General features: G+C 39.4%; 2 protein-coding genes and 3 pseudogenes across 8 annotated transcripts; 4 read left to right on the forward strand and 1 right to left on the reverse strand.

The window, feature by feature from the left end:
- Positions 1-5,558: 5,558 nt before the first annotated feature.
- On the reverse strand, positions 5,559-8,490 carry LOC137937310 (uncharacterized; annotated as a pseudogene).
- Positions 7,708-9,585, forward strand: LOC137936551 (solute carrier family 40 member 1-like; annotated as a pseudogene).
- Positions 9,586-10,793: 1,208 nt separating this feature from the next.
- Positions 10,794-12,409, forward strand: LOC137937311 (solute carrier family 40 member 1-like; annotated as a pseudogene).
- Positions 12,410-23,212: 10,803 nt separating this feature from the next.
- Positions 23,213-43,531, forward strand: LOC137936465 (uncharacterized). 7 transcript variants are annotated; one of them, XM_068781164.1, is made up of 9 exons: positions 23,213-23,304; positions 24,192-24,273; positions 24,363-24,496; positions 24,593-24,736; positions 36,850-37,663; positions 37,795-38,251; positions 41,350-41,562; positions 42,378-42,455; positions 42,822-43,531. In XM_068781164.1, exons 5-8 carry the CDS (start codon positions 37,617-37,619, stop codon positions 42,432-42,434), a joined length of 774 nt encoding a protein of 257 aa, XP_068637265.1. In that variant the 5' UTR covers positions 23,213-23,304; positions 24,192-24,273; positions 24,363-24,496; positions 24,593-24,736; positions 36,850-37,616; the 3' UTR covers positions 42,435-42,455; positions 42,822-43,531. The 7 variants fall into 7 exon arrangements, 5 of the variants coding, with proteins under 5 accessions (XP_068637265.1, XP_068637264.1, XP_068637267.1 ...); XM_068781163.1 differs by having other exon boundaries at positions 24,593-24,731; XM_068781166.1 differs by having other exon boundaries at positions 24,363-24,492; positions 24,593-24,731.
- A 4,252-nt stretch (positions 43,532-47,783) lies between these two features.
- LOC137937877 (transcription factor HEC2-like) lies at positions 47,784-48,536 on the forward strand. Its single transcript, XM_068783061.1, has one exon. The coding sequence runs from the start codon at positions 47,784-47,786 to the stop codon at positions 48,534-48,536; it is 753 nt and encodes a 250-aa protein (XP_068639162.1).
- The last annotated feature ends 23,553 nt before the right edge of the window (positions 48,537-72,089 follow it).

The raw sequence follows: 72,089 nt of genomic DNA on the forward strand, positions 1-72,089 counted from the left end.
CATCCGCTTCTAACCAAAAGAGTCTTTTGCACAGATGGCCATTCGTATATTTCTCATCACAGTATAAACACAGCCCTTGAGCTCATCTTTGGTCCATTTCGGCTTTAGTAAGATGTTTGATAAAATGTGGTGGGGGAGTGGGTGGGGAAGGCTGTGATGGCTTTTATGAAGTGGTGGGCGGGCGCTGGGGAGTTGAGAATTGAGATGGAACATCAGTGGGTGCTAGGCCTGGCCATGGAGGCCTCCTGCCCAGTGAGTCTGTGAAGATACCCTGCTTGGTATCCAGTGTGCATGCCAAGTTCATGGCAAGGGCTAAAGAGGGGGGATCCTACAATTCCACCTCAAGGCGGAGTGCCTCAACGAGTCCAGCAGTAAACAAGTGGACATACTGATCCGGGCGCACCAAATGACTGGCGCGGGCAAGTTTTTCATGGAATGATTTCTAGTACTGTGAAATAGTCCCGATTTGTTTGAGATTGACCAGATCACCTAGGGGTTTGTTGCGTGTTGGAGGACCACACCGTAGCATGCAAGAATCTTTGAAAAATTCCCAATCATACACATGGTTCACATTTTTAAACTGATGGTACCACAGAAGTGCTTCATCGAGCACGTAGAAGGCAGGTTATCAGCAGGGGAAGAGAAATCGCCTATGGTGGTCCTATCTGATACCACGACGTTAGGATCTCTAGCCATGGATCGTGTCACTCGGCGATCTCCTCTGGCTTCCAAATTGGATGACGAGGGAGGGAACGATTTTGGATGCTTGGAACGACCTATGCTTGAAGAACGTGAGCTTTTGAAGGAGCTCCACCCTTAGGTCTCATGAGAGAGAGTACCTAATCTCGTTTAGACTAGATTGGAGTAATGCTTACCCTTCTCATTAATCTGACGTCCCTATATAGGGAATTAGGGAAAGACGCACAAGGGCCTAAGCAAGGGCCATAAAGTTCAACCAAATTACAAGAAAACCTACTAATGAATTAAAAGTGAAAATTACACAATTTATCCTCTTCTTCGACTAGCCAGTCTAGATGCTATGGAGTCCATAACAGGTTGATTGCCTTGGGTTCATTATTTGCTGACTGTTGTCGGCATTGATTTGTTAAATGCGGAATTTGAATTTCTTAGAAAAATAAAGCACATGGTGGCCTCAACATCTTATCTTCATCTTTACCCATTACTCATTGGTTATTTGGCAACCTTTCTCCTTCGATCCTTTATTTGACTCTCACATACCCCTTGAGCCAACCTCTTGTGTGTTGCTTCGGTTGGTTTACCTTTATACATATAGTATATATATGTGTGTGTGTGTGTGTGTGTGTGTGTGTGTGTGTGTGTGTGTGTTTTTAAGTACATTGAGACTATTTATATGTATCTGTGGGTCTTTTATTATCATCTTTTGAATGATAGACATTACCCACTTTAGTCATTATTATTACTATATTTGTTCAAAATCCTTTGAGTTTGGTTTCGACTTATGTTTTACCACCCATTTCTACCCTTTGAGAGTTTGTACTTAGTGTTGTACTTATACTTGGGACACCGTGATGGAGGAGCTTATTACTACATCTATGTTATTTGTTTCAAGTTGAGATCACTACCATTACCTCCCAACTTGAGAAGGAGAGGTAGAAGAAAAAGTACAAGAAAAAGGAATTTTATTCCATATGTTGTGGTAATTTTTATGTGACCAAAATATTCAAGAAAGGGGGAGCCCAAAAGATAAAGTTTTGTAGCAAAGAAAATTGAAGACCAAGAATCCTTTTCATTGCAAGTTGAAGTTATAAACTTCAGCTTGAGGGGGAGTGTTGAAGAGAAGATATGGAAGCCTCTTACAAGACTCTCATAGTAAGAAGTCTCACTGTGCCAGAATTAATATGATGGAGTTTTACAGGAGTCTCATAGAAGGAGGTCTCATAGAAGAGTCTCGGTTTAAAGGTATTTTAGTTATGTTATTCTTCTATTTATGTTGAGTTATTTAATTATGTTAGGACTTATCTTTAAGTGATAGAGTTTGGGTGTAATTGGGACAAGGGTAGTTTAATTGTAACTCTACTACTTTCCTCTATTATTGTTGGAAGACAAGGCCCAAGCCCACATAACCAAGGAAGTGTTACAGTCCCGGGTCATGGATCAAGTAACACGGCATGGGAATTTAGACTCCAGCATTGATGGTGTGTTGTTGGACTCGATATGATGGTCTAAAATCCCCTTCTTTGATTGATCTTTCTCACGTGATCAAGCTGTCTCTTTATGAATGCAATATAGTGCTAGGTATAGCTTAAGAACAGAATTACTAATAATATGAAAGATATAGGAAAAGGGTTACCTTTTCTTGATCACAGCAATTAGGGTTTCAACCCTCTTCTTGCTGTTGCTCGTGCTAGGATGGTGGTCCTAGCTTGGGATAGCCCTTGGCCTACATTGGGGAGGCTCCTTCCCAGCTTCTTGTTGGACGCCAAGCTAGAAAGAGTCCTACTTGATACTGCTCGTGGTGTAGGGTAGGCAATCCTTCAACTTTGGCTCGTTAAGAGAGGTATGATACCTTCTCTTCGTTGTGTAGATGGGGAGAAGACTGAAGCCTCTCCTTGAACTCAGAAAAGGGGCAGGAAGCTCTCTCTCTTGCTCGGTATGGTTTGATGGAGGATGGAGAATAGTAATGATCAATGGAGGATGAAGGGATACGTGGGTTTTGTGGAAAACCCTAACCTCGAGATCATGAAGGAGATCCCTAGCCTGTTTACCCTAACATTACCTAAATTCAATGCTTGCCTTTTCTCTATTACATTACTCTTTAAATAGTTGACGTCCTAGGTGTTTTAGGGCTACACGAATCACAATATTGCCCCTACGATCATACTTATTACAAAATTAGAAATAAATCCTACTTAAAAGCAATATAAATATAACTAATGGACTCAGTGAGTTATTGCCTCCTTCGTTGTGTGACTCGGTGTGCTCTTGAGTTCACAACATCTGCCTCCACCCGGAGAAAGAGCTTGTACTCAAGCACAAAAACTGGGTAGACCTGTTTGAAGATGTCCACACGTTCCCATGTCGCAGCCTCCGGTTTAGTGTCCGTCCACTAAATGAGAATCTCCCAATGGTCATTGAGCAACCGTGCACGTAACACCGTGGCTGGTGTAAGAATAACGTCTCCATTGTCAACCTGAGGGAGGAATGGAGTAGATGTAGGCGGTGACCCGGAATGTGGTTTCAAGAGGGAGACATGAAACACATCATAAAGCTTGGCCGTGGCTAGCAGTTTGAGTTCATAGGCGATTGGCTTCACAAGCCGAAGAATGGCAAAAGACCCAAAAAACTTGGATGAGAGCTTATGACATGGTGGTCCCGCAAGTGACTAGCGATATGGTTGGAGCCATAACCACACATAATCCTCTACCTCGAAAGAGACCTCCCGGTGGCCTTTGTTGTAGACATCTTTCATTCAAACTTGAGCTCGTCGTAGGTGTCCTGTTATATTCTGTAACAGCAGATCGCGGTCAATGAGTGCCTGATCAATCGCGTCCACGTGGGTGGACCCTTGAGTATACGAGAGAAGGCAAGGGGGGTCCCAGCCATATAGAACCCTTAAAGGAGTTGATTGCAATGCGGAGTGGAATAAAGTGTTGTAACAGTACTCGGCCAATGGTAGCCATTGAACCCATTGTCTCGGAAGATCGCCCACCAAGCACCGTAGATACATCTCGATGGTACGGTTAACCACCTCGGTCTGCTCATCTGTCTGCGGAGGATAGGTGGAGGAGAATTTCATTTTAGTCTCACTCAAACGAAAGAGTTCCCACCAAAAGGTGCTCGTGAAAACCGCATCTCGATCACTCACAATCGATTCCAGAATGCCATGTAAGCAGACAATCTGCTCCAGGAAAGTATGTGCAACCCTGTAGCTGTATAAGGATGAGCCAGTGGAATAAAATGTCCATACATGGAGAACCTGTCAACCACCATGAAGAGTACTGATTTGTCAGAGGACTGTGGAAGACCTTCAACAAAATTCATTGAAATATCGACCTAAACCTGTGTAGGAAGGGCGAGTGGCTGGAGAAGACCGGCTAGACTCAAGTGCTCGGCTTTGTTGCGTTGGCAGGCCTGATAGACTGCTACATAAGTCACAATGGAGTTCTTCATGGCCTGCCAATAAAAGTCTACTCGAATTCTGTGCAATGTCTTCTGAATACCCTCATGGGTGTTGTCATGGTAGGCAGAGAGAATAGCTGGAATCAACTCAGAAGTAGCTGGAAGAAATAGCTGTTATTTGTAATAAATAAGTGAATCCTGGATGGACCACTTTGATTCCATTGTCCCCGTTGAAATATTCCTATGGAGCTCTTGTAGAGCTGGAAGAGTGGCAGGTGCATCTCTCACCAAGTCAAGGATGAGGAATCTCGGCTGATTGAGTGAATAGACCAACTGCTGATCTTCAAAACACCGCGACAAGGCATCAGCTGCCTTGTTCAATCTTCCCGCACGGTATTCCACCAAAATGTCAAAACCCAACAACTTACTGATCCAGTGCTGCTATGGTGACGTCGTGAGCCGTTGCTCCAGAAAGAATTTTAGGCAATAGTGGTCAGTGCGGATGAGAAATGCCCGGCCCCATAAATAAGGCCGCCAGTGTTGGACCGCCTTGGCCAACTCAATCAATTCTTGCTCATATGCTGCCAATTTGTGATGACGGACTGCCAACTGTCTGCTAAAATAAGCAATAGGATGTGCCAACTGCTGTAAGATAGCCCCAATGTCCCCTCCCGAAGCGTCGTACTCAACCAAAAATAAGTCATCAAAATTAGGAAGTTGTTATATTGGGGCGGAGGTGAGATCAGATTTGAGGGCCTCAAACAATTGTGTGGCCTCCTCAGTCCAGAGAAAGGAATTCTTCTTGAGGAGACTAGTCAAGGGTGCTGCCAAGGGTACATAGTTCTGAATAAATTTGCGATAGTAGCCCGCAAGACCCAAAAAACCTTGTAAAGTTGAGCAAGACTGTGGTTGTGGCCACTCATGAATAACTCAAATCTTCTTGGGATCAACCATAACCCCCTCATGTGAGATAATGTGACCCAGATAAGCCACATGTGAAGCCGCAAAAGAACATTTGGATAGTTTTAAATAGAGTTGATGTGCTCGTGACAATTCAAAAACAATCCTTAAGTGTTCTAAATGCTCTTCTCCAGACTTGCTATATATGAGAATATCATCGAAAAACTATTATGACCCTTTTCCATGGATCGATTCACCCGATGATCTTCTCTCAATTCCTAATTGGAATACGTTTGAGAAAATGGGTTGAAGTTATTGTAATACTGAATCTGATACAGTGGCTCGTAGGTAGGCCACCACATGAACCTATAGGGAGACATGGAGAGGAAGATGAACAAGATGAAGAGACATGAGGATAACCAAGTTTTCGAAGGAAGCTTGCACCTTGGACCTCGTTGGGAGAGAGAATCTGATCTCAGGCCTCGTGAAAGAGAGAACCCAATCTCATTTACTATGCTCAATGCTTCTTTCCATTCAAATGATGCCCCTATAAATAATAGGAATGCCCCCTTACACAGCCAACATAAAACCCAAGTTCTAAATGAAATTACATAAATGCCACCTAAGAGAACATTCAAGAAATTACATCAATTATCTTCTACGTCTACCTGCTACTCTAGATGCTTTGGATTCCATAACATCACTCCCCTCCTGGAAAACGAGTTTGCCCTCAAGCTCGAAGGTAGGTACGCTTGTCTGTGCCGATGTCTGGAGCCATACACAAGTGCCCACCGCGGTAGCTGTGTCAGCCCGCTGGACTACAAAAGTAGAGCATCGCGGTATACAACGAGCTTGCAACACAAAAGCTAGAGATGGAAACATACAATGGATTGTGTAGAGAATCCCTGCGAGCGACGCTGATGAAAATGAGATGATGACCAGCTTACTGAATTCCGGAGGGTTTGACATAATTATACCCATGATGTAATGTAGCAAATCCAGTATGGATTGAAGTGAGTTTTGGACTCCTCCCACAACACATCGATCGGATTCAGGGACTAAATCCCGCATAAGGTGCATAATAGATAAATCAAACATCCACAGCCCAAGCCAAGAAGCTGCAACTCTAGACATCAACATCCACGCTGAAATATGGTCATTGTGAACCCATATTGATGCAACACATACAACCAAAAAGCACCACTGAGTCCATATAGACCATAGGCCTGGTCTCAAGGTTGAGCTATGAGAAGGCAAGACTGGGTATAGAAATGTTGCACTTAGCCCTACAACAACACTTACACCTCGAGCTATTCCAATAACATAGGCAAGTATCTTTTTCCATTCTAAAGTAGCTGTCATCAGTGTCCCAAAGCAGAGAACTGTAAAATATAGTAGAGCCAAAGCCACTCCTGGAAGCACCACTTCGTGTTGTAGGTAGACAATCCATGCATCCCTACAAAAATATTTTGTGATCAAACAAGTTACTTTTCTTACATACCCATTTTTTTATGATGATGAAATTGTCTTAGAAGAAAGCAAGTCCTTTTCCAAGGAATTAAATAACTCTCCCATGTGTCATTAGATGCAAGTTCCCAAGTCCTTTGGCTGTTTTCACTCAAGGCCAGATATCCTTTATATACAGAAATCAGAAGCCAATATTGTAGCCAAACAGATATACTGTTTCAAAGAGCCAGGGCAAGTGCAAAAGCCTAGAGGGAGATACAACTTACGATCAATCCAGTAAACACAGGAGCCATTAACTTGCATATTAGATCAATCCATCTAATAGTGGAGTTCATTTTCATTAGGACGTCATGAGGTTGTCCACTTGAGATCACAACCACCCATTCCCTTTCAATCATAATGGTACCAGCCATACTTGAAAGAACAGCTGTTGTTTCAGTCATATTGGTTAAGATGAAAAAAAAACTAATGCTGAGAAATTAGTTGACTTCAAGTTGTGATAGAACAGAAGCAAAAAGGCAGATATTCCAGCCACCGCAAAGGATATATTTTGCGTCAACAGCCATGCTCGACAAACCTGAATGTATGTAAATCGGTCTATGCAGCTGCCAACATTTGGAACCAATAATGCAATAGATGTGGCTTCAACGACACCATAAACAGCAGCAAAGATCAAAGAGTTGGGCCAGACATTAATCATGTATAAACCTACTGCAAATTCCCTCGTTCTGATTTGGGGCCCCTGAATTGAAGGTCATGTACAACACCACGAACAGGGGCCTCATCTTGTTGAAGCTATTTCAATCCGAAATCTACAGTGCGAGACCTTTCTTCTTCCGCCAGGGTCACGATTTCAACTTCAAAATCGAAAGCTTGGGGTTTTGGGGGTTACGCGTTGTTGTCTGTCTGTGTCTGATGGGGAACATCGCCAAATCGGTGCTGAAGTGTTGAAAATGGCTGGCGCTCATCGGTCCATTCCGGTGGGATTTGTGGCCAATAAGCTGCCAAATCATCCAGACTTGTGGGTTGCATCGCCGGTGGAAGTGGGATGGCGTCCTATTATGGATAGAGTAGAGGTAGACGTAGAGGATAATTTAGGTAAATTTTTGAATGTTCTCTTGGGGGCATTTATGTAATTTCATTCAGAACTTGGGTTTCCGTTGGTTGTGTAATGGGGCGTTCCTACTATTTATATGGGCATCATTTTAATGGAAATGAGATTGGGTTCTCTATTTCACGAGGCCTATCAGATTCTCTCTCCCAACAAGCTTCCTTCGAAGCTTGGTTATCCTCACGTCTCTTGACCTTCTTCATCTTCTTCCTCACGTGCTCTCATCCACCAACCCTCTTCACCTTCTTCATCCCGAGTTCCTCATCCCTCACCATCTCCATATTCCTGTCCATGTCTCCCTACGGGTTTAGTTGGTACCCTACCTATCCGGAATTACAAGAACTTCAACCCATCTTCTCAAATGTATTCCAATAGGACCTAAGAGATGATCGTCTGGTGGATCGATCCATGGAAATGTGGCATAACAACCTAGTTTCAGAGTGGACCACCATCGACAATTCATCTTCTTGAAATGATTGCAGCACTCTGCTGGTGGAATTTCAGATCAAAACACAGAACAACTTCACCACAATCCGCACCGATATTAAGGAGATAAGGGAGCTTATGCTTCAATTCAATCTTTGAATTGACGCACAAATTACTCGGATTTCTGCTCGTGCCACAGAAATGAAATCAGAGAAATCGGCAAAGCAAAAAATCAGTGAGCGCTCTATCTCTCCAACGGCGGTGACATTCGAAATCGGGGACTCCAATATTCCGAAATCGAAGGGGGATTTGTCATCAAACACTTTCTCACTGGACACCAGGCGTCTTCCCGAACCAAAGTCGCCTAAAATCTCGGCATTCTCTGTCTCGAAAAAGCTCCCTAGATTTCCAAAATCAGGCAGCGGCCACCCCATTTGGTGGACCTCGGAGGGGTATTCTACAACCCCTGTTTCACGGAACGCCATCCCACTTCCACTGGCAACGCAACCCACAGCACTAGAAGATTTGGCAGCTTATGGGCAACAAATTCCGCCGGAACGAACCGATGAGCACCAGCCACTTTCGACACTTCAACACCGGTTTTCCGAGGTTCGCCATCGGACACTGACAGACGACAGCGCGCCACCACCAAAACCCAGAGCTTTCGATTTTGAAGTTGAAATTGTGACCCTGGTGTCAAAAGAGAGGTCTCGTACAACAGATTTCGGATTGAAATGGCTTCAACAAGATGAATCTTGCCCCTGCTCGTGGTGTTGTACACGACCTTCAATTCGAGGTTGCTAGGTCCCAAATTAGAAGGTGGGAATTTGCAGTAGGTTTATACAAGAATAATGTCTGGCCAAACTCTTTGCTCTTTGCTGCTGTTTATGGTGTTGTTGAAGCCACATCTGTTGCATTATTGGGTCCAACTATTGGCAGATGCATAGACTGATTTACATACATTCAGGTTCGTCGAGCATGGCTATTGACGCAAAATATCTCCTTTGCGATGGTTGGATTATCTGTCTTTTTACTTTTGTTCTATCACAGCTTGAAGTCAACAACTTTCTCAGCATTTATTTTTCTGTTCATCTTAACCCATCTGACTAGAGCAACTATTGTTCTTTCAAGTATGGCTGGCACCATTATGATTGAAAGGGAATGGGTGGTTGTGATCTCAAGTGGAACACCTCACGACGTCCTAACAAAAATGAACTCCACTATTAGATGGATTGATCTCATCTGCAAGTTAAGGGCTCCTGTATTTACTGGATTGATCATTAGTTTTATCTCCCTCAAGGCTTCAATATTGGCTTCTGAAATCCTTGCTCTTTGGAACACTATATCTGTTTGGCTACAATATTGGATTCTACTTTTTTTATATAATGGATATCCGGCCTTGAGTGAAATTAGCCGAAGGACTTGGGAACTTGCATCTCATGACACATGGGAGAGTTCTTTAATTCCTTAGGAAAAGGACTTGCTTTATTCTGCTACAATTTCATCTGCTACAATTTCATCATCATTGACAAATGGGTATGTCAAAAAAGTAACTTGTTTGATCACAAAATATTTTTGTATGGATGCATGGATTGTCTACCTAAAGCAAGAAGTGGTGCTTCCAAGAGTGGCTTTGGCTCTACTATATTTTACAGTTCTTCGTTTTGGGACACTGATGACAACAACTTTAGAATGGAAAAAGCTACCTGCCTATGTTATTGGAGTAGCTCGAGGTGTAAGTGTTGTTGTAGGGATAAGTGCAACATTTCTATATTTAGTCCAGCAATCTCCTACCTCAACCCTGAGAATAGGACTAGGGTCTACATGGCCTCTGGAGTTGCAGTTTCTCGGCTTGGGTTGTGGATGTTTGATTTATCTGTTATGCACCTAATGTAGGATTTAGTCCTTGAATTTGATCGATGTGTTGTGGGCGGAGTCCAAAACTCCCTTCAGTCCCTGCTAGATTTGATGACTTACATCCTGGGTATAATTATTTCCAACCCTTCGGAATTCAGTAAGTTGGTCATCATCTCATTTTCATCGACGACGCTCGTACGGATTCTCTACACAATCCATATTATTTTGCCCTCTCTAGCTTTTGTGTTGTCGGCTCATCGGATACCGCAATGCTCTACTTTTGTAGTCCAGCGGGCTGACATAGCTACCGCGGTTGACACTTGTGCCTGGATCTAGACATCAGCACGGACAAACACACCTACCTTCGAGCTTGAGGGCAAGATCGTTCTCCAAGAGGGGAGTAATGGTATGGCTAAAGTAGCAGGTAGACGTAGAGGATAATTGAGGTAATTTTTTGAATGTTCTCTTAGGGGGCATTTATGTAATTTCATTCAAAACTTGGGTTTGAATTGGCTGTGTTAGGGGGTGTTCCGATTATATATAGGGGCATCATTTGAATGGAAAGAAGCATTGAGCATAGTAATTGAGATTGGGTTCTCTCTTTCACAAGGCCTGAGATCGGATTCTCTCTCTCCCAACAAGGTCCAGGCACAAGCTTCCTTCAAAGCTTGGTTATCCTCACGCCTCTTCACCATCTTCATCTTCTTCCTCACGAGCTCTCATCCACCAACGCATCTTCACCTTCTTCATCCCGAGTTCCTCATCCCTCACCATCTCCATTTTCCTCTCCATGTCTCCCTACGGGTTCAGTTGCTACCTTGCTTACATGCCTTTGTATCCGATCCGGAATTACAAGAACTTCAACCCATCTTCTCAAACGTATTCCAATTAGGACCCGAGAGAAGATCGTCGGGTGGATCGATCCATGGAAATGGGGCATAACATGTCCTGTGAAACAGGGGTTGATCTCATCTGCAAGTTAAGGCCTCCTGTATTTACTGGATTGATCATTAGTTTTATCTCCCTGAAGGCTTCAATATTGGTTTCTGAAATCCTTGCTCTTTGGAACACAATATATGTTTGGCTACAATATTGGCTTCTGCTTTCTGTACATAATGGATATCCGGCCTTAAGTGAAACCAGCCAAAGGACTTGGGAACTTGCATCTCATGCCACATGGGAGAGTTCTTTAATTCCTCAGGAAAAGGACTTGCTTTATTTTGCGACAATTTCATCATCATCGACAAATGGGTATGTCAGAAAAGTAACTTGTTTGATCACAAAATATTTTAGTATGGATGCATGGATTGTCTACCTAAAGCAAGAAGTGGTGCTTACAAGAGTGGCTTTGGCTCTACTATATTTTACAGTTCTCATTTTTGGGACTCTAATGACAACTACTTTAGAATGGAAAAAGCTACCTGCCTATGTTATTGGAATAGCTAGAGGTGTAAGTGTTGTTGTAGGGGTAAGTGCAACATTTCTATATTCAGTCCTGCATTCTCCGAGCTCATCCTTGAGAATGGGACTAGGGTCTATATGGCCTCAGTGGTGCTTTTTGGGGGTATGTGTTGCATCAATATGGGTTCAAAGTGACCATATTTCAGCGTGGATGTTGATGTCTGGAGTTGTAGTTTCTCGGCTTGGGTAGTGGATGTTTGATTCATCTGTTATGCACCTAATGCAAGATTTAGTCCTTGAATCCGATCGATCTGTTGTGGGCGTAGTCCAAAACTCCCTTCAGTCCCTGGTGGATTTGATGACTTACATCCTGGGTATAATTATTTCCAACCCTGCGAAATTCATTAAGTTGGTCATCATCTCATTTTCATCGACTACGCTCGCAGGGATTCTCTACACAATCCCTCGTATGCTGCCATCTCGTCGAATACCACGATGCTCTACTTTTGTAGTCCAGCAAGCTGACACAGCTACCACGGTTGACACTTGTGACTGGATCCAAACATCGGCACGGACAAGCACACCTACCTTCGAGCTTGAGGGCAAGCTCGTTCTCAAGGAGGGGAGTAATGTTATGGCTAGAGTAGCAGGTAGACGTAGAGGATAATTTAGGTAATTTTTTGAATGTTCTCTTAGGAAGCATTTATGTAATTTCATTCAGAACTTGGATTTGCGTTGGTTGTGTAAGGGATGTTCCTATTATTTATAGGGGCACCATTTGAATGGAAAGAAGCATTGAAGCAACTCAACTTGCAGAAAATTAAAAACAAGTTCCCCATTCCAGTCTTGGATGAGTTTCTGGATGAGTTACATGGTGCTACAATTTTTACCAAGTTAGATTTGAAATCAGGCTATCATCAAATAAGAATTCACCCGGCTAATGTGGAGAAGACTGTGTTCCACACACATCACGGTCATTTCGAGTTCCTCGTCATGCCCTTCGGTCTCTCCAATGCACCCTCCACCTTTCAGGCTCTCATGAATGAAGTATTTTCATCCCTTCTGCGCAACAATGTGTTAGTATTTTTTTATGACATTCTAGTCTACAGCAAAAATTGGGAAGAACATCTCCAACACCTCCATTAGGTATTTACCATTCTACGCTCTCATCATTTGGTTTTAAATAAATCCAAATGTTCTATGGGTACATCTGAGGTGGCATATTTGGGCCACATCATATCAGCTAAGGGCGTGAAAGTTGACCAGAGCAAGATACAAGCAGTAACATATTGGCCGATTCTCACCTCCATCACAGCATTAAGGGGATTTTTGGGCCTAGTGGGATATTACAGAAAATTTATCCAATCTTATGGCCAGATAGTAGCACCACTCAACAACCTTCTAAAAAAATATGCCTTCCACTGGTCTTCTTCAGCGGAACAGGTCTTTCACCTGTTAAAGGAGGCCTTAGCCTCAACGCCAGTCCTACAATTACCAGATTTTGAGGGAGACTTTGTGGTGGAATGTGATGCATCCGGGGGAGGTATAGGGGCAATGTTACAACAATTAGGACACCCCATTGCTTATTTCAGCCGTAAGTTGGGACAACACCACCATAAGTTAGCTGCATATGAGAGGGAATTGATTGGGCTAACCAAGGTTGTCCAACATTGGCGACCTTATCTCTGGGGTCGACCATTTCTCATTCGTACAGATCATTGCAGCCTCAAGTATCTTCTTGAACAGCGCCTCACCACATCCCCACAGCAGCATTGGTTAACTAATCTCATGGGCTTCGATTTTACGGTTCACTATAAGCCAGGTAGTTCGAATTTGGGGGCCGATGCTTTATCACGTCGGGATATTTCAGCCACACAAGTTTATGCTATCAGTCACCCACGTTCACTGGTGCTAGATTCTATTCGTGAGGAAGTACATCAATATCCGGATCTCATGTCATTATATCATGATATTCAACAGGGGACAGCAGCTCCTCATTGGACAATTCAGGATCGTCTCATACTCTACAAAACAGGATTTTTATGCATCATACGTCCCCACTTCTTCACACCATCCTGTCCTCTATCCATGATAACACACATGAGGGTCGACAGAAAACATATTTTCGAATCAATCAGGACTTTTACTGGAAGGGCATGAAGAGCACAATTGCTGATTATGTAGCTGCTTGTCAGATTTGTCAACGAAATAAGGCCGAATCTTTAAGTCCTACTGCCCTACTGCAACCTCTGCAGCTACCGTCTCAAATCTGGTCCGACATTTCAATGGACTTCATTGCTAGCCTTCCCGTTTCATCAGGTAAATCTGTGATATTCGTCGTAGTTGATCGGTTTTCAAAATATGGTCACTTCATTGCTTTGGCACATCCATATACTGTTGCTCAGGTCGCTCAATTATTTATGGACAATATTGTCCGATTACATGGAGTTCCCACATCCATTATCAATGACAGGGATGTCATTTTTACCAGTATCTTTTGGAAGGAATTATTTAAAATACAGGGCACCCAATTGGCATTTTTCGTCTACATATCATCCACAAACGGACGGACAAATAGAGGTCATCAATCGCATGATTGAAATGTATCTTTGTTGTTTTGTGGGGGACGCACCTAGAAGGTGGGTGAAATGGCTTTCATGGGCAGAATTTTGCTATAACAAATCTTACCACACAGCACTGGAACTACTCCTTTCAGGGTAGTTTATGGCAGAGATCCACCTCGTCTATTACCATATGAACCTAGGGCATCCAAAGTCATCACTTTGGACCAGGCATTAGCTGCAAGAGATGCTATGATCACTAAGGTACGTACTCATCTCCAAGAGGCTCAGCACTCTATGAAGCTCTATTATGATAAGAAGCACCGGGAGGTATCTTATTGCCCAGGAGACTATGTGTGGTTAAAGCTACAACACTGCAGACAGTTGTCCCTGACTGCATCCAAGCGCCATAAGCTGTCTCCAAAATATTATGGTCCATTTCAGGTGTTGGACAAAATTGGGCCCGTGGCATACCGCCTGCAGCTACCAACGAAAGCAAAGATCCATAATGTATTTCACGTCTCCCAATTGAAGCCATTCCAGGGTGACTCGCCCCTACTGCACACTCCACTGCCACCACTACATGAGGGCAGAGTCCTTTCTATTCCAGTTTAGGTTTTAAAAGCACGCCACATTTAGGGTGATTGGGAAATTTTTGTCCAGTGGGCAGATGTCATCCCCATTGACACCACATGGGAGCCGTTATCAGCATTTCGACTTCTATATCCATCCTTCGAGCTTGAGGACAAGCTCTTTCTTGAGGAGGGGGGTGATGTTATGGTCTCTATAGCATCACGAGTTACCAACAGGCGTAGGAATTAATTAATGTGAATTTCAATTTCCTTGTAATTGTTTTGGTTTGAGTTTGTCTTTGGTTTGGGTTGGTTTAGCATTTATTGTTTTGAACCATTAACTCAAGGGGTCTAAAGTGTTTGAGCATCCTCAACCCTATTTAAGGGGACGGCTAGGGTAATGAGAAGCTAGCAATTGAGTCTACTTTAGCTAGAGTAAATTAGGTAAACAGGTCGAGAGCTCCTTCAATCTCTCTCCCGTTTTTCCCCAATCCCTTTTCGAAATTCTCTTTTCCGAAATTCAATCTTCATTATTCCATCATTCTATCTCAACGTCAAGCAAGGTAATGGAAGGAAGAGAAGAGAGGAGGGTGACAAGATCCATGGCTCATGAGGATCCTAACAGATCCCTCTGATGTCAGACAAGTTGAGTCCCCAAATTTCGGAAGTCGTTGCCGCTAGAGAGACAAAGGGCTCTCTGATGTTGTGCTCCATGGATTTCTCTGATTTGGTTTCTGCGGCACTACACGGACTAGAAAAAATCCGAGCAATAGATGCTCCAAACCGAAGACGGATTTGAGGAGTTGGGCGCAGAGGAATATCGCAGGACCTGTAAAGTTGGAGATTTTGGAGCATAGTCCCCTTAAAATCTTGCATCTCTTTCTGAAGCTCTGTATGAAGTTCTTCAAAGGGTGTACGCCAATCTGCTGGAGAGGAAGAGTCGTCCATGGTGGTTGGCTCTGATACCACGTTGTTATGACCCATTTCCATGGATCGATTCCCCCGATGATCTTCTCTCGATTCTTGATTGGAATATGTTTGAGAAGATGGGTTCAAGCTCTTGTAATCCCAGATCTGATACAGTGGCTCGTAGGCAGGCCACCACCTATACCTGTAGGGAGACATGGAGAGGAAGATGAAGAAGATGAAGAGAAGTGAGGATAACCAAGCTTTCGAAAGAAGCTTGCACCTTGGACCTCATTGGGAGAGATAATCCGATCTCAGGCCTCGTGAGAGAGAGAACCCAATCTCATTTACAACTATGCTCAATCCTTCCCTTTCCTTTCAAATGACGCCCCTATAAATAATAGGAACGCCCCCTTACACAGCCAATGCAAAACCCAAGTTCTAAATGAAATTACATAAATACCACCTAAGAGAACATTCAAAAAATTACATAAATTATCCTCTACGTCTATCTGCTACTCTAGATGCTATGGAGTCCATAAAAAAACACAAGAACAAATTTCCAAAGATAGGGGCTAAATACCTCATTCATGAGAGCTTGAAAAGTGGAGGGTGCATTCGATAACCCGAACGACATGACGACGAACTCAAAGTGGCCATGATGTGTGCGGAATGTTGTCTTCTCAATATCGGAGGGGTGCATCCGGACCTGATGATATCCTGATCGTAGGTCCAGTCTAATAAATAACCACGAACCATGTAATTCATCTAGGAGCTCATCCACTACCGGAATCAGAAACTTATCCTTTACTGTTTGAGTGTTCAACTCCCGGTAATCAACACAAAACCTCCATGTCCCATCATGTTTCTTCACAAGTAAGACGGGTGAAGAGAATGGGGAGCGACTATGATGAATAAGACCATGTTGTAACATCTCTTGGCATTGTTTCTTGATCTCATCCTTCTGAAGGTGTGGGTATCGGTACGGACGCACTACCACCACCTCAGAACCAGGTTTTAAACAGATCCTGTGGTCACAGTGCTTCAAGGGAGGCAATCCCGAAGGTGCATGGAAGAGGTCAGAGAACTCCTCAACTAGACTATCAATAGTGCTGCCAGACGGTTCCTGTGTGTGGATGGTGTAGATGCGGTGGGCCTTGTCCACCTGACAGCCCTACAAGAGCACTTGACTACCGGCCAAAACAAAGCTCATAGTCAAAGCCGAAAAGTCCCACAGAATGGGCCCCAACAATTGCAACCATTTAATGCCTAATACCATATCAAAGCCAGCCAAGAGAATGACAAAAAAATTAGCATTAAATAAAGTAGAGCCAATGGAAAAAGTTATCGCTTTACTGATCCCATAGCTAGGGACTTTCTCGCCATTGGCCATTGATATTGTGGCTATTGGATGAGGGAGGATCTGTAATTGAAGGTGTTGTGCGGCTGTTAAACTCAAAAAATTATGTGTACTGCCCGAATCAACTAGTCCCACCAATTCCTGGTCAAGGACTTGAGCTCTAACTTGCATCGTTTTGGCAAATTTCTACCCAGTAATAGCGTGCAAGGAAATCTCTGGTGGTTCCTCCTCAATAAAATCCTCTGTCTCCTCTGTATCATCTAATTCCTCCACCTCGAACCAAAACAACCTCTTACATAGGTCCCCTACCCGGTACTGTTCATCACAGTTGTAGCATAGATTCTTGGACGACCTCCGTTCTGTCATTTCGCACTTGTTAATTTTTTGATAAATTGTGGTGGGGGATTACTAGGGTATGTATCGACTATCGGAGCCGTATTCTAATAGTACCCAGTACTGTTCATCACAGTTGTAGCATAGATTCTTGGACCTCCGTTCTGTCATTTCCGCACTTATTAATTTTTTGATAAATTGCGGTGGGGGATTACTAGGGTGTGTATCGGCTACCGGAGCCGTATTCTGCTTGTGTCTGGAGGAATATAATGCAGGGTTTGTCACTGTAGACGAATTATGGCGGCGCCCTTGCCAAGTGGAGGAAGTGGTCCGTTCACCTGGCCAATCTGGCTTGCACTGCTGCAACCATTGTCGTTGTTCCATTGCCCGAGCCAGATCCTGAGGGAAAAGGAGTTCAACCTCTAACCTCATAGATTTAGTGAGACCCGCTGTGAATAATGAGACCTATCGGTCGACCCGTACCAATCCCCGAGCACCAGCCAATTTTTCTTGGAACTGTGTTTGATACTGTTCAACCAAACCAGTCTATCGTAATAGGACCAATTCACCAAGGGGGTTGCTGTGGGCGGGAGGTCCAAATCTGATTGTGCATAAAATTTTAAATTCACCCCAATCCAGCCCTGGTCTCTCTCTTTCCACCTGGTGAACCCATAAGTGGGTTTCATCTAACATATGGAAAGAGGCTAGTTGTACCTTACCCCATTCAGCAATCCCTTGATTTAAAAAAAAATTACTCACATTTATGCAACCAAATTAAGGGATGTACTAAACCCTTATAAGTAGGAAAGTCTAACTTTATGTACCTTGGTATTGTGCCTCCATGTTGTGGTCCTTGGATAGCAGTGTGCCCAGGCGTCTGGTCCCCCCTCCTGTGATACGGTTGAGTCACCTCCCTCGTATCTGGGCTCTGCTTCCTTTCTGCCCTCCTCTCGGTTAGCATGCTAAAGATTTGCCTCAACTCTTCTCGGACTTGTTGCATCTCTTTTTCCAACCCACGGACTTTTCACAGCACTGGTTGTACTGTCTCCATGCTATCCTCTAGCTTTTGCATCCTGGTATGTAGTTCTTCATTGCTGAATGTATCCCCCATGTTACCCTGCTCTGATACCACGTTGTTACGATCCCGGGTCATGGATCGCGGTGTGGGAATTGAGACTCCAACATTGATGGTGTGTTGCTGGACTCGATATGGTGGTCTAAAATCCCCTTCTTTGATTGATCTTTCTCACGTGATCAAGCTCTCTCTTTATGAATGCAATATATTGCTAGGTATAGCTTAAGAACCCAATTACTATTAACATGAATGATATAGGAAAAGGGTTACCTTTTCTTGATCACGGCAATTAGGGTTTCAACCCTCTTCTTGTTGCTGCTCGTGCTAGGATGGTGGTCCTAGCTTGGGATAGCCCTTAGCCTACGTTGGGGAGGCTCCTTCTGTTATGCACGCAATAACATTATTATTTTAGTTGTTTTATTTAATTTACTTTATTTTATTTCAGTTTTGCCATAGGGGTATTTTTGGAATTATTTATTAGTAGGGATATTTTTGGAATATTTTATTCATAGGGATATTTCTATAATATTTTATTAAACCCTAACAGGGTGAACCCTATTTAAGGGGTAAGAGTAATGAGAAAAGGAAGCATTGAAGTATTAAGAATTAGGTTAAATCTAGAGTAAAAAGGCTTAGAGTTCTCCTCAACAAGCTCTAGGGTTTTCAAGTTTCCCTTAGGCTTGATCTTTGTTTTCGTCTTCCCCATGTCTTCCTACTACCCCTATGGTAATGCTTGGAAGACCCGTAACCCGTGGCAGATTGCAGATCCTCCCAAAGAATCCTTGTGTCAGATCCGGGACCGTAACAACTGGTATCCGAGCAGGAACACAATGGGTTATTCTATATCTCAAGAAAGATGGATGGCTATGGGTAAGGAATTGGAAGAAATACGAGCACGGTTAGATGCTTCCATTGAACGTTATGCAAGGAAGGAACTCGTTGCTGCAGCAAAACAGGTCACACGACCTCAAATCTCTGACCAACATGAAGTACCAGAAGCTATCTCGAACGGGGCAACAGACCAGGGGCCGAAAAAATCAAAAATTTCGTCATCGTTACCGGAAAACATTCATGTAGAAGAGGTGGATGCTGTTTTGTTAACAAAAAGGGGCGTCGATTTCGACCTCAACATTTTCGAAATCGCACCTACGAAATCACAGCCGATTTTGGCCACCACATTTCTGCAATCTCCCAGCGGTACCTCAATTTTTAGGATATCGAAAGGGTATTATGCCTCGCTCCCGTTGGTAATCAAGGGTGGGGGTTCCACCTCCCAAAAGCCCTCCCCACGGCCAGCCCGGTGTCTTCCAGCGATTCTTCCGACAGTGGTGTGTTTCCGAGAGCCCTCGGTCTCAAAAAATTACCAGGCGGCGATGCCCAAAACGGCTGATCTTCACCACCAGACACGAAGGCGACTCCGTCGGCGTCATCATACACAACTCCGGTGGGATTCGACTTCCGGCCACCGCCTCCCACACTCAATCCACCTCTCGGCAGAACAAAGCAAACCATTGTTCCAAATTGGGGGGGGGGAGGATAGTGTGTCGGAATTTTCTTTTTTGAGGGGCTTTGTGTTTCTGTGGATGAGCACAATACCTGTACGGATGTGGATCTTCGAATTGCAGCTGTGGGATTTAAATTTCTGGATCCTTTGTATGCTGTTCGACCACGAACTTTCCACCCTGTTCGGAGCCGTGTGGACGGAAGAAGACCATCGCCCGCCTTCGTCGGTGCCCTGAGGGAAGGAGCAGCTGTCGACAAGGTTTCGGCACTTACCGACGGCCGCTATGCAGAGGATCGGCAGGAGGATAACGCCGGATTTCAATTTTTGAAGAATCGTCGACGAAATTTCCGCCGAAGGAGGAAGAAGATGTTCAATTCAAATTTTCCTAAGTTAGGAAAATTTCATCAGCGCACGAAGCTGAGTCGTGCGCCGGACCGGGTTCCTGAACTGAGTCAACCCAGGTTCACTCGGACCGGGCCAAAAAAAAAAAAAAAAAATCGCATCCAGAAGAGGGGTCGTGCGCCGGACCGGGTTCCTGAACCGAGTCAACCCAGGTTAACTCAGACCGGGTCAAAAAAATAAATAAATAAATAAATAAATAATAATTTGGTGTCCTGAAGGAGGGTCATAGCTATCGCAGATGCTACTTCAGCACCGGTGGAGACGTCGGCATATCGACACTACTTCCGAGCTTGAGGACAAGCTCGTCTTCCAAGGGGGGTGTAATGTTATGCATGCAATAACATTATTATTTTAGTTGCTTTATTTAATTTACTTTATTTTATTTCAGTTTTAGGCCATAGGGGTATTTTTGGAATTATTTATTAATAGGGATATTTTTGGAATATTTTATTCATAGGGATATTTCTATAATATTTTATTAAACCCTGACAGGGTGAACCCTATTTAAGGGGTAAGAGTAATGAGAAAAGGAAGCATTGAAGTATTAAGAATTAGGTTAAATCTAGAGTAAAAAGGTTTAGAGTTCTCCTCAACGAGCTCTAGGGTTTTCAAGCTTCCCTTAGGCTTGATCTTCGTTTTCGTCTTCCCCATGTCTTCCTACTACCCCTATGGTAATGCTTGGAAGACCCGTAACCCGTGGCAGATTGTAGATCCTCCCAAAGAATCCTTGTGTTAGATCCGGGACCGTAACACCTTCCAACTTCTTGTTGGATGCCAAGCTAGAAAGAGTCCTGCTTGATGCTGCTCACGGTGTAGGGTAGGCAATCCTTCAACTCTGGCTCATTAAGAGAGGCATGAGACCTTCTCTTCGTTGTGTAGATGGGGAGAAGACTGAAGCCTCTCCTTAAACTCGGAAAAGGGGCAAGAAGCTCTCTCTCATGCTTGATATGGTTTGATGGAGGATGGAGAATAGTAATGATCAATGGAGGATGAAGGGATACATGGGTTTTGAGGAAAACCCTAACCTCGAGATCATGAAGGAGATCCCTAGCCTGTTTACCCTAACATTACCTAAATTCAATGCTTGCCTTTTCTCTATTACATTACCCTTTAAATAGTTGACATCCTAGGTGTTTTAGGGCTACAAGAATCACAATATTGCCCCTACAATCATACTTATTACAAAATTAGAAATAAATCATACTTAAAGCAATATAAATATAACTAATGGACTCAGTGAGTTATTGCCTCCTTCGTTGTGTGACTCGGTGTGCTATTGAGTCCACAACAGGAAGACCCACATATCAAAGTGTATTAGAAGATGGGCCCAAGCCCATAAGACCAAGGAAGACCCATGGATCCAAGAGATATAGAAGATGGGCTCAAGGCCCACAAATCAAGGAGAAGGCCCATAGGCCCACAGGGCCACATATAGTGATGGCAAGATGGTAAATAAAAAGTCATCTCATAGAGATGACATTGGTAATTATGTTAAAGTTCCAAGGTTAAAACCCTAAACCCTAAGTTCATGGGTATTATTGTAATATTATAGTTTCATAAATCTATAAATAGAGCTTCAGGGGGAGGGTTAGGAATAATCAATTCCATAACCATTCTTCCTCCAGTTTTCTCCCATTGGGTTTTTTCCCCCTTTTTCTCCATGAGCTAAATTCATGGAGTCCTAAAAATCAACAATTATAAATAGGGGTTCATTTATTCTGATTACAACAAGTCATTGAAGTTTTTGTATTTTCCATCAATTTCATAGAAAAGTTTACAAACTTGCAGTGATTGTTTGGTTTACAATTGTAGCACAAAAGCCTTTTAAATAAATAGATTACTAGAATTAAAGTTACAAATGAATTCACCTAGTTCTAAGTGATTCTACCACAAAAATTGCAACTCAAATCCAATCTCAAAAGTTGATTTTAAAATATTAGTAGATGAGATTTGAAAGTCAATAGGCAAAGTTTTGCAAGTGGTTGTGCATAGACCCAATTAAGAGTTTAATTAAAATACTCATATCCTTGCTTATGCTAAACTCTAATTAAATGATGTCAAATTAAATTAACTAAGTTCAACACGAAAAATCTTAAGCACAAATGATAAATTTCAAAATAAAAAGACACATGTACTTAGTGTTTTCAAAATTTCCTTGTCTTGCCTTTTTTTCTTTCAATTGAAAATCATTGATTATTTTAAGGGTTGAGAGGGCTTGAAATTTCTTTGATCCATTGTGGCAATTCTTTATCAAAAATATGGGGTGCAAAGTAGATTGAATAGAAATTTATTGAATGATTAAAAAATTAGCCATTTATAGTCCTTTAAAAAAATGACTCTTTGTCTTTCAGAAAAAAAATAGTCAAAATGATAGTTAAAAATCACAAATTTGCCCTCCATTCCCTCTTTCTTGTTTGTAGATTGGCTAAAGTAATCAACCATACATTATATATTGTGATAAATTTGAGTTTCTTAACTAATTATCTCCACAAATATCTAATACAATATTTTTAATTTGATTTGTAATGCAAAGTTATTCATCACCAAAACCTTCAATATTTAAAAGCAAAAATAGGAGAATACATATACTTGATTCATGAAAAAACAAACGAAAAAATAATAAAAAAATGGTAGATCCAATTATCGGCCTTCTTTTTCTTGAGAATGATGTTTATAAGAAATAATTAAAGTTTGTAATATTTTATTTGTAGTTAATATAAGCCATTCCACAAGATATCTATAGATAATATCAATTATACACTTATTTGATTGCTAATACATGATGAAAGAATGAATAAAACATAAATCTAAAACTAAATGGTGAATTACAATAAACTTAATTTTCTTTTTAAAATAATGTCCTATGCATTTATTTTGTGTATTTTATTGGGAAAAAAATGGAAATATATCAATGGATTCATGTGAAAGTAGAGGAAATGTAAAAAATAACCAAAACTTAGTAAACTTGCAAAATGGATCCTGTTGTCAATGATAATATGTAATTTTTGGGTTTCCAAGCTTTGAGGTTGTAATTCTGGTTTTCAAAAATGAGTCTCGAACCCGGTTGAAGATCGGGTTTTAAAACCAGAATCCAACCCGACCCTTGCCAACCCCATAGTCGCAAAAGGTTCGAATCTTACCCATCGGATTGCCGTGGAACCGGGCCTAAAAACATTTCCTCGTCCGTACAAATTGAACTTGGAAGCTTCACTCTGGAGCAAAGCAGCCGTGTTATCGCGGTTGCGGCTCCCCTCCTCGTTGCATGCTCGCAGCTTCTTCTTCTTCTTCTTCTTCGTCTGGCAGCGTTCTCTACTGGTCGTGGAACAAGGTCACTTTCTCTTCATCTTACTTTTTTCTCTGGATAGATTCATTTTTGGAAATTGGGAAAACATGAGTTCTATTATGGAAGAGTTCTTATGACTCTGATGCTTAATAGGTCTTCCTCCTTATTGTTTTGATCGGCGTTATTAATTTTTTAGCTCTGGTTCCTGGCGATGAACGAAAATACTAGGTTTTTATCTCTGATTCCTGATTCCTCGTGAAGAACGAAAATACTAGGTTTTTAGCTCTGGTTCCTGTCGAAGAACCGAAGAAGTATCTTATTCTTCTTCTAAGCCTTTTTCCGGCTGCGCTAAGCTCTGGTGAATGAATGCAGTTCCTGTCGTTCATGATATCTGATGTGGCAATGGTTCTGCATTGGTTGTAAACCTACCTGAAGCAACCCTCGTTATGAACACAGTCTAGGTTGTACAAATACGTAAATAGGTTATGGTGAATATCAAAGTTTTTAGATAAAGTGGACATATATTCCGGGCATGGTTCTGATTAGACTGCAATGTAGGCAGGAGAAAAAAATTAGGAGTATTGTTGGTCCTTATAAAACATTAAAACTCTACTTCATGATGCCTGTGCTATAAATTTTTGCTGGCTTTTCAAACTTCTCCAGTTTCCCTACTATGCTTCTCATTGAAGGTTAAATCTTATTGCCTTAATGCACTTAATTTTAGAAAGATGTCTAAGTCTTAATGCCACAAGGAAACATGCCATTTAAACACATCGTGCAAAGACTGTTTCATCTGGCTTTGCCTATGAAAAGCAATTAGAGCTAATCTGCATCCCCATGTTTGAAGGAACTGGGTGAGTGGGTTCATAACAATGAAACGTGATCTCAACTTTGGGTGCACCAGTGCTAACATTTGCCTTTTACTTTTGCAGACTCAACCTGAGGCGAAGAGTTTCCCTGTTGAACCAATCAATCCTCTTGCATGTAATTCTGATGGGACATACATTGTGGATGGTGGTGTCTCTCAGTTGGTTTATATTGAATCTTTTCAATTAGAGGATTAACCTCAGGGGTAAAAGCTAAATGGGCTTTTTATGAAACAGGTGGCAAGTGGCCAGTTACTTTAGCAGTGGCATGCACACGACCACTCTGTTACTTGCTTGGCACTTTCTGATGACGAGTAACCCCTAATCTCTGGAGCAGAGGATGGATGTGTCAGAGTCTGGTCCCTTTGTAGGTAGTCTTTGATTCCTTTCTTCTGTGTTGTTTTTTCCTTTTTAATGATCACCCTGTTTGCTATATTAATTGTTCTCTCTTTGTTTTTTCTGGGCAGGTTGTTTGACATTATGGGAGACACTTTGTCAAGCCAACCATATGAAAATAGCTTTATGGAACATACTCTAAAAGTTACTGATGTAGTTTGTGGGCGCGGAGGGTGCAATGCTATTATCATCTCTTCTTCTGAGGATCATGTAAGGTTTGGTATATATTTTTTCTCTTTTTTTTTCAAGTCAAAATGTTTATTCTGACTGGGCAGAAAGTGTTATTTCAGTGATTTCAAATGACTATTTTTATCTTCAATTGCTTCACATTTATATTATAATTATTTCCTTTTGCTTGTCAAATAAATATCTTTTGTTTCTCCATTTAAAAATAAAAATAAAAATTGGGAGCTCTTGTTCTGGGGTAAATAGTTCTCCCTGGCCTGGAATCTCCTTCTTAACATGTTAATCGGCTTTTAAGATGGAGAAGAATGAATCAGACTGAGAAAATTTATATTAGTTGGCTCAAATAGGGAAAGGTTTGTAAATTTTGTCTTGTGATGAAGTAATCAAGATATTCTCCATTCTAAGGTTCTCCATTCTTTGACTGATAAATTGGCAAAATTTGGAACCTCCCAACAATCTCTCATTGTTTGGGAAGGCTTCCTCCCTTTGTAATCTGCTCGTTTGAGCTTTTGTCTTAATAAAATTCAGCATCATTTAAAAAAAAAAAAAAGATATTCTCCATTCTAAGGTTCAAATAGATGCATATTTGTACACTTCGCCTAATTTGTAACTCTTATGATAGTTGGAGATGGTTGCGTTTTGCAAGCTTATTTGATAAGTTGCTTGCTTTAAGAATTATTCATATTTCAAAAAAGTTTCTTTTTAATCTTACGAACTTCATGCAATAGAGGAATTATGCATATCTTGACATGTTTTTATTCAGTGAACCACGGTTAGTTCTCTTGAAAGTCATGTTCCTGCTGTACACAGTTAAACCATGCTTTACACTGAACTAAATCTTCATTTATATGAATTTCCATCTAATTCATGTGGAAATCTCCTAAATATAGCATCTTAGTCTCCAAGGTCATTCTGCACTAGCTGAGCTGTTGAAAGGTACATCTTGGGGGGTGGGGATGACATGGAGCGCAGGGGCAGGGCTGTTTTGGTGAATGTTTTCTGTTAGAATTTTCAAACCTGCATTTAGAGTTAATGATTCTGCATCTGTGCAACCCTTCACAGTGATTACATCAGTGCCACCCTAATTGCATCATATATTCCAACAAGATCAAGTATGAAGGAGTCGTTTCACTCATATGATTAGAATGATTACTCTACTCATAGATACTGATAAAATTTTCTGTTCATGTTAGAGGTGGAATAATCTCAGTCTACTGGTAGATATTGTGATAACATTTTCTGTTTCCTGTAAGGGTGGTGGAATAATCTTTTGAGTTAGTTTTCATAAGGGCTCTGATGGAGGGTAGTCTTGTCATTTTCAAGTTTAAATATATTGTATACATTTCAACTTTCGGAAAGTTTATATTTTAGTTTATGTATATGTATTACGGTTATGGGAAAGCTGGTTTCTTTGATCAAGACTAGGCGTCAAGCAATCTGCTAAACATTCTTGCGCTTAGGCGAATGGTTGGAGTGGTAGGTCTTCTGATGGCATCTTCTCTATATGTAACTGTAGAAGTGAGAAATTAAGAAGAAAGATATAGAAGAAAGTGAGAGAGAAGAGTACGGCAATTTCCAGCACTCGTTGAGAGGTCAGAAATTGGTCTCTCTTCTATTAAATACTCAATTAAGTGAAAATAAATCAGTATATAAAATGTCTTTGTACACTAAAAACGTTATAACTCCCTCATTATGTCTCAGAATAAAACAAAAAATGAATCATATAACACCCAGACAAAGATCAACTTATGGCTACACTAGAAGGACAATCTGATAATTGTAAAACGACCCAAATATCTTTTTTCTTACAATTCAATAGTCCCCCCTCAAACTGGAGCATATATATAAAAGAGCCCCAGTGATCAATGCACTTCTCATCACAATGTCATGAATGAAATGATACTTGACCTTAACATACTTTGTTCTTTCATGAAACACAAAGTTATTTGTTCCTATTTGCAAAATTTCTATTCAGGTCTTTTATCCGTCTAGATCATTATTTGTTCTTCCTCCCAAAGTATTTGGGTGCGTATATTTTGTCCATGATCATTCTCTTAATGAAGATAAGCTCTCTCCCCGTTCTATAAAGTGTATCCTCGCTTGCAAAAAGGTTATAAGTGCCTTGATCCTCATACACAATGGACTTATATTTCTGCCAATGTAACTTTCTTTGAGTACATACCTTATTTCTCCTCTCAGTCTTTGGTAATAGACTCCACTAATGACCAGTCGATTCTTCCTCAATCCAGTACCAAAAGGGATGGCATATTACTTGAAGATGCTCGGGTTCCAGCTCCTTATCAGCCAGGTTGCTCTCATCCCTCTTAAGCATCAGATCCAAACTTAGATCCATCAGCTCTTGACTCATCCATTGCCATCCGAAAGGGAGTAAGGTCTTGTACTCATCACCCCATTTCTAACTATGTCAGTTTTGATTTTCTCTTTCCTTCATTTAGAAACTTTGCTTTTTCTATTTCATCTATATCCAATCCTTGGACTCAATATTGAAGCCTAAACTATTCCCTCTTGGAAGGCTGCTATGCAAGAGGAAGTGGATGCTCTTATATCTAGAGATACATGGACATTTTGTGTTCCTCCTTAGGAAGTTGATATAGTTGGTTGCTGATGGGTGTTTACTATTAAACACCATGCTGATGGATCCTTAGGTATAAGGCTAGGTTGGTTGCCAAGAGTTATACACAGACATATGTCATAAATTTGAAATTTTCTTGACCGAATGGTGATCAAATCCCTCCAAATGCTGATAAGTGTCTTTTAACCCAGGTACTACAAGAGATTCAATGCCTGCTTAGTGCCCCCTTCTTGTAGCCCTACAATTTGCCAATAGATTGATTGCCCCTCTTTGTGAAACTCAAAGAAAGGTTAAGTAAAATTCCAATGGACTGTCCCAAGAATGTGGAGCCAATCTAGGTTGTGCATTGCATTTGTTTCCTTCATCTATAAAACATTGTGAGTCTTGAGGTGCTCGGAATTGTTAGAGTTTGCAGGAAGAGAAGAGAGGGGGAGATAAGGTTTTTGTTACTCCTTTAGGCTGAGCAATGCATATGTTCCCTTAACATGTAATATGTAAAAATTTGTGAGTCTGAAGATGCTTGGAATTGTCGGAGTTTGCAAGAAGAGAAGAATGGGAGGGATTAGGATTTTCTAACCCTTCTACGTTGAGCAATGCATATGCCCCTTATCCTGTACGGATTAGGATTTTCTAACCCTTCTACGTTGAGCAATGCATATGCCCCTTATCCTGTACTATGTAAAAATTTGTTAAGTCTCGAGCTGTTCGGAATTGTTAGAGTTTGTAGGAAGAGAAGAATGGGAGAGATTAGGGTTTTTTAACCCCTCTAGGTTGAACATTACATATGCTCCCTTAGCCTGTACTATATAAAAATTTGCGAGTCTTGCGTGCTCAGAATTGTTGGAGTTTGCAAGAAGAGGAGTGGGAGAGATTAGGGTTTTCTAACCCCTCTCCCCTATTTATAATATCAATTATCAAAATTACCTCCATATCCCTATAGGCCGTAACCCCTAGGAATTTGGTTTTTAAAGGAAAATAGTTTCTAGGCAAATAAGTAAAACTTAAATATATCTTCCAACTCTCCCCCTCAAGATGGACCATATAGCTTCATCTTGTTACAAAATTTGTCTCATAGTCCTCATAAGCGTAAAAAAGACAATATAAATTTGGTCTTCATGTGGCTTCAATAGCTTAAAAATTGTGGCTTTTATGGTCTTCGGGTATTGACCTTGTACTATGGCAGCAAAACACTTCCATCTTCCATTTCGCCCATTGGAGCATTAATATTTTTAGTCAATAACAACACCTTTAGACTCATAATAATCTTCGGTCAACGTCACCATATTCCTTTACTTCTGCCTCTCAAGCTGGGGCAAGTCACATAGAGACCCAACTTGGGACTGAAGAAGAGCAAGACATGCATCTCCCTGCCAAATAATAAACTATCTTGAAGACATACTGGAAATAAGTGAAGAAAATGAGTTCTCAAAACACCCTACCTAGAGTGTAGAACCCAAAAATGGGTAAAAAGAAGGATGAGTGACAAAAAAAATTGAAATCAACACTAGGTCTTTGAAGAAAAATAACTTGAATAGGTGGGTGCCACTTGCTGCCTCCTAAACACCTTTCAAGTATGAAAAACTTACCCATACTTAAGGGCAGCAAACAAGTCACTATCAAGACACAGTAAAGTCACTCATATAAAATAAAGAGACTAACTCAAAAGGAACTCAAATAAAATGGATTGATACACTCAACTCCCAAAACTTGAGACACTTTCTCAAAACAAAGTTCAAGTAATAGATGAATATTACCGGTTGAACAAAAAAATAATGGAGTTCTAGAAAAAAATAAAGAGTTTAATCTTTATAAAATAAAGGAGAGTCAACTTCAAAGTATGAGATGGCAAACTATATGGAAAATTTATGGTGGATGAAGAGCCAGAAAGAAACATAAAGATAGACCTGGATAAATCATTATATCAAAGATAAAACATTGACTAATAGTTGACCCATAAATTTCATTCCAACGTCAAAAAATTATGAAATTCCAGTACCCATGATGGGCCAAACTTTACCATGATTTCAATCTTGAATGTTGGGAATTCCATGCTCCTTCCAAAACGATAAATTGTCAAATACATCTGATACATGGGCCAACCAACATCACTTATGCTTGAAAAGTGTTGTATTTCTAGAAAAGAGAAAAACTTCATTGACTATTGTAATCTGAGTACATGAGCCCCTATTTATAATAGAGGAAAGTAATAGAGTCCAATTACAATTAAAGTACGTTTGTCCCAATTACACCCAAAGTCTAACATTTAAAGATAAGTCTTAACATAATTAAACAACTCAACATAAATAGAAATAACTTAATTAAAACACCTTTAAATTGAGACTCTTCTGTGAGGCCTCTTCTATGAGACTCCACCATATTAATTCTGGCTCTGTGAGACTTTTTATTGTGAGAGTCATGTAAGAGTTTTCTATATCTTCTCTTCAACACTCCCCCTCAAGGTGGAGTTTATAACTTCATTTTGTAATGAAAAGGATTCTTGGTCTTCAGTTTTCCTTTCCACAAACAATTCTTCATAGACGCAAAAATTTCATCTTTTGTACTCATTTTCTTGAATATTTTGTGCACATAAAAATTACCACAAAATACCTCTTTCTTGTTCTTGTTCTTCTACTTCTCCCCCTCAACTTGGGGATAAAAAGGATATAGAGACCCAATTTGGACAAAACACAATATGGGAGAAGAAAATCACTTCTAGCCGTACAACAAAGCTCCATACACTAGTCAAAATGGTCATAGTCTAAAACATACTCCGCTCAATTTTAAAGGCAGAAAACTAGCCCAACTTTAGGGCTTAAAAAAAAACTACTCACTTTTTAAAGGTAGCTCAAACACAAATCACCTATTAGGTGAAGAATAAAAGATTTGACTCAAACTGGATGTTGGGCACATTCTTATACTTTTTAGGTAGTGGGTCTAGGCATTGCTCTGAAGTGATAAAAACACAAGATAATAAATTGAAGAAATACTTGAGGAAAGCATCTTTAATCGAAAAAAGGCAATTATGCAACATTCATACTTCCAAAATGATTTTTTTTTTTTTGGAAAACTAGGGGAGACTATAACGGAAGAATTTAATAAAGGAAAACATCGTTAATCGGAAAAAGGCGATTATGCAACATTTATACTTCCAAAATGATTTTTTTTTTTGAAAAACTAGGGGAGACTATAACGGAAGAACTTAATAAACTTCACCAAGTATAACTTTTGTTGGGGTGATCACAATTTTTATGAGTTAACTATGCGGAAGATATACAACCAAGTAACAAAAACACAAAACTTGTAAACTACATTGATGCAAGATATTGCATATCAGATCACCTACCCCCATCCTCACCCACAGATCACTGCGCCATCCCCCACCCGTCCTCTCACTGACACCACTACAGGAAAACCAATCGCATACCTCTCCGTCCTTTTTATTACCCAGTTCCAAAAATCCCTCGATTATCCCCTCGCCTCCCCCGTCCCTGTTAGCAACCTGATCCCGAGGGATCGTAAGCCCCCTCTGTTTTTTGACAACTCCCTCGGTTGGCGAAACTTCTGCGCTGATTGAAACCTTTCCCCTCAAGTACACCATGTCCATTCCCCTAGAATCCTTACCAAATTCCAGCCCATTCCTTTCGATCTAAATCTTCCAAACCCTTCTCTTTAAATAATCACCTGCCCCCCCCCCCCCTCTCCCTGAAAATGCTTCCAAACTCGAGATCATCTGAAAACCCCTATGTCTATTCAACCCCTCTGCCACATCTAGCCCACAGTACACCAACTCCCTAGACAATCTCAACAATACTGACACCTAGCATCTTCCCAGACCTCCATCTTTCGCCTCGAACTGTGAATCCCATAATGATAACCTATTTGCTAGTTCCCGAGATTTCTCAACTACCCCCCCTCACAATACCCCCCCAAACAACCAACTATCTTCCTACCATACTCCATACCCTACCATCCTTTGTCCAACCCTTTTGGCATCAATGAAACCAAAATCGAACAGCCTGTTGGTGGCCTTTGATGAAGAGTTCTCCAACAAGTCCTCCATTACTCCTTTTTCCTTCACCTACTTTTGCAGACCGTCCAAACAACCTCCCTCCAACTCTTTTACATTCACATACTCTAGAAGAAAGAAGAAAAACAAGGAAAAAGACCTGCCCTGGTACAATCCTGCACCGCTCTGAACCACCCACTCCACTCCACTCCCCTCCTAGACCTCAATGGCTAGATAGGTTCCATGTGATCTCTCGCAGAGAACATGCCGAAAATCTCAAACAACACCTCCTGGCCCATGCGGACAAATACCCTCCACATGAGATGGAGAAAATGTTGGAGTCACATGGGACTTCTCTAGATACTACCATGATCTTTTCTGCTACTCAAAGGAGGATATTCTCTACCTCCCCCCGCCATGATACTTCTCTCTAGGAACATCAAGGGAATCAGCTTGCGCTCCAAGCACAATGTCATCAAGGCAACTATTTTTTATTGTAAACCATACATTGTAATTCTGACTGAAACTAAGCTACAAACTTTTGATATGTCTATTGCTCGAAGTCTTTGGTATAACTCGGACCCTGAATGGGCAACAGTGGATGCGGTTGGCCACTCCAGTGGCATTCTCGTTATTTGGAACCCAAATTCAGCCGAAGTCATCACCACAAAATTTGCCCTCTTGGGAACTCATTGGGCCCTTGCAGGCATATATTGTTCAACACATCACAGTGACAGAGCTGCGTTCTGGGATGAACTATTCCTTTTAGTCCGATCATGCGATTTGCCCTGGCTGCTTGCCTGGGACTTCAATGCCACCCTTCGCTCCAAAAAAAGCCACCCCCCCCCCCCCCCCCCCCCCCCCCCCCCCCCCAATAAAATTTCTTCCACAATGAGAACCTTTTCGGATCTCATTGGCAATCTTGAACTTTCGGAAATCCCCCTATCCGGAAAAAAAATCACTTGGTCCCACGGACAAAACCCCACTATCCTCTCCAAGCTAGACAGATTTCTGGCGAACAATGATTGGCTTCATCTCTTTTCCAATACTTCGGGTCAAGTCCTCAATAAAGTTGGCTCCGACCATTGGCCAATCCGAATTAACACTCACCCCCTAGCTTGGGGACATTCGCCATTCTGTTTTGAAAACTCTTTGGCTTCTTGATGACTCCTTTGCTCCCCAACTTATTGCCTGGTGGCAAGATCTTAACCACCATCTCAAAGGCGGTCATTGGATGGTGTGAACGTGCTTCCCATCCTTCATGGCACTATTGGGATATCTTTCGGGAAATTTTAGTTTTTACCTCACTCCACACTTGTATTTAGTCTCACATTCCGAGATCTACAAATTCGGCTGCAGATGTGCTAGCCAAACAGGGAGCATCCCTGCAATCTCTGGTTGTGAGGGAGTTGCTCCCTCTTCCTTTGTAAATTTTATTGTTTATATATAAATACATCTTTATCAAAAAAAAAAAAAAAAAAGATCTTAACCACCATCCAAAGCTAGGATGATCCATTCCTCTCAAGCTCAAAGCACCGAAGTTCAAGATTCACTCTTGGGCTCAAAGTCTCCCTCCTACTGCTGCCTCTGGGAAGGATTCTCTCCGGTGCCGCATTTCTGAGCTTGATCTCCTCGAAGAACAGAGCTCTCTCTTGTCCCCTGAACATTTCCTTCGAAATCAATTAAGTCTTGATCTTTCAAATCTTCTAAAAAATGAAACCACTCACTGGAAACAGCAGGCCAGATTCTATTGGCTGATCGACGGGGATGGGAATACAAAATTCTTCTATGCCGTTGCCTCAGCTCGTAGGGGAGCTAATCGTATCTCCTCTTCTCAATGGAGACGAGGAGATCATGGATAGCCTCTCCATATCTAACGTTCTTGTGATGTTTTTTTTTTTTTTTTTTTTTTTTCAGATCTTTATACAAAGAAATCTTTCAACTGGCCTATTGTTCATCAGCTTGAGTTTAAGCGTATCTCTGCCATAGAAGCTGAATTACTTGAGCGTCGTTTCTCTCTTGAGTAAATAGATGTGGCTGCTCTTGACCTGCCTAAGGACTGAGCTCCCAGTCCATGCTTTTGTTAACAACTTTCATCAAGTTGGCATCACCTACAAATCCATCGGGGCTTCTTTCATTGCTCTACTCCCAAAAAAGCCAACTCAGCCTTCTCACAAGATTTCAGACCTATCAGTCTTACCACCAAAAATTTTAGGCTGAATTCTCTCCAATTGCCTTAGATCCACCCTCCCCCATGTAATTAACCCATGTCAAAATGCTTTTATTAGAGGCCGCAATATTCTGGACTCAGCTATGGCTCCTCACGTACTGCTTGATTCCTTAAAAAAATCAAGTCAGCCAAGAATTGTTTTTAAACTTGACTTCGAAAAAGCCTTTGACCGTGTCAATTGGAAACTGATTAACCACCTTTTGGCCAAATGGGTTTCGGCACCTGATGGAGATTCTGGATGAGAAATTGCATTTCTTCTGCATCTTATTTTGTTCTTGTTAACGGAAAGCCTTGTGGGTACTTTAATGGAATTAGGGGAATCAAGCAAGGAGACCCGCTATCACCTTTCATCTTCACCCTTATTGCTAAGCATTTGTCGGCCATGGTTTGCCTAGCCAAAAGTTCGGGATGGCTCAACCCCATATCCTCATATCCTGGAAAGGACATTGCCCTACTACAATATGCAGATGATACTATTTTCTTCTGTGAAGGCACTATGAACTAAATTTCTCACATCAAAGCCTTGCTCAATCTATGTGAAATCTCCTCTGGCAAAAAAGTCAACTGGACAAAATCACCGATCACTTGTTTTAACATTGAACCCAACCTATTGAACTCCATGGCTAGCTACCTTGGATGTAAAACTGAGAAGACTCACTGCACTTATTTGGGCCTTCCTTTGACCCCTGGATTACTCTCCAAATGCTCGTGGCATCCTGTTATTGAGCGACTGGAGGGTCGCTTGGCTTCCTGGAGAGGAAAATTTCTCTCTAAAGTAGGTATATTGGTACTCATAAAATCATGCCTTCATGGAATCCCTGGATACTTTCTATCAATGTTCCGGTGCCTTGCCTCAATTAGAGACAAAATCGATCTCATCAAAAGAAGATTTCTGTGGGGAGGGCCAAATGGTGAGAAAAAATATCACTTAGCGGAATGGGAAGAGGTACGCAAACCTAAACACCTTGGCGGACTTGGTATCCGTGATACAACCACTACGAATTCTGCTCTCCTCCTAAAATGGATCTAGAAATTCAATCTCTTCCCTGATCTAATTTGGAGAGCTTTAGTAGCTGCCAAAGCCAACAAACATCTGGGTTGGTTGACTGAGGGGAGAAGACATTGCTTACTATCCCTTGTTTGTCCGATTGGTGGATTGGACGATCCAGCCTCAACAACAGCTATGAGTCTATCTCAACCCCAGCAAAGAACTGTTGATGCTTCTATCTCAGATTTGTGGTCTGAAACCGGGGGCTGGAATTTGAACCTCTGAAGAGCTCTCTCAGATTCTGAAACCATTTGGCCTCTAATCTCCTCTCGAGCATCTCTACGGCTAATCCCTAGATTAACCCTGATACATTGATCTGGACCCCTTGTACAAAAGGTACGTTCTCAATTGCATCAGCTTACAACTTCCTCAGTAACCCCATTTCAAATCAGTCCAATCACCCTACAACCTCCGCCTGGACCCTACTTGTCCCGCCACATGCAGAATTTTTTATGTAGAACGCTTGTAGAAATAAAATCCTCACCTTAGATTCTTTAATTCGGCGTGGAACCTCTGTCCATGATCCTTCTTGTCCTTTTTGCCAAAATGCTCTAGAAACTGCCTATCATATACTTTTATCTTGCCATTATGCCCATACTATCTGGACCACCCTCTTAAATACAATTGGGTTTCAGTATTGCGCCTCACAAAATCTGTCATCCACTATCCTCTCAATCACCAGTGCTAGTCTCCCAAAGCTTGTAAAGATGCTTCTCTAATGTTTCATAGGGCATATCCTAAGGGGATTATAGAAGGAAATAAACAGGAGAAAATTCAATTTTAAATCTTCCCCTTCTGAAATATTAATTGATAACAATACGGGCCAAGTAACAACTTGGCTATTGACCCAAAAAGAGTTCAGAAGTTTCAGCAGCTCCAATCTCAGAGGAAACTGGTAGCTGGTTGCTGGGTTGTCTCAGCCTTCTTGCCCCCTGATTATGGCTATTTGGGCCCTTCCACCAACGGGTCACTACAAGCTAAACTTTGATGGGAACACTCTAGGCTATGGAGGAGTTATCCACGATGCAAACGGCTGTCTCCTCTTCTCCTTCGCTGTGCCACTTGGAGTCTCTAACTCTACCACAACAGAACTCTCTGGACTGCTTAACATGATTCAAATCTTTACAAGTCGGCTCACGAGCCTCCTCTGCATCAAAGGGGACTAAGAAATGGTCATTGATTGGTGTGCAAAGTCTATCCGACCTCCATGGCGTCATTGGGATATGTATTCAGATATTTGTAATTTAATTTCTTCTTTAAATTGTAATTGGAAGCAGATTTCTCGTTCTGCCAATCATTTGGCAGCCATTCAGGCTAAGTTGGGTATTTCGCTCCAACACCTTGTTGTAGAGGAAGGCCCGCCTAGCTAGGTTTGTTTGTACTTTACTCTCTCTTTTTAATAGTTTATACACCATATTTAAAAAAAAGAAGAAGATCTAAACCTGCTTTGATACTATGTTGATTTCTAAGGCCAACACATAAACACGAGATCTCAAGGGAAAAAGAGAAGAGAGGAACTTTAGCTCTTGGGAGAGAGGAGAGAAGAAACCTAGGGAGAGAAAGAAGAGGAAAAAAGAGAGGTGTATGGATGAATTTGAGTTAAAGAGGAAAATGCTTGAATGCTCTACTCCATGCCTCGAGGTTGTATTTATAGTTGTGAGAGGGTGTTTATAATGACTACAATGCCTTAGGGCTACATGTTTCAAAAGGAAAAAGACATAAGAGGACATATACCAACTTGCATAATTCCAATTATATGCTACCTCTATGAATGTTTTCTTTATTTACTTGTCATGCTACCCTACACGTGTGAATGTCTTTTAACAATATCATTCAACAGTAAGACATGTTTGCTATTTAGTAAATGTTTGAGATTTTCTATTTTATACATCTAATATTTCCCTGATATCTCATGCTAAACAGTAAAGCAGTTACATGCTTGGCATTTAGCAATAGTGGAATTTCCTTAGTTTCTGGATCTGAGGATGGCATCGTTCGAGTTTGGGACACAAAATCAAATAATGTTGTTCGAATATTCAAATATGCAAAAGTTGTGAATGTTACTCTTGACCCTGTTTCTATAAGCTTTACCTATATTTATTGAATTGTCTGAACATTTTATAAAGTTTTTGTTGCTCCTTATGTGTCTTTTCATTTCAATTAAAAAACATGTTTTCTGTTAAAATACTTGTCCTTGCATTATCTTCATCATGTAGTCTTTTATTTGTTACATGTTCCTTATATTGTACTGTTTTATCTTCGCAGGTCCTATCAATAATGTTATTATTGTTAGATAGCCTATCCGTTCTGAAAAAATTAAGAAGGTCGAAGAGAAAGAATGAGAGGGAGAGAAAGTGGAGCAGAGTAAATTGAGAAAGAAACTGAGATGGGGGACTTGCATGCCCCCCAACTTCTATTTATAGATTAGGGTCGAGTACAATTTACAACGTTGCCCCTATTTTAAATAAAAACTCTAATTCTCTATATCTCCTATTCTACGTGTCCCTTTTACATGAAATTTGGTACATAGACATAATTTGACATGTAAAACAAGATTACATCAAGAAATTTAAATAACGATTGGTGGACAGGACAGGAACCATTGAGAAACTCTTTTAGCAGTCTATTTCTTATCTCCACTCAAAGGGAGATAACAGTGGCAGATGCTTTCGAGGGAGGTGTTTTGAGTCTCCATCCCAGAAGGGGTCTTTCTGATGTAGAAGCAATGGAAGCAAGCCGTTTACTGGATTCTTTGAACCATGTCAGGATGAGGCCTTCTAATGCAGACAAGCTCATATGGTGGCCTGACAAAAGCGGCAAATTCTCAGTTGCATCTGCATACAGACACATTAATGGTTGGGACTCAATGCATAGTGAGCTTGATATTTACTTTGTGTGGCGTCTGTGTTGCCCTCCAAAGGTAAAATTCTTCATGTGGAGTGCTTGCCAAAATAAGATCCTTACAGCGGATGTGCTTCGAAGAAGGGGTCACCCCTCAATAGACTTGCTATGTCCTCTTTGCAATATTGAAGATGAATCCGCCAGCCATACCTTGTTATTATGCCCGTATTCTTGGAAGGTTTGGTCCTCTATCTTTTGCAATTTCGATTTGCAAATATGTATCTCTGTAGATTTGTTCAGTTTTAGCAAGTCAATCTATGGTTATCCCCTTCCTGGGCTCGGTAAAATGATGTTATCGGTTTGTGTCAGTTTTGTGCCATGGGGGATTTGGAATGAACGGAATAGGAGGCGGTTCGAGGCTAAATTTGAATCTGAGAAAAATGTAGCGGATAAAGTGATGGGCCAAATATCCACCTGGCTCTTGACAAAAAAACCTTTTTGTTCTTTCAAGGGCACTTCTATTCGTGAAAGCTGGAGCAATCTAGCAAGGATGCATTTGGGGACCAAGATTCAAGTTATGAAAGAGTGGGCGCCCCCAGAGGTTGGATACTTAAAATTGAATTTTGATGGCTCTTCTCTCGGCTATCCGGGGATCGCAGGTTTCGGAGGTGGGATTTCAGACTCATTTGGCAATCAGTGGTTTTCTTATGCGGGTCCATTAGGCATCTCCGACTCAACGTCTGCAGAGCTTCATGGTCTTCTCAACAGGCTCCGGATTTTCAAAGACAAATGTAGTGGCCCAATTCACATTGAAGGGGATTCCAAGGTAGTCATTGGATGGGGCCGTGGCACTTCATTTCATGCCATGGAGGCATTGGGAAATTTTCCTGGATATTTTAGAGATTACCTTACTATTTTCTTGTATTTGGTCTCACACTCCGAGATTTGCAAATTTGGCAGCAAATGTGCTGCCAAACAGGGAGCATCTCTTCAACATCTTGTTGTTATGGATCTGCTCCCTATCTCTTTGTAATTTTTTGATTTTAATGGATTACATCTTTATAAAAAAAAATAAAAAAATTAAATAACGACAAGGTAAAATGACCAAACTATCCCTTTTCTTATTTTTCAACACATTTAAATGTGCAGTTTTCACAAAGTGTCACAGCTTCTGTACCTTGAAAACTATCATCATTATCTTTAGCATCACCACTGAATAAATATGTTGACTCAGAGGATGGAATCCTTCGTATGTTAAGGTTCTTCTCACCCCATCTCATTTATCTTTGGATGGTCGTTACCTCTATTTTTCTGTGATGATCAGTTAAATTAAAGAGCTTCAGGTAGTTTAGGTTTGAATAGATTTCAAATGCATTTTATTGTAGTGATATGAATACTATCCTTGATGTTTATGTCATGTTATGTTTGCTATGTTCATAACTCTTCACAATGTTCATCTCCTACTGATCCTACAAGTAGGAATCTTATGTTCACTGAAATCTTTGAGATTAAACTTTTTTATTTGTTTAGTCACTTATTTTTACTTTCTTCAAGAAAAAAAGATGCCAACTGCTGTACTGCAAAGAAAGCTTGGTAGCAATGAGAAGGGTCTTTCTGCCCTTCCTGATGGCTGCCTTAAGCTTAATTTTGTCAGGACTTCCCCAGGTTAATCTGGAGCCTTTCTGGTAGAGCTGGATGACAGAAGGTAGTGTTGGGAGGAGCACACTTGGATACTTTGCCCCTTTTGGACGAGTGGCTGAGTTGTGGACTCTCTTTCTAGGTCTTAAAGGTGTTTAGATGATTTTGAAGTTATTTAGAGGATCTATTTGTAGATCACTGAATGTTGAGGGCACTTCCATGGTGGTCACCAACTGGGATACTAGCTGTTCTCCCTTGGTGTCCTTGTAACTTCTTTGATGAGGGTTGGTTTTTATGGGTTGGGTTTACGGTAGGTTTTTGAATACACGACTCTATCTTGTGAACCTGTCCTTGAAACCCATCCTTGCAAAAACCTGAAATTGGGTAGGAAATACAACTCCATCCTCGTCATGTTCCCCCTACTCCCTACCTGACCCCCACATCCTGGACCAATCCCATTCCATACTTTAGCCATGGTGCTTACCAACTTTCACATGAGTTTATAAAAAATAAAAATGAAAAGATATATAAAAATCTAAAATTATGTAAAACCTAACAACTTGTAACAACGCTAATATATCAATTAGATGGATCTATAACAATAAAAACAATAAAAACAATTAAAATTGTCTTTTTTTTGTTAAGCATGTATCATTTGTAAAATATGAAGGGTAGCTATGTAATTAGACCTTGTCAGTTATGTTCAAGGTGGGAATAAGAAAACCTGGCCCTGCCAAAACCTGCATGAGGTTTTCCCCCTTACCCCATCCCTGCCCTACAGCATCAGGAGGTAATCTCATCCATGCTAAAGTCAGGTTGGGTCATGTCGGATCCCTGTTTAACCCTGTCCATACCTACCCTTATTCTTTGATGAGATTTTGGATTCACAGTTGGCATCTTTGTGTTGCAAACTCATATCCCTTGTGAGGCTAGTCAAATGGCTAATTCTTTGCCATGGACAGGGTCTCCCAAGAAAACATTGTTGTTGGGGACTTCATCCCCTTTAATTTATCTTGATTTTGTTTTGTGTCTTTTATTATTGCTGTACTTTTGGTCTTCTTTTCTTTTTTTCCCTTTCTTGTAGGCTTGTATTTTTGTGTGCTTTTTTTTTTTCTCTTTTTATGGTTGTTTTCCTCTTGTATAATTTTCTTTATGAATAAATTTCATCCTTTGCTGATTTTCAAAAAGAGATCAAAGGGTTTACGTTGAAATTCTACTGTTCAAGAGGGAGGCCACTGATGATTACTGATGGACAGGTAAAAGAGGAAAGTCTTGTCTGTCAGAGTATTTGAGTGGTTGCATGTTAATGAAACTTCTTGCCCTGTATCTTTCAAAAGCTTAAAAAGGGAAAAAGGAAAGGCTATTTTGATGTGGTAATTAGTTCCAAATACTTTATATCGAAAAGTGAATTTCATTGGTTCTGTTCTTCATTAGGATCAAGGATCTATTAAAATCTACTTTAGATACGTCACTGGATTGGCAAGATGTATTCAATATACACAAAGAAACCACTGTTGGCAAGATGTATTTAGTATACACAAAAAGAAAATATGATTTGATTTTTTCATTTGCTTACCCTTTTTTTTTTTTTTTTTTGAAATGGTTCCCCTTTTCTTTCTTTATGCAACCACATGGACCACCTAGGCATGAGTTTTACGTGCAGAATTAGCCTGTGCTATTTGTAGATGACGAGGAAATGTTTATTCTACGATTTCCATGCACTTCCTTGCAAGGACTCTTGCAAAGATGTTGTAGACATCACTCAACTTGAAGATATCATCTTCCTTGTGAACTTTCTGTGCATTATGGGAAAGTTTGGTCACGGTGACTAATATTCAAGTGACTCAAATTTCTTGTAATTTTTGTCTCTATCACATTTTTTTGCATTTGTCCATCCTATGTCTGATGCGTCTTTTGCTATATTTCGAGCCCTCTTAACGAATCCTTATTGTCACTGTTCTCTGAAAAAAGGAAAATCTTGAGCTTCCAACCTGTGTATCACAGAAGTTAATTATCTGCTGAGCACCTTATCTTTTTGTATGATTTTGCATGAGAATTCGTGTGTCCAGCTCCATGTTATTGCTGGTCACTGTCTTTCTAGATTTTTTATGGAGTACATTACTATCAAATATCATTTGTTGTGTGTAAATTGTCTTGCATGTGGTGGATGTATTATCAATCTGTGAAGGAGGATGCTCTTGTATGAAATTGACAAAAAAAAAAAAAAAAAGAGTTTGTTATAGTTGGCAAGAAAGCTGAAATCTTGGATATCGACATGTTTTTCAGCACCAAGGTTCTGCTGCTGCGGCAGATATGGAGTTGGAAAGATTATGGCTGGATTGTAAAAGATCTATGCAAATGACAGAGAAGTGGAAAAAAATGTATCAAGGCATTCTTGATCTCAGCATAGATGATCTGTTGGACAGCGCCCAGTCTAGGGATGCTAAGGAAAAGCCCCGAGGAAGAAATAGATCCAAAATTAGCAGTTACAATATTAAGGTGAGTAATGCATTGTTTTAGGCGCCTTTATTGTTTAGTATTTATAAGGGATGCAATGACGTGTCATTTCTTGTATTTTTTCCTTTTGAGAAGCTTTACATTCCTGATGCCAGTTTGTTCCTTTATCTTGTAGCGGTCTGATTTATCATGTCTTGATTAATTTGTTTTGAGATTAATCATAATGTTGTCCATTAATTGTGGAAATGTTCTGTTCTAACTATGAATTCTGCAACATAATGTTATATATTTGTGTCAAATGAACTGTTATTAACTTAGGGAATCTCTAGTCTGAGCTCTGTAAATAGGTATCCACTACTGTTTTACTCCTTTTCGGGCAAAAAAAAAAAAAACCTGTAATTGACAGAAGTAATCTCTTGGACAATTAGCTTCAATTTAGGTTTTGATTTCAGGTAGTGGGAGGAACATTTGTGTCAACTCTATGAACCCCAATCTCCAAATAAATTTGTGTTATGGTCTTGGATTTGACACATGGATTCGTAGGGAGGAAGAAGGGGAAAGACGAAAATCAAGCCGAAGGGTTGCTTGAAAACCCTAGGTTATTTGAGGAGAATGCACACCCTTGAGCTCGTTGAGGAGAACTCAAAACCCTTGTTTACTCTAAATCAATGCTTGTCTTTTCTCATTACTCTTACCCGTTAAATAGGGTTCACCTTTACAAGGTTCAAGATAAAATATTACAAAAATGCCCCTGTGGCCTATTAATTCTTTAACTGAAATAAAATAAATTAAAGAAAAACAATTAATTAGACTCTTAATAATGTTATTGCGTGTATAACAATTTGCTCTCTCAGCAGGTAGATGGAATATCTCTAGTGATTTATATACAGTCAGGAGGGAGCTTTATGGTTTAGGTTAGGGATGCGTAGAGACAGGTATAGGTTTTGATTATCCAAGATTTATATCTTTACCTGTTTATTTAGAACAGTTAAAGGGACTTTCATTATTTATTTTCATAATTATATGTGGATAAATGAATTAGTCAATAAAAAAATTAAAACATTATACATAAAATCATGAAAAAGTTATTAATAACTACAAAAAACTATTATAAAAGATTGAAAAAATTAATTAAGGATATAATCAAGTTATTTTAAAAGAGGTTTTTTTTTAAAACTTGCATATTAAAGTTTAAAATTACCATTTACTATCTATTTAATAAATGGTATATGGGTAAAGATTTTTGTTCCATAGTTTCTTTCAGTGAAGAATGAATTTTAAGCTTAGTTTTCTGGATGCAGGAAGATGATCCTCTTATTACTGTCAAGTCCATTTACAAAGGTCCAAGGGATTGAATTCCTGTTAGATGACCAGTGGGCTTGTTCCCTGGAGGTTGCCCATGGAGCACAGCAGCAGCTTTCATTTTCTCTAACCTCTATCCGTTTGGAAAGCGACCATTCGTAGTTTACTTTGTTTGGTAATGGGAGCCCACGATTTTGTCAGCTTGTCAAAACCTTAACAGGAGACTGCCATGATGGGTTTCATCCATTTCACATTGGGGTGGTCCCTTCGTTACGGCATCTTGCTTGTTGAATTTGAAATTCCAGGGAGTTTACTGACAGAAGTGGTCCCTTACGAAGTCATAACTGGACGAGTATTGCTTACATTACGTCTATGAATGTGCTGTTGCGATCAGCTTGACGCTTCTCAATTGTGAGCTGTGGCTGGGGACCAAAGCCTGAGCGTTTCAATGGTTGTAAAAGTCAATTTTGACTTTGACCGTTACATTGGGTAGACTACAAGTAAGTAGTGTTTTTATTTGTTGGGTCCAAATGTTTTATCAGGGTTTATACATGAAGCTGCGAATGCTAAAGATATTTCCAACTGGAAAACCCTCAAAGCAGTTGATCCAACGATTCATTTGGGACAATGAAGTGGTCCCTTTCGTTTTTTTAAGGGTACCTGTATCTTTTATTTGTGAAGATTAAAAATTTTCACTTTGTCAAATCAAATGAGAAGTTCTATTGACATGCCTTGTATTCTTGGCTCTTTGATTCGAAGTAGATTTTGTCCACTTTCATGGGTGGACACAAAAAACTTGGATCCCTCATCCAGAGAATCCAATTTCATATTCATTTTTTAATCAGGATTTGTGTCTCCTTGGACGTAGCAAAATTATATTATTTTTCTTGTGACCATGTATGACTTAGCAGGTTTCACCCCCAGTTCAAGCTAATGAAAAGGTTATGGTTGAAGATTTCTCAAAATAGCTTCTCCATTAAAACAGAAACAAAAAAACGTTTACTCACAAATATGGGTTGCCATTTTGTTTCTTTTTGAACCAAGCCTGATCATGCTCCAGTCTGCCTCCTTCAGGATTAAATTAATACAAGAATGAATACTTAAAAAAAAAGAATTTATCCCAAAAGTTTAAGCAAACAACAGTTCTCAGAACCGTCTCCCAAACATTATTTCGTCTGTAAAGAATTAGGGAGCACCCATTTCCCTAACATTTCTTTATTTACGGCATCTTCTAACACCTTCTCCCCAACTTGTAAAGGGATACTGTATCCAATGGTGACGAGAGAGACGAAGAGAGAGAAGGTAATCTAAGTAACGAGGAAGATATCAATAAAGAACAAGGCAAAGAACTGCTGATGTACTTTGTGAAAGCAGACTTTTTAGAGATGCTATCTGAAGGGCTTTTATTTGGCTAAGATTTTTTCTGTTTTTGAGCAGCAGCCAAGCGAGCCCTTTTTTTCTCATGAAATTCATGGATGACACAGTGAATCAAGACTCTCTCTCTCTCTCTCTCTCTCTCTGCTCAGAGTGAAAGGGAATATGGCCAGATGTAAAGGAGGAACTTTAGAAACAGAGAGAGAGTTTTTGTCAGAGTCGAATAGAATATGACAAATGCAAAGGCAGAAATGAATATGTATGTCTGTATATTGTCAATTGAAAGTACAAAATTACTACAGCTCAGGTGAACTCTAGAAGCAGAAAGAGAGAGGGGATGACATGCATCCATTTGAAAGTAAAGAATTGCTAAATCTCAGGTGAATTCTGGAGAAAGTAAAGAAGAAAAGGGAAGTAAATGATGGGGATTTGTATTTCCAAGAGTAGGAATCAGTAAAGAAATGTCAAACCTTTTCATGTAAAAAAATAGAAGGAATGAAAGAGGGTGATCATGGAAGGTGGGACACCAGCTTTTGTTTTCCTACTTTTGTATACCGTTCTTTTCTTTCTTTATTGTATAATATTTTATCTTTTTTATCTCTGACTCTGCAATTCCCAATGAAAGAAAAAGAGTGAAAGGAAGGTGGAGGTACCCATTTTTTCTTCATTCTTCTTCTTCTTTATTTTCTCCACTGCAGTGACCTGAGAGAGAAGATAAGATGTGCCCCCGTGATAATGCAAAGTAAAAGCCCAACAGCAAAATCTCCTTATTTTGGATTCCTTTTTATCAGATCCTCTCTATTCTTCCACAGAGAACCTGCTGCGTTTCTCTGTCTTGTTATATTATTGTAATCCAATTGTAATCCAAAGCACACACAGAGAGAAAGAGAGAGAAAGAGAGAGGGAGAGAGCTTTCTCCGTATTGTGCTCTGAAAGCTGGAATTATTTCTGCTCTGGATTGGGTGTTGCAGGAAACATTGAGCACTCAACATATGCAATCTTTTTCCGCCTGCCAACAACAACTGGACGGAAGAGTCGCTTAAAAAAATGACTGAACAGGCAACTATATTACATTGTCAAAGGCATAGCTACTTTTGAGTCATTTCAATGTAGTTGATGTCTTGACGTCATTCAGGATTTCTTTGGATACTAAAACTGAGACTCTTTCCTATAGGGGAGAGGTTAGGTAGCATGGAATTTTGTGATTCCAAAGAATGCAACCACAAAATACAAGAGTGATTAGGTCAGTTTTAATGTGTTTGATGGCCTTGGAAAGCTCTCTTAAGGCTCCTACTGTAATCCTAACAAACAGGATTTACTTGTTCCTCTGAAAGCTATGGTACTGTCTGGCTGAAGGACAAAAGCAAAACATATGCACTGAATATCTTTCTCATATCCATCTGACATGGAAGACTGATATGTTGGCTGTTGCATTTCTTGCCTTATTAATAACATGATATGTGGGTCGTTGTCTCAATGTGATTCTCATGTAAAATATGAGCTCCTTTTCCTCACTGCCTGTAAAAATGCGGCACTTTTCAGTCTTTGGGGACTCCAACATCTTCATCTTTCTCCATTTTAGTATTCCTTACAACCCAAAAACCACCCACATGCCACCAAAATCTTCAATCTTTTCCCACTACTTGCATCAGCTTTCCAGCATAATTTTCAGTCTAATTTCTCATCATGTTGCAGAGGGTGTCATTAGTTTCAATTACTTCCAAAGGAGGTCTAGTTAAGAGGTTTAACAGAGGTATTTCCACATATATGTTTGCTACCAAGCACGGGTACTTTCAATCAGATTGATTAAACATGCAATAACGACTCAGATTCCATTCTTGACCAGAATCACATACCAGTATTTCATTTCTTCTTTCTGAAAAAAATATCCCTAAAGAAAGAAAAGAGTAACGCTTCAACGCAAATCAATCTGCTGAAGTGAGACTATATGGTTCTGAAAATTTCATCATTCAGCTATACATAATTTTATGGAAGTCGCGTTATCCTGCATCGGTATTCGATGTGTTTCTTTCAGTATTCAAGCATGTATATGCCTGCATTTATGTATGAGATGCATGGATAGCAGTCGATACATGACAGAAGAGATGATCGAGATCCAGTTAGGACTGAAAGGTGACAACAATAAGATGAAAAAGAATGGAAATTTAAAGAAGATAATAAGAAGGAAAATGATATGAAGCCTCTGCTGCCTTTACTGTTTTTTGTCCATTGCGACTGACAAATGCGAAGCAGATGCCTCCGGCGGTGGAGATTATTTTCTTTTTCTTTTCTCTCTTTCGCTTTTCATCCAGTTGATTCCTGCAATTTGAAGGCAACGATAGATTGGTTAGAATCCCTCTCTTCCAACCCAATTTCCGGGTAAAAAATATGGAAACTGTAACTATAGGAGAAACCCATATTTCCAAATATGCAAACTGATCATCTGTAGATTACAGAATATTTATTGATCTATTTACCTCTAAAAGTGTTTGATCAAGGCACTCAATGAACCTCCTCCATGGCTGTGCTAGTCCGGCCCACTGTCAAGTGGCCCCTGCAAGATGCCACATTTACAGCAGAGATTGGACCAGAGTTACAGTGCTCGTGGGAATGAACATCACTTTTCCCATCTGGAACCCTGTCTGAGTTACCCAGTTCTTGAGGCCAGGTAATAAGTTACCCCCAGCACTAACAAGTTGGAGGTGGAGCACCAGTTGCATCAGCTCCTGTACCTTCTAGAAAAGCGTTCCCAGGCAGGGGCAGGAGCAGTGTAGCTGTAGCAGCTGGACGACCGGGGAACAATGGCCGGAATTCGCCGCCTTGATGCTCAACAAGTGTAATTTCCCGGCGTGGACGCACCGGATTCCGGCGTTGAAAGAGATATCTTATTTAATGGGTGCGTTCAGTAAAGATTGCTGGCTTAGGGGTGGTTCTCCTTCTGACTCAGGTCATGTGAGTGTGGGGCTCATCCGATCAAAAGAAAACTTGTAATACGTTTTTCGTAAAGAAGGGTTAAAACGAGACACCCCCATCCCCCACCTCTCTTCAACCATGTGAATTTCACCCCTATAGGTTTCATCATCTTCCCTGTCTCTTTATTGCTTGTGGGGATTCTTGTGTCATGGTGACATAATGGGTCGATCAAATCTTCAAAATTACAGGGCTTCTGAGGTCTCTCATAGGAGGTCCTTGTCAGTGTAGGACATCCCTAGGTGGGAAAGGCCAGTGGCCTTGTTGATCATTATAAAAGGTAGGAAAGAAAACAAGGAAAATTGATATTGGGGGAGCTTGTTGTTATATATAGGTTGCCTACTGGATTGGTAATCGGTTCCCGATAACCCTAGCTATTCCTATTTTATTCATTTCCTTCACCTCTAGCTTTCGTCTCAGCTGCAGTCTCTGATTAAACTCAAGTCCACTGCTCTTTCCCTCACCTTCCCCATCCCTCTGTCTTCAGTTTTTTTTCAGAGCTTTACAGCTCTCTCTCTCTCTCTCTCTCCGCTATTTGTTCTTCCCATCTCTCAACTTTTTATTTTTCTCTGTTTCTCTTTTGTTGTGGGTCTTGTCTGAGAGAGAGGGTGAGATCCATGGATGGTGACCTCGTAAAGTCTGCAAGAGGAGATCAGATGGAGATGATGATGATGATGGAGATGGACAAGCTCCATGAGTTCTGCTCCGGCGCTGCCTTCTCTGACGCCGCCGAGATGGCATCTGTGGACTTCAATGCCCCTACCGTTTACGGCTCCATCCCTGTCTCTACCACCACACCGCCACTCATCAACCACCCTTGTTCGATTTCGTTCATGGGCGCTACTCCGCTTCAAGAGGCTGCAATGCCGCCCATCTTTTCGGATCCAACGGCAGGAAGATTACGAAATGTGGGCGAATTGCCGGGTGCAAGTGGGGAGTACTTGTCGTCGGGACAGAAACGGAGCTCCGTGGCAGCCATGAGAGAGATGATATTCCGCATCGCGGCCATGCAGCCAATTCACATAGACCCTGAATCAGTTAAGCCGCCCAAGAGGAGGAATGTGAAGATCTCCAAAGACCCACAAAGTGTCGCAGCGAGGCATCGTAGAGAGAGAATCAGTGAGAGGATCAGAATTCTGCAGAGATTAGTCCCGGGCGGGACGAAGATGGATACAGCCTCCATGTTAGATGAAGCGATTCACTATGTCAAGTTTTTGAAGACTCAAGTGCAATCCCTTAAGAGGGCAGCAGCCCACCGGAACACCACAGGATTCGGGTTTCCGGCCGGAGTCTCGAATGGCAGCTACTTGTCCGTAGGGAAAGCTTACCAGCCAACACAGATATTCAGCCCCACCCAGTTGCTGAGCTGAAATTTGTATCAGCTCATATGCAACTAAATAGTCTACCATAGTCTGGAAGTGGAAGCAGGTTGTAAAGGGTCTCTAATTAAGTCATTTTAGTGTCTTTCTGTGGTTTCATTTCTGTTGTGTGAGATGAAGACTCTTATAATTTTGCTTTTGAAAGAGATAAATTGATTGACCTTCTGTAAAGATAAAATGGGTCTGCTGGCTCCCTCAAATGTATTCTGGAAAGATTTTCTATCTTAGTTCATGCAGTACAAGGAGAATATTTAACATGATTAAGCTAGATGCACCCACTAGGTGGAAGAATCAGAACATATAGAAATTTCCGTCTCCTTCCTGTGGTTTATACAGTGATGCGCCTACTGAATTTCATGCAATCGAAATCGTCCCAGCATCTTCTTTTATTTTTCTGACCAAGTGAAGAAAATTAAAAAGTTAAACTCGTTCTCTATTTCACCAAAATGTTGTTTTGATCTTCACTTCACATCCATGAACGTACCCAGTTACTTCTGCACTCCTTAAAAATGAAGTTCTCTCCATCTCCCCCAAATAAGAACTGCACAGCCTCTTGCTGATTTGATCTTTTCTATTCGTTCATTTCGTTGAAGCCTTTTCCACCTTCAACTGCTTGTGGAGAGAATTCTCTATATCATGCAAAATACCCACTTTCTACTTGTCAATTATCTCTCTGCTGATGACTGCTCACCTACCTCCGCTTATTCCGTTTTTTCTGCTCGAGCTAAATCTGTTAATTCCAGTGAAGTTTTCTCATCTTCCACAGCTTTCATCCGGCGACAGGACTTCTCCATCGTTGTCTTCTTCCCTGGGTTTGATCAATGGGGGCCGGGGTGAGAGCTTGGATTAATTTCCGTCGTATTAAAGGGAATAGATCGAGTTTGGAACGATTTGGAAGGAGCATTTCCATGTCATTCAAGATACCAACGGTTGTCATAGAAATGCATGGGAATTCCACGTGAAGTTCTGACCTGCCGGTGATTTTACAATCTCTGTCCTTAACCCACCCCACGTGAACACAATCTACCTATTTTTGGTTTGTGTATCTGGCCTCAGCTGACTGTGCATCTCCCCCACACAAACGCTTCAAACTTCTCATTCACTCTCAGGCATTTAACCGAACATGTTGCTAACCACTATATACAGACGATTTAAACCGCTCCGAGACCTTCTTCTTGAATATAGCCCCCACTGATAGGATCGATCAGGACCCTTGATTTGGCTACGATTTGAATTGATCATTTGTTTCATCTCTTTTATATTTACAGTTCCTATGTAGTAATGGGTTTTGGTTGAAAATTCAGTTGGAGAGCTTAAGTGGTGCCTAGGGAGACATTTTTGCGGACCCGAATTTTCCATCAGATCATCTGTAGATCTCTTCATCTTCTCCAGTGATTTTTTCACAGAGACTGATTGATCCGAATCTTACGCCGAAAGATTACATACTGAAGGAAAGATGGGTTCTACGAGGATAGAAAATGTGTAAACACAACGACACCAACTTCTCATAGGCAAATACAGACGGAATTATTTCCCTCCCATGGCAAGTCTTTCATCACCCAACAACCCACATGAAGCTCGGCTCTGTAGACAAAGAGAACTTTAGTTGGGTCCTTTTCTTGGCACAAATTAAAATGCTTCTCTGTTGGGAAATTAAAAATTTGCAGTTCCCAGCCACGATTCCGTCTCTGAGGACCCGCGTCGAACACTTGACACCTGTGGTAAAAACCGCCTTGCCCCGCAGAGAAATGGTCTCCAAATCAATCAGAAGCTTGATGCGGCAAAAAACGGCAACCAAAAAAAAAAAAAAAAAAAAAAAAAAAAGTGAGAACAGTCATTTGCTGCAATATAAGCAAAGAGACTGATTTTTCCATAGCAACGATTCCTGAAGATAGCTCTCAGCCACTTTATCGGACCTTGGAAAAGAGCTATCTTGACTTTTCTAGTTTCTACTGCTCTGCTCCATTAAACGCGGCTGTCCTTCCTTCAAAATTACTCCTCTTCCAACTGAATATGGATCTTCTCACCCTTGAAAAATACATATGTGACTGTAATAATTTCTCTTCATTCAATACATGATCAGGGAATATTTATAAGATGGGTAGAGGGCAGATCAAAATTTCTCCCCGTCCTTTCAGAGATCTCACTAGCTCCCATCTGGAAAATAAAAAATAAAAAAATCTGACAGAGAGATGAGTCTCATTCATAATCCCCTTGAGATGTATTGGGCAGACGATCAATTAGGAGCAAACTTGAACCTTACAGTGTGAAGAAATCTAAAGTTGGGTGCACATGGAAGAGTGGAAGAATGTTTTTAGTCTAAAATTGTGAAAAGCTGCTTGTCTTTTCTTTCTTCCGAATACGACATTATAAAAGTTTCAGTAAGGTGTGAAGAAAAACTAGGGTCAATCATTTGGATTTGGTTTTTGATCCATGAAATATTGGGATGTCTCCGATTCAAACAGCACAACGTTCCATCATAATACCAAAGGACTTCAAGGCTTGTCCTCTAGGCCAACCTCTGGGACACGGTGAGTGCCCACAATGCTCTATAGACTCAAATTGTGTAGGTCATTTTGGGACTGACCCACCAAGCCAAGGGTTCCCGTGGACAAGAAGGTCGACAAAAGTTAAGCTTTGGGTTCAGGACGTACAAAATGCACTATCATACGACACACAATATTGAAAGAGGTTATCATTGATTGAATTAGATGGAATGAAGTGCAAATGCTTCTATCAGCACACATATAATAACATTTAGAACTAGCCTTACAAGGGTTTTATGTTAGCAGTTTCCTATTTTTAATTTGACCCATTATTCTAGGGATAATGCATAGTTGTAACCACTCCCTCTTTTGATGGAAAAAGAAGGGTCTATGAAATACGGATCTGGTCTAGTATAAGCAGTATGTGATTTCTGGAATTTGATCACCATGACTAGAGGTAAGCGTTCATGCTTCTGTTTATATTCTAATTATGAATTTCATGTTGTATGATAGAAATCCGTTTTCTTTCATTTTACTCACATTTTGATCCCAATATATATGGAACACTGATTATTAAGTTATCACAAGGAAGATGCATTAATTAGGAATAAATTAACTACTCAAGTTTGGATGTCTATTTGTTCAGAAGAGTTAGGTCTATGTGCATTCTAACATGGTTGCATTGCCAGAAGATAGAGCTTACAGTGAAGTCCAAAAAGACGCTAGACTCAAGTTGATTCAGAAGAAATCTTAGAGCAGGCAGCACTTAGTGTTTCTTGAAGTGAACTAGTTTTAACCTAATTTCGTGTGACACAGAATAAAGAACGAGGAGGGGTAGCAGGACCGATGAAGGTGGGTCCTTGCAATGGAGAAACTGCTAAAGAAACAACAAACGTGTGGGACCAGAGAAAAACCAATGAAAGGGGAGTTCCCCAGAGACATGCATCACATAAGGTTGGTGTTCCCCCAAGGCATGATTGTTCATGTCCCGGGATCATGCCACAGTAAAGGCCATTTCAGCCCCACGTCCGGATCTAGGATGGACAGAAACCCTGGTCAACCCTCCATGACTCCATGTGACAGCCTCAGGACATCATTCTCCAGTCTCCCTCCTTTAATTCTTACATCCCAACATGCCCATTTCAGTCTTTTTTTCTTTTTTCTTTTTGAAATATTTTTTATAGGGGGAGAGGATAAGCCCTTTTTTTTTTTTTTTGTCATGGATTGGGGGACTTCATGTTCATTGTATCCATTCAAGCAAGCATTCCCCCTGTGTGAGAGAGAGAAAGAGAGATTTCACATAAAGGAACGAAAGGATAGAAGCATCCAAGAAGATAAAAGGAGGATATGGGCAGAAAAAGAATATTAACATGACTTTGGTGGTAGGTGGGATGTCGACAGACCTCATCTCTCTCTTTCTCTTTTCTCTCCAGACTCTCTCTCCTGAGTTTGTCCATTCTGCTTGGTGGGATGTATGGGAATTGAAGGATCTAGAGGAGATCCTCATGGAAGCCTTTGAGAGAGAAGCTCTGCAATAAATACTCATTTCCTCCGCAAAAAATATAGGGATGTTTATTTTGCATTGACTTTTCCGAAATTTTTCATTTTTTTCCTCTTGTGATCTTAATTGTTTTAGTTTAAAAAAAATTCTAATATTGTGAAAAACAAAAAAAAAAATATCAACAATGGCGACAAGGAAAGAAAAGTAGAAAAGAAAAAGCTTAGGGGATACATCGTCACTCTCTTGGACAATGATGGGAAATGAAGGGTACACAAACACACATGGGAGCTTGATTAGCAGCAACACCTCATGTGAAACTTCTTCTTTCTTTCCCTGCTTGGATCTCATTGCTCGTGTGAGAATTCATCATTTTACATCTCAAATGAATTGCATTTATTGGTAGGATAACACAGTGAATGTTGCCACTACCAGTACATTGGATCATGCAAAAATTGAAACCCGTTTTTGAGACTTTTAATTTCAGTAGTCTTAGATACAGTTATGGGTGTTTATGGGTTGGATTTCCAGTAGATTTTTGTAAACAAGAATCTACTCAGATGAATCGAAAGCTACGAACGGTTTTGTGTTTATCATTTCAAGAGCCGCAGTTGCTTCCCAATATCAACAATGGAAACGGAGATTTAGGGCTTTAGCAGTTGCAGGAGAAGCAGCAGAATGGCTAAAGAGATTATGAAGAGAAAGTAGTAAATCGTTACCGATTAGTTTGTTCTTCCTCTAGTTAGTGGAATCCCCTCTTTGTGAACAACACCTCAGGGAGAAGTCCAAGTCGCTGGAGAGCTGTTTAACCTAGGAGTGAATTGTCTTCAACAAACCATGATCGGTGGGTGAACATAATCGAGTTGGCAGCCTCAAGACTTGGAATATGTTTTCAACTCTTTGGTTTCTTTTACTTCTCATTTTCTTATCATTAGATCCAAACCCTGGACGTCAAAGGTGAGGATGGGAGACTTTTCCTACTACTTTTATTACGACGATGATTGCGAGGGTGAAGGCTTCTTCCCTGTTGGTATTAATAGAGAGAGGTTGGTATTAATAGAGAGAGGTGTTAGGTCTCGTGAGGTATAACCTGGGATGGGGGATGTGTAATTCTACTTTAATGAAATGATGTATTTACAAGTTTATGTAAAATTAAAGTTCCATATAAAATTATAAAAAAATACAACAATATACAAGAAATTCATAATCCGATCTTGGATTGCTAAACCACTTCCAACGTATTTGTATATTAGAGTTAATTCACTATGTATATTGATCAAAAGAAATCTATATAAAAAAACTTAAGGCCCAAAATTTATTGTTGCTCATATGGGGAGAGACTTTTGCCACTTAATTCGGCTACAACAACTAATTTACAAAGTACAACTTTACACAAATTTACAAAGTACACCTTTATACAAATTTAAAACACATAAAACTCTTTAGCTTAGATCTACACTTGGGATTTTCATATTGAGAAAATCACGGTTGAAATCAACGATAAGCTCAACCATTGTAAATGGATTGTATAAAATAGCGAGAATCACAATTATAGATTGTAAAACTCTTGTATAAATTGCCTCTTTATTCAATAGAAATCAATACAAAAAAATACATTATCCTGATTTACATGGTATTAGAGCAGGCGCTCTGCCCTGTCTCTGGTGATCTTGCTCACTTGTTTGGCCAGGAGCTTAAGCGATTTTAGTTTTAGCTTCTCTAAATTTTTTTTTTGAGTTGTTCTTCGCCGATTATCCGAGTTTTTTTCTCGCCGTTCGCTGCTCACTATTTTTCGCCATTGTTCGTCACCATTCGCCACCCTTCGTCATCATTCGCCGCCGTTGGCCATCGTTTGCCACCATTCACTGTCAATCAATCTTCCAACTAGTTTTTCCTCTCCCTCTGCTCGGAATCGAGAGGCGAGAAGAAGAAAATCGATTTACAACACCAACCTAGGTGCAATTAAATCAACACGTTTTTCCAAACTCAGCCGAGCCGAGCCTAGCCAAACAGAGCCAAGCCAAGCTGCACCAATTTTTTTGCCGAGTCAACTTAGACCCTGATATTCTACTATCAAGCGCCGCTCGAGGTAAATTATTTTTTTCCCTCTCTTTATCAACGTTTCCCATCGTCATGGTGAACAATCAAGCTTCGAATGGAGGCAAGCTGGATGCTGCCAATCCATATTTTATTCACCATTCCGATCATCTAGGAATGGTGCTTGTTTCCAAACCTCTCAATGGGGATAATTATTCAACATGGTGTCAAGCTATGATGATTTATTTGAATGAGAAATCCAAGTTAGGGTTCATAGACGGAACCACCATAATACTGTCTGCCACAACCAAACCAAACGAGTATGCTTCCTGGAGAAAATGCAATGATATGATCCTCTCTTGGATTCTCAATTCACTCACACCAGATCTTGCAGACAACATCATTTTTTTTACCACCGCCAAGGAGGTAAGGGAAGACCTTCGGGATAATTTTTCTCAAAGCAATGCCCCTCGTATTTTTCAGATTGAGAGGGGCATTGCTTGTCTTGCTCAAGATTAAATGACTATTGTGGCTTATTACACAAAGCTTAAAATATTATGGGATGGACTAGGATCCTATAATGACACTGTTTGCTCTTGTGGGATAGACCGTAAGAGATGCCGACTGATGCAATTTCTCATGGGCCTGAATAAGTCCTACAATGCAATCTGAGGGCAAATTCTATTGATGAGTCTACTTCCTGATGTTGCCTAAACTTACTCTTCCATTGTACAAGAAGAGAAGCAGCGAAGCCTGGGGACTATACGTGAGACGACGGAGAACTCAGCCATGGTCGTTCAAATGAGTGAATTGGTAGCTCTGGCATTTTGACATGGACAAACTTCATCTTCTCAAACTCCTAATTGAAAACCTTTGCACTGCTCTTATTGTGAGCGTGACCATCATGTCTTAGAAACATGTTGGAAGCTAAATGGGTATCCACCAGACCACCCTAAACATGCTTCAAAAAGGTCTATTTAAGGAAGTACTTTCAAACACAACAATAGTCATTAATCTTTCATCAACAATGTCAAGGAGGGTCCAATATTGTAGGAAGTGCCATTAGTGATGAATGGTCTCTCTAATTTACAAATCTAGCAAATCTTATCTATTATGCAAGGAAAAGGGACAACACAATCCACCAATCCTAAAGCTAATGTTGTTGCCGGTTCCTCAGGTTTGCTACAAACATTATTGCGACTCCATCAATTGATTATCGGCAGTGGTGCAATAAATCATATTTGGTTGTGTTAGCATTAAAGAAGCCAAAACCTTCACCTTCATCTGCAACAACCACTTCCTGTCGTTCACCTGGTCATCAGGTCACCTCCTCTACCGCCTTGTGCCATTGCCGATTGGGACATTTATCTTCCTCTAGATTAGATTTTATGGCAAAATATTTGTTAAATATCTCTTTCTAGTCTAATAATGCTTGTGACATTTGTGTTTATTCAAAACAAAGTAGACTTCCATTTTCTGTTCAATTTCGTCGTAAGACATTTTGAATTAATTCATTGTAACATTTGGAAGCTGTATAAAACTGCCTCTCTTTCTGGTGCGAAATATTTTTTGACTATTGTGGATGATTATTCTAGATTCACATGGGTATTTTTATGCATCACAAAAGTGAAACACAACATTTGTTAATTTTTTCTCTTTTGTCCAAACACAATTCCATGTTTTTATAGCCAACATTTGGGTTGATAATGATGGAGAATTCTTCTCAATTAGAAAAAAAATTTTAAACAAAAAGGGACCACTTATCAACATTCTTGTGTCTATACTCCCCCAACAAAATCGGGTTATAGAGCGCAAGGACCACCATATTCTTGAGTCAGCTCGAGCTTTTCATTTTCAACCCCACCTTCCATTACATTTTGGGGCAAAATATGTTTCTACTGTTGTTCATATAATTAATAGTTTGCCCACACCGCTCCTTTCTTGCCAAACTCCTTTTGAACAACTTTGTGGCAATCTCCCTTCTTATTCCCATCTTCAAGTTTTTGTGTGTCTTGCATATGTCACTGATGTGCACGTCCCCCATAAATTCGCTCCTCGAGCCAAACATTGTATTTTTCTTAGTTATCCAGTTGGTCAAAAAACTTACAAGCTATGATCTTACTACTCGTCAAATTTTCTAACCGTGATGTTGTTTTTCATGAAACTATTTTTCCTTATGAGTCAATTTCATCCACTCCCTCAAATTCAGCCCGGGTGATTCCTCTTTTTGTACCCAATCCTTACCAATAACCGTTACCACAGACTCCAGTTTCTCCTCCACCATCATCTGTTACTCCTCCTTCCAAACTTATTTTTTGCCATTCCCAACATCCTCATAATCCTCCCTCGACTTTTCAAGACTATATTTTCAACCAAGTGACGTCTCCCGACCATTTGTAGCCTTTTGCATCACGTCCACAAAAAGGTAGGCATTATCCCCTTAAAATTTTTGTCTCTTATCATCCTTACTCACCACAACATTACTCTTATACTACTACTGTCAGTCAACATATTGAGCCTACATCTTATATGGAAGCAACTTCTCATTCCCATTGGCAAGAAGCAATGCAATCTGAATTGGCTACTTTAGAAGCCAACCACACTTGGTCCCTTACTTCTCTTCCTCTTGGTAATAAACCCAATAGTTGTCATTGAGTTTATAAAATCAAACAACACTCAGATGGTACTATTGAGCATTTCAAAACTTGTTTGGTTGTGAAAGGTTATACACAACTAGAAGGTATAGATTACCATGATACTTTTTCTCCCACTGTTAGAATGGTTATTGTTCGTTGTTTATTGGCTTTAGTAGCCTCCCATAATTGGTCTCTTCACCAACTTGATGTCAACAATGCTTTTCTTCATGGTGATCTCCATGAAGAAATTTATATGTCTCCACCTCCTGGTCTTCAACGACAGGGGGGAGAATCTTGTGTGCTGCCTTCACATGTCGTTATATGGCTTAAAACAAGCATCCTGAAAATGTTTTGTCAAATTCTCTACAACTATCCAAGCCACTAGGTCTATAAATTAGGGAGGTTTATTTTTCATGTTGATTTTTATTGAATGAGCAGGTAATTTATACAAGAGTTTTACAATCTATAATTGCGATTTTATACAATCCATTTACAATGGTTGAGCTTATCATTGATATCAACAATGATTTTCTCAACTCTCCCCCTCAAGTTGGATAATGAATGTCAAGAACTCCCAATTTACGCATCATAGTTGAGAAAACTTCCTTTCCCAATGGCTTGGTGAACACATATGCAAACTGATTTGTTGAAGCAAAATATTTGGTTACAACCGAACCATCTTGTATTTTGTTGTGAATAAAAGGACAACCTATCTTTATATGTCTGGTTCTTTCATGTAAAGCAGGATTGGTTGTTATGTGTTAGGAAATTGTGTTATCAAAATATAACAATGCTGGCTTCATATGTAATATTCTCAACTCTGTCAATAATGACTGTTGCCAGGATAATTCACAACATGTACCTATCATGACTCTATATTTGGCTTCTACTGAGGAGAGAGATATGGTTTTCTACCTCTTTGTCCGCCAGGAAATAAGAGAAGATCCCAAAAAAATACAATAACCTGTAGTGGATCTACGAGGTATTGGACAACTAGCCCAATCTGAATATATAAAAGCTCGCAAGGATAAATCGTTCTGAGAAGGGAAAAACAAACCTTATCCTGGACTGCTTTTTAAATAACGCAATACATGCAAAGACAACTTCCATGTGTGGTTTGTATGGTGCATGCATGAATATGCATAACACATGGATCAAATAGGTAATATCTGTCCGGGTGATTGACAAATAAATTAGGTATTTAACAAGTCGCCTATATTGAGATGGATCGTTAAACAATTCTCCTGAATCCGAAAGCTTTACGTTTTGCTCCATGGGAAAGTTCATAGGTTTAGCATCCAAAAATCCACCATCTTTTAAAATTTCCAAAATATATTTTCGTTGCGAGATGGAAATCCCTTTCTTTGACCGAGAAACTTCGATGCCCAGAAAATACTTCAAATCACCCAATTCTTTAATCCAAAAATGACTATGCAAAAATTTCTTGAGAGCTAATATGGCATGGACATCATTACCCGTAATAAGAATGTCATCAACATATATCAACAGAGCTTTAAAAGATTTTCCTTTTCAATATGTGAATAACGAGTAATTTGCTTTGGATTGAACAAATCCAGTAGCTTGGATAACTGTTGAGAACTTGGCAAACCATTATCTACATCGAACAACCAAAGCTACTGGTTCAGTCTTTTGAACGACCATGGCTGAGTTCTCAATTGTCTCATGTACAGTCCCCATGCCTCGTTGCTTCTCTTCTTGTACAATGGAAGAGTAAGCTTTGGCAGCATCAGGATGTAGGCTCATCAATAGAATTTTCCTCAGATTACATAGTAGGATTCATTGAGGCCATGGGAAATTGCATCTGTCGACGTCTCTTGTGGTCTGTCCCACAAGAGCAAACAGTGTCATTTATACAAATTTACAACACACAAGACACTTTAGCTTAGACCCACACTTGGGATTTTCATAGTGACAAATTAGCACTCTAGCCTCAACACAAACTTGGGATTCAGCAACTCAGTATCAGCTTCAACAACTTTCTCAAGAGATTGAGTTAAGGGAAGATTGTACTTACACGAGGCTTGACTAATATAATGGAAGGATAACTTGCTGAAAAATTGGTTCAAATACAATGTCTCCCAAATAAGCTAAACTCACTCTATAATGTCATTTAAAAATTCATTCCTCTTATGTGTGTGCCCTTCCACCTTTTCATAGTAGATCAATTTTTATTTTAGAATAGGAAGCTCTACTTGGGAAAAACTCAAAGTCAAATGAAATTAAAACCCTTGAAAATATTCGAGTAAAGGTGAATGTTTAATGCAAGCCTTCCTGCACTATGTTGAACAACAACCAATTTCAAGTGAAAAGTGATCTTAAAATTAATAGCTTAGTATACTTGATTCATGCAAAGATGAACTAAATATGCAAGTTGCATAAGAAATCGAGGTACAATATGGTTTGCAACACATATGCATTTGATTTCAAAGTATAACCAAGTAGTTTTGCAGAAAAAATAATAAGTACAATCTTAGTTTAAAAAACTAAAGGTTTCGTGTACTTAGCTATTCCAAATAAAAACCAATAGAATGTGTTTCCTTCACCCATATTGGTCTCCAAAGATGATTTCAATGTCTAGAATGCTTTGGATGACTTATTGATCACTATACCATACTCATCTTATGAAAACAATAGAGAGAAATAAATTAGACACTCAATTCTAATGTTCTAAAAACTAGTCTTTTTTATTTGACTGTTGGTAATAACTAGTAAACTTGATCTCACATTGAGTCAACTTCATGTTCTCTCGTCAAAGTCTAATTAGATGTTTAAAGTCTAGAATGCTATGGATGGCTTCACTACAAGAAAAATGACTTTTCCTGGTGGAATAATTTATCGAGAAAAGTGCCTTTTTCTTCAAGAAATGTATTTTTAGGGATGTTATTAACCCAAACATTTTGATGGGAATAACTTGTCGAAAAATGACATCATTGACAAAAACAAATTTCATTGACAATAATTAAGCATTTCTTGACAAAAGTAATTCTCGATGAAATGCTTTCACTAAAAACTATTTCTTGATGAATTTTTTTTGAGAATTAATAAAAATTTATTCTCAATGAAATAATTGTTGAGAATTATTTTTAATTATATTTTTAAAAATAAAAGATATTTATTAGTGAAATGATTTCATCTTGAATTTTTTAAAATAATTTAACCAAGAAATATATTTAAAAATAGTTGTTGAGAAATGAATTTTTCGTTGAGAATTATTTTAATTAATTTTTAAAAATAGTTCTCTAAAAAATTATTTATTAATTATTTTAAAAAATCTTGACTTTTATTTTATTGAGAATTTTTTTATTTGTTTCTATTTTTTATTTTTATTCCTCTTTTAAATATTTAATAAAATAAATATAAAAATTAGACAAAAATGAAGTCAAATTATATTTATAAGATTAAATATATAAAATATAAAAATATAATAAAAAATAATGTTAGAAGTTCAAAATATCAAATAAAAAAATATATGTCCAAAAAGTACAAAAAATGTTATGATGAAGGATGAAGGTGAGAGGAGCAAGCATTGCTGGGAGTAGTGAAGATGATCGAAAATCACCGAAAGGAGGTACATTGCCATGAGAAGCTAAAAAACTCTTCCTTTGAATAATATGGGCCTCAAGCCTACTTATAACAATTTATTGCTCTACTAACTATTGTGACTATTTTGTGACTACTTTCTTAGTTTGTGCAAACTCTTCATTTGTCATCTCAAAGAACAATTGCTCGGGCTACATTGTTAGCTCCTAAACTCTAAGTTGTAGGGGGCTGCACCAAGACCCATCACTTTCTTATAACCAATCCGTACAACCATCACCTGATCATAAGTAGCACTATAGTCGGGCTCTACACTTGCAGTTCAAACCTCCTCGACTAAACTATCCATTTGTTCCTATTAAAGTTGTATATAATAATTACCAATTTGTCAAATTTAACTAAGAGAAAATAAAATATAAAAAATATATAATACTAACATGGACAACTCTAGTCCTCAAATGCATATTAGCCGATCTAGAATGAGTGTTTTTGAAGAAGTCAACTTTGTTGACCTAACCCTACAAACATAACATAAAATTAAGTTAATCACTAAACCTTGCAAGGAAAGGAAAAATATCAATAATATTATTCTACCATCTCATGGCGCATATAACGTAAAATTAAATTAAATCACTAAACCTTGCAATGAAAGAAAAAATATCAACAATATTATTCTACCATCGCTTAGCGCTCCTGGCAAATGATTTTAACCTACATGTATGATGGATTTTTTGTTTCTAAGCATTTTTCATAGTTGATCTTTGGTCTCCTCTATATTTAGGGAAAACAAAATAATAGTAGTCACACACATTTGCATAAAATTGTTAGTACTACAACTAAAAAAATTAAAAAAAATACTTGATATATCGTCATTATAGACTTTTCGACATATCTAATCCTAATCATCTAGGGAACACCTGGGAAATGGATGTTGAACTGCCTTCACCAAATCCACAAATAGTTGGAACCATTTGTGTTGTTCAGAGTGGTAATCCCTGATCATGTGGCCCCAAGTAGATTTATAGACTTGTCTAACTATTGGCCCAGGTGGCTTCTCAAGAGGGAGGTGAATTAAGAATTTTAAATTAAAAACTAAGTAAGGCGTGTAACAAACATTCATGCAATATCACAATTTCAATAAAAAAATAATATTCACACACCATAGGAGAAAAAAGATAATTTTTCTTATCGATGTTCCCCTATTGGTATTTACCGCTATGAACTCTTGTTTGGGAAATTCCATTATTTCAAAGCTCTTATAGTTAAAATTTACATAAAGAGATTTTGGCTCTCTTTAAGCTACATGTTGCTCAATACACACTATTTTACAAATATAATCTCCTCCAAAGGTTGCCTAGATTCTAGCTCTAGCTGGCCCTTTCTATCTAGATTAAATAGGTTTTAGATGAACCTTTCACAAACTAAAAATATTGGAGAGTACCTTCTCCTTGAGAGATCCAAGCTTCCACTTCTTTTGCAGCACAATGTGGAGTAAGGGAGCTTGTTTAATAAGAAATGCAAAGAAAGGAAGAGGAAAGAGTAGAGGATTTTGCAAGGTTGAAGCTCTCTTTCACTAAAAAACACTTTTGAGAAGTTTTGAAAAATTGAGAATAAACGCTCAAAGGATTTTCAAATAAATGCTCATTAACTTCTCTATGTGTGGTTTGGTGGTGTATTTATATCTTCCCCAAGCCAAACTAGTCATTTTTTGGCCGTTTGCAAAATTCAAAACATTGATCAGTCGTTCACTATAAAGTGATTGATTGATCAATTGATCATAACGATTCTTTTTGTGTTAGGATATGACTTATTGCTTGGTGGACTGATTGATCAATACGTTACCATTGGTCCTGAAAAGTTAAATTGATCAATCATTACCAGGGCATGACCGATCAATCAGAATTCACTTTAACTGTGCAATGCAAGTATGATCGATCAATGAACTTCCTATGATCGATCTTTCTTTATGTCCTTGATTGACAAGATTCTATTTGATCGATTTATCGTGTGGGATGATCAATCATTCCATGTAAACTTTGCTTGCTTAGATAACATAGATGATTGATCTATTGTGTGGGATGATCAATCAATCCAAATGGGATGATTGATCATGCTTTATAGCATGATATGGCTGAAGTTCTAAATGATTAATCAACTATGGTTGATGAATTATGCTTTATAGTCTTGGTTTGCATATTTTTGGATGATTGATCATTGGCAAAGGTTGATCGATCATTCCAGTGACAATTCAACTAAATTGACTTTAAAGCATGAGAATGATTTAATCTAAGTGCACTAACATGTTCTAAAAGATGTATATGATGTTCCTAAACATGTTTATATGGAACGTATGTCCAAAAGCTCCATGTTAACCATTGTACTTTATAAAAATTAGGTAGGATAGCAACAATCTTCTAGTAGCTATTCAACAAATTTTAACCATGGTACTAAGAAAAAATAAACTATGATTGCAGTAGAGAATCAATTTGGCATGATTCTGTTGATTTTCAGGACTTCATGGATTTAGGTCATGGAGAAAACAGGAGAGACACCCATTGGGAGAACACAGGAGGAAGAAGAGGTTATGGACTTATTATCCTAACCCTTCCCCTAAGCTCAATTTATAGATTAATCAACCTACAATATTACAATTATAACCCTGGAACTTAACCTAATTACATCAATGCAAACTCTATGAGATGACTCTTTATTTACCATCATGTCATCATTGTATGGGCCCGTGGGCCTTCTCCTTGATATATGGGCCTTGTGTCCACCTTCCACATCTCTTGGATATGTGGGTCTTCCTTGGTCTTATGGGCTTGGGTCCATCTTCCAACACACTTAGATATGTGGACCTTCCTTGGTCGTGTGGGCTTGGGTCCATCTTCCAACACTCCCCCTCAAGGTGGGGTGAGAGAATATCATGAACTCCTAGCTTGCTGCAAATGGTGTATAGGATCTTCTCGTATACAATAACAATCCTCCATATCTTCCAACACTCCCCCTCACATTGGTGGTCTCTTCCTTGAGGCCCAACTGGCATAAGATAAATAAGAGTATAATCACTCCAAGCCGTATGACATCACTCCATACTCCAGTCATAATTCATGCTAGATGTAGGGCACACTCCTATGTTCTATAGATAGTGGGTCTATACGCAGTGCTCAGAAGTGTAATGAAACTCCCATCACCATGTCCCTATACAAGAAACTGACTTTCAAGTGGTAGGAGTAATAAATGCCAATTAAGGGGGTAAGATGTAATTACCTAAAAGATAATATTCTGGGGCCACCTTGGCTTTCTTCATCTTCAGAGTAGCCAATGTTGATAAAAATCAGCAATTGAGAAGTCCTTCAGTATTAATGTCTCATCCAAATATACACAATAACAACAGCTAAAATGGGTCGGGGCCCAACGTACCAAATAATCCTTTAAAATGACCCATAAAATAATCTGATGCGAGTCTGTGCACCAAATAATATGGTGACCAATGAATAAGCTACCAATACTTCAAAATAATAATTTAGCTAAAGAAAAAGAACCGAGTCGCACTAAGTCAAATAATAGACCAATATAGCTGAGTCACGAAAGAAATATGTATTGAACTTGGGACTCAGACCCATATTGTTAAAGTCCTAGGCAAGAGTACTTCCCAGGAGGTCACCCATCCTAGAATTACTCTTGCCCAAGCTCGCTTAACTTCGGAGTTCTGAGTCAGATACCTAGCCAATACAACCCGAAAAGACTAGCCGTATATTGTTAAAGTCCTAGGCAAGAGTACTTCCCAGGAGGTCAGATACCTAGCCAATACAACCCGAAAAGACTAGCCGTTTAAGGTGCGGAAAGCCAAATACCTAACTCAGACCACAAACTCTAATAAGAGTGGACGGAACCACTCTGACACCCACCCCGCCCATTTTGGGGCCGCTTCTCACGGGATACGAACGCGGGCCGTGGCGTGCCTAGCTCTGATACCATGTTAAAGTCCTAAGCAAGAGTACTTCCCAGGAGGTCACCCATCCTAGAATTACTCTTGCCCAAACTCGCTTAACTTCAGAGTTTTGAGTCAGATACCTAACCAACACAACCCGAAAAGACTAGTCGTTTAAGGTGCGGAAAGCCAAGTACCTAACTCAGACCACAAACTCTAACAAAAGTGGACAGAACCACTCTGACACATATAACTAAGGCAAACAATTAGTGGGCAAAGTCAGGTTGACCCGGACCGAGTTGAGCCGAGTTAACTCGGTAGATCAGAAACATCAAGTGATTGCTGGTTCGGTGGGTTGACCCAGCAACATATGGTCAGAGTTAGACTCGACACTGAACCAGGATTTAATTTTCCTAACTTAGGAAAAATTAAATCTAGCAATTCCATCTTCTTCTTCTCCGATGTCAAACCACACGGGAGACTAGAGACGGCTGGAAGGTATCGTCGCAACAATCAGAAAGTTTCCAAAAAAGGAACAACAAGATCAAGATTAAATTCCATGAATCAAGCGACAATAAATCCAAAGAGTCGAAGCCGGTGATGGGTGAGATCTAGGAAGACTTTATGAAACCAGGAACTGCCATTTTACGAATCTAGTTAATTTAGCAGCTGAATCCCATTAAAATAGTAAGCCAGCTGCAAATAATCTGCACTGAAAATAGCTACAGATGTCCAACAAAAGAACACGGAAAATCCCCTGCTAAAAGAAATACTCTCTGATTGGGATCTAGCTCTCTTCCAGAAATAAGATAAACGCCAAAGAGAAATTTTTGAATTCTGGAATGAGATTACGGTTATTGGAATGAATACGATTTTCCAATGAAGGCAACTTTCCAAGATTTTTAAAAAGAAAAGCTATTGTATCCGGTTTCAATAAGATCTTCCAGAAATAAATCTTCCAACTGTTGTATCCTGCTATCGACGCTAATCACCTGGAGATACCAGCATTGCCGAATGCCAATCATCCCAGAAATTCAGTATGAAATTCTGTAACCTTCCTAACAACAACGGAAAGGTAATGTTCTAGAAGAGGCAACATAGAAGAGACATCAGTAGTACGGGAATGTGATCTTCCAAAAAAACTTTCCTCTTCTCTCGCAATTCCCATCGGTTCATCTTGTTGGATTGTTGTCAGTAGAGAGTTTACGAATGAAGCAGTAGGGATGCTTCACATCCACTAATACGATCTGAGAAGAATATGTTAATAGTTGGCATGATCTCTAGTGTTTGGATTCTAGAAATTTCTGACGATTGACGCAGAGAGATTCGCATATGAGTCTCGGGCTTGATGACAGTGGAGATGGCAAGTCTCAAAAATCTTCCAAAGTAGCTAAAAGTGTAGGCGTTGTGATAAGAAATCTCCTCTGTAGGCAGGTTTACTTCCCATGTTTTATAAGGAAATCCATACTACCACAACTTTTCTTTTCAAGATCACATTGCTCGAAAAACTTTTGAATCATCAGGGTGAGAGCTTTGATCATGCCAGCACGACAACCATTGAAATCCTTAAATGTATCTTCCAGTGTCCGAGGAGTATAAGAAGCCCCCTCCATGTCTACCAGTGAATATAAACATGGAGTGACACAAAGAAGAGAAAGAAAACAAACAATAGAGTAGGGGAGAATGAACAAAGCTTCTAAACTGATTAAAAAAAGATTAACCCATAGTACAACTCAGAATGAGAATTCTGAAAGAAACCATAGTTACAAGTTCTGAAAATCAATGCTCTAATACCATGTTGATTTTCAAGACTCCATGGATTTAGGTCATGGAGAAAAAGAGAGAGACACCCATTGGGAGAAAACAAGAGAAAGAAGAGGTTATGGAGTTAATATCCTAACCCTTCCCCTAAGCTCAATTTATAGATTAATCAACCTACAATATTAAAATTATCACCCTATAAATTAACCTAATTACATCAATGCCATCTTTATGAGATGACTCTTTATTTACCATCCTGCCATCCTGGTATGGGCCTATGGGCCCTGAGCCCATATTCCAAATCTCTTGGATGTGTGGGTCTTCCTTAGCCTTATAGGCTTGGGCCCATCTTCCGACACACTTGGATACGTGGGCCTTCCTTGGTCGTGTGGGCTTGAGCCCATCTTGCAACAGATTCAAATAATTTTCCAAACATAAAAACATCATTAAGATATAGAAAACTTCTCCTTGACCGAAAATTTTATGAATGAGAGGAAACCGAATAAAAAACCTTATATTGATTCATGCAAAGTAGAAACACTTAATCTTCATGCAAATAAAAAGAGAATACTCATTATCAAACCTTCTCCATAGTGTTAATCATCAATAATCATCTCAACAAAAGAAGAGAGAAGAACACTTATCTTGAATGAGCATGAGTTGCTCAATCTTTGCTCAAAAGAAATTCGAATTTGACAAGCTTGATAAACTCGTATAAGTAATACATTAACCGAGAGGCTTGGAATCCAAAAAGTATTGTTCTAATACTATATGGAATTTAGGATTCCATAGTAGAACGCCTCCATGAAGGTGGTGGAGAAAGATAGGAGGAATAAGAAGAGAAGAAAGAAAGAAGAGAGAAGAAGAGAAGACCAAGAGAGGGAGGGCTGGTTGAGAAAGGGAGAGAGAGTTCGTGGGAGAAGAGAGACTAGGCTAGGGATGAGAGTGAGAAGAGGAAAGGCTTGATTCTCTACCCCATGCCTTGAGGCTGTTATTTATAGTTGAGTGAGGAACTTTTCAATGACTACAATGACTACAATGCCCTCATGGCTACAATCTTTATGAAAGAAAAGACATAAATGAATATATACACATCATCTTACATAATTACTCCCTTATTGCTTCCTTATGAAAGTCATCTTATTTACCTCCTTTTCCATCCCTACATATGGGTGAGAGCTTTCTCCTTTTTACCAATCATGCCACCCTTCACCAGGGTACCTTCTAACAATCACTCATGCTTTATAAAACTAGTTATGCAGAATTCTGTATGATCGATCATGCAATGAGGGATGATTGATCATTCTTGAGTCAATGATTGGTCGTGCTTTATAAGTTATGCTACCCCGTGTTTTGGATGATCATCATGCCCATGGAAGTTGGTTTATCATGCCATATTCTAGTGTATTATTTTGATATTTAAGCTTGATATAGGCTATTCTAAGGGATTTACCATTTTAAAACATTTATATTCATTCAATTAAGCATGGTTTTGAAATATTTCATGCCTAAAGCTCCATAACGTATATGTGCTTAAAAATCAAAGTTTGGTTGGTTATCTACTTACATAGCTTGAGTTCTTAAGATTTTCTAATGATTGTTTTACCTCTAGTCTTCAAATATTTGTTCATCTCTTTTGTGTAAGTCTTCTTCTAAGCAACAATATTCGATATGATTTTACTTCGGGTCTTGACTTGGAAACTTGGTTGATCATTTTTTGTCTTTATCTTTTGCCGTAGACCTTTTCATACTCATGCCAGAAGGCATGTGTCTAAAATACACTGATTAATATTGTTAGTAGTGCACTGTCAAACTATCCATTTTTTATCATCAAAATAATGGATATAAACATGATTGAACCATTTGGTCTAACAATCTCCCCCTTTTTTATTATGACAAAACCTCTAGCTTGAAGATTATATACATAAAAACACATGTTGATAATTTAGAAATAGTATGATATTGCCAAATGATCATATCTCTATATATGTCCTAAAACTCATCAAGCATATGAAATGAAGTCTTAAATATTCTAGCATTACAACTCAAAGGTTTAACTCCCTAAACATGGGCTCCCACTAGATTTGTGTATGCAAGATAATTAACTCTCCCTTGATTTATGCTGGCAAGGGTAATTATTTTGATGTATTCCTATTGGTGTATACTAACTCCCCTTTAATCTAAGCTACACTTTTCTCCCCTTTTTGACATACATAAAAAAGATGATATTCAAGTAAGTCACAAGTAGAGAAAACAAGAGAAAAATCTATCTTAGACTTTACTCCTGATTTTTTATGTTTTAAATTCATTTTTAATGGGGATATCCTCAATTATCTCTAATCTTGAGCTAGCTAGTCTTAGGAGGGTTGCTCATACCTAATTATCCTCCTAGCTTAGAGAATCAATCTACTTCTAAGAGCTTGTGGAAATGATCACTCATTGGTTTTTTGGAAGGTAAAAATTCAATTTTGATTAGCCTTTTAAATTTGAACCAATTCTCAAGTAAAGTATTGTCCAATGTGTTTGGATTGAGATTGGTGAGTCGGGTTCATCCTTAAGTTAATGGACTCAAATTGTTGTAATTGATAGGATCTAGTTGACCGTTGAATACCAAACACTTAAGTACTGAAAATAATTTTTTTATAGCCACTAGGTGTGATTCTCTAGGATTGGATAGGAATCTTGCACATAGGCAAGATTGTAGCCCTACCAAGAAAGGTATAAACCCTATTATATTTTGTTGAAGAGTATATATGGAAGGTTCTTACATGACTCTCACAGTAAGAAGTCTAACATAGCCAGAATTAATATGGTGGAGTCTTACAAGAGTCACAAAAGGAGTTTCACAGAAGAGTATCAGTTTATGTGACCAAAATATTCAAGACAAGGGAAGCCCAAAAGATGAAGTTTTTGCGGCGATGAAGAATTTTATGCAGAAAGAAAAATTGTAGACCAAACATCCTTTTCATTGTAATTTGAAGTTATAAACTCTAGCTTGAGGGAGAGTGTCGAAGAGAAGATATGGAAGGCTCTTATATGACTCTCATAGTAAGAAGTCTCATATAGCCAGAATTAAAATGGTGAGTATTACAAAAGTCTCACAAAAGTGTCTCAATTTAAAGGTGTTTTGGTTATCTTAGTCTTCTATTTATGTTGAATTGTTTAATTATTCTAGGACTTATCTTTATGTGTTAGACTTTGGGTGTAATTGGGACAAGGGTACTTTAATTGTAATTGGACTATAACTTTCCTCTATGATAATTAGAATAGGGGCACACGTACTCAGATTACTTCAAGTTTGTTAATTTTTTATCTTTTCCATAAATTCATCATATTTCAGTATAGTTTGGGCTTCTATGGGTCTACTAGAGCTGTCCTAGTCAACTTTCAAGGATTCACTCAAGCGGCAGGCTCACTAGGTTTCAAATTGTGATTCTTGAAACCTTGTATGTATGGACTAAATCATAAATATTCTATTTTTAATTTGAATTCCCTTAAGGAAAAATGAAAGTTCACCCATCAAATTCATTCATCTTGACTTTAACAATTTTTTTATAGAAGGAGGAGACAATATCATTCACATAGATTTGGACAATTGTCAAATCTTGTTCATTACACAAGGTAAACAAGGTTTTATCCAAACCTCTTTTCTACCCATTTTGATCTAATAATTCACCAAGTCATGAGCTCGAAGAGCTCACTTCAAACCATACAAAGCATACACAATCTATACATATGCTTTGGCTTCCTCAGTGTATCTTTGAGTTGTAAAGAATTAACTAATCTAAACTCATACTCAAAAAATGAGATTGGTTGAGATAGACAAGATGGTGTTTAACCGCTCTAAGCATAATGACATAATTTACCATTTAAACTTGGTCTAATTTTATAAGGTTTATCTTTTGACTAAACGTTGACTCCCATCTTGATTTGGATGGTAAAAAACTTAATTGATCTAACATTGGCAAAATCTAGCATTTCAGATGCAACTCCTTCAAGAGACACAATTCAAGGTCTATGCCAAGAACCAACAAAAGCTTCTCAAAGACCTCGAGCTTCACTACCATGTCAAAGTCATCTTAATGAAACACCCTCAGAAAGAAGAAACAAAGAATTGAATATTAGAGTTTGGGCAGTCTAGAAACATCTCAAAACTTCATCAATGTAAGAGAGCAGCCCAAGATCTTTAAACTTGAGGTACAATGGAAATATTTGGAATTTTAGGTCAAAATTGTATTATCTACATGTTTTATCAACGCATACATATGTTTTAAATATGTTAGAATCACTTAAGATTAATTTTAGTCATGTTTTAAAAACACAGTTAGAGATCTGACATTGCATTGATCGATCAATATCTGCCAATGATATTTCAACTAGAAATGCATAGGCCAAAAATATAATGCATGATCAATCAATCATGGGTGATTGATCGATCAATCAGGTGTGATTGATCAATCAATCAGAACTTGGCCAAGTTGCGCTATAAAGTATGCTCAATTATCCCATATGGAGTGATTGATCAATGATGTCCAGGAAATATAAAAATATGAAGAATGATTCATCCCCTCCTCAAAATGATCAATCATACAAAAGTTTTCCAACTAGGGAATAAAGCATGATCAATCATTGACAAGTCATTAGGAAAACTGCCAATAGGAAAACTGATTGATCAATCAGCCCCTGAAAATTGATTGATCAACTTAAGTTGTGAGACCCAATAGGAGGATATTGGTCTATCATACCATTAATAAATAGGCTATTTTTTGACAAAAATATAGTCCTTACACTAGATTGATCAAATTGATCAATGTCATGTCCACTTTTGCACAGTCAATCTTGAGCAATGTCCAAAAGATATCGGCAATAGTCAATCTTGAGAATGTACCTTTCCTTAGGTTGAGGATATGGGTAACAATCATCATGTGCACTTGGAGCTCCATACTTAAATCCTTGATCTTAATTTCATAGAAACTTCCCACCGCCTATCCAAACACTTGAAGGATGGCATCTTGAATTTTCTGTGGCCAATCCTCTGGGAAGTCTTATAGCCAACTCTTTTTAATATATCATTTTAGGCCCATGATATGGTGCCTGAAATCTCATTGAGTGCGCTTGAGTGGAGTGAGATGGAGGAGATCTTTTTTACATATGAGGTTTATGTTCAAATTTTCTAGTGATGGTTCTTCTACCTCTTGATTTATGTAAAAGACCATAACAAGTAGAGGGGAAATTTAATCTTCACTCTTCAATGGACCCATGTAGGGCTGGAATGCATTCTCAAATCCACTAATTTCCCTCTTGCAAAAGCCCACATCAACCTTACTAGGCTTTACAGTGCTTTTATAGAACAAATTCTTAAAATACTTGCTCCTTTGTATTCTAGTCCAAAAATGCTCTCTCCAATCCGACATTTCCTCATATACATCTAATTCTTTGGAGGGAGTAGACTTATTTGCCACAAAATTTGTCCTTACCATGGTGAAAATCAGATTTTTGGCTCAAGAGTGAAGGGGAAGTGCTTTAGGAGAAGGACAAGCCCTTTTTTGGATTTGATGGTCATGAACCAAATAAATTGACAAAAATCGATGGAGAAACGAGTTTAGGGGGCGAAGACGGTTAGGGCAAGCTTGA

Source organism: Aristolochia californica, unplaced genomic scaffold, assembly GCF_029961685.1.
Source record: "Aristolochia californica isolate CCGP_79_NKW_82.1479 unplaced genomic scaffold, dmAriCali1.0.hap1 SCAF_7, whole genome shotgun sequence".
Lineage (NCBI taxonomy): Eukaryota > Viridiplantae > Streptophyta > Magnoliopsida > Piperales > Aristolochiaceae > Aristolochia > Aristolochia californica.

Coding starts and splice junctions, on each gene's coding strand:
- LOC137936465 (XM_068781164.1), top strand. CDS start 37,617: ATGAATCCGCCAGCCATACCTTGTTATTATGCCCGTATTCTTGGAAG. Junction 37,664..37,794: donor TATGCCCGTATTCTTGGAAG/GTTTGGTCCTCT, acceptor GGTTTGTGTCAG/TTTTGTGCCATGGGGGATTT. Junction 41,563..42,377: donor TTAGCAGTTACAATATTAAG/GTGAGTAATGCA, acceptor CTCTCTCAGCAG/GTAGATGGAATATCTCTAGT.
- LOC137937877 (XM_068783061.1), top strand. CDS start 47,784: ATGGATGGTGACCTCGTAAAGTCTGCAAGAGGAGATCAGATGGAGATG.